At 38.9% G+C, this 60,948-nt stretch overlaps 1 protein-coding gene across 2 annotated transcripts; it reads left to right on the forward strand.

Moving 5' to 3' along the window:
• Nucleotides 1–4,693: 4,693 nt before the first annotated feature.
• Nucleotides 4,694–58,273, forward strand: LOC147236511 (zinc finger matrin-type protein 4). Of its 2 annotated transcripts, XM_086169934.1 has the most exons (7): nt 4,697–5,066; nt 22,972–23,088; nt 26,863–26,955; nt 34,941–35,112; nt 37,865–38,122; nt 45,342–45,438; nt 56,559–58,273. In XM_086169934.1, exons 2-7 carry the CDS (start codon nt 22,978–22,980, stop codon nt 56,578–56,580), a joined length of 753 nt encoding a protein of 250 aa, XP_086026060.1. In that variant the 5' UTR covers nt 4,697–5,066; nt 22,972–22,977; the 3' UTR covers nt 56,581–58,273. The 2 variants fall into 2 exon arrangements, with proteins under 2 accessions (XP_086026070.1, XP_086026060.1); XM_086169944.1 differs by lacking the exon at nt 22,972–23,088 and having other exon boundaries at nt 4,694–5,066.
• Nucleotides 58,274–60,948: the final 2,675 nt, after the last annotated feature.

Here is a 60,948-nt window from a genome sequence, read left to right on the forward strand (position 1 = left end):
GTTTTTTTTCTCATTGTGGCCTTCTCTAACTCATGTAAAAAAAAGGAGAAGAAGAATGCCTCACAGTATCCATGTCTTTGGCCAACACTTCTTTTATGCAGACCTTGTGAGAAGTACAGACTGAGCTTATACAGTTGCTTTTTGGAACGCCTCTCTCCCTGAGCACTTCTCAGTGCCTTCCCTGTGGCGCTGTCATGCCTTTCTCTAATAGTGGATTAGTTAGGGAATGTAAATGCTAAAAAGCTCTGCGAACAAACATTGATCTTGCAATTTAATGAGAAACTGCATCAGACTGAACTAAGCTTCGTCACTCCTTTCTCCTTTCTCTATGTCCGATTCTCTTTGTCTCTGTCTCTTCTTTTCACGAGATGATCTGAAGATCACAAATATGAGAATCCCGATGTCATTCAGCAACATCAGTGAATCCCACTTACTCGGGAAATTGTCCAAAAACAACACAGCATGTTATGTTAGGAGCAATGATTTCACTGGCGAGGAGAAGAAGAAACTAAGTAAGGCAATCACAGTCACACACACGCAGACACACACACACACACACACACACACACACACAAACACACAGAAAGTCACATCTTGCGCTCTTCGTCCAGACCAGTGCTGGCACTACATGTCCTCGGGCCTGCCTTGGCTGGTGGTTTCATAAATTGGCCCTCTTATCAGATCTATGTGAATTGCCCCAATGGATTGGCAGGTATTATAAATATCCACAGCACATGTGTAAGTGTGTATGTACATGTATATGGGTCTTTAGACTAAGAACTCCACATATATCTGTCTTATTGTCGTAAAGATTTATTGGGTGTTTAATCAGAAAGTGTTTGTAACTAGTAATCAAGTGACAAAATCTTTAACTTCTTGTGTCAAGATCAGTGTCAATGTTATCAGTCGATTAACCTGTGGCCAAAGCAGAGCCATTTCTGGATCCTTTGGAATAACATCAAAATCTATGCTTCCCAGGGCAAGTCATACTTTATTTAACCAGTAGAGATTACTGGTCAGTGGAAAAACAGATCAAAAACTGTTGAACTCTAAAATGATGAAAAATAAACATCAACATTCATTCATTAGTTATACTACTTATCCTGCACTCAGGGTCACGAGGAGGCTTTAGCCTATTCCCGCTGAGAGTTCACCCTGGACCGGTCGCCACATGGCCACATTTGGAAACATACTTCTCCCATTCAGACGCCTGGGGAATTTAAGGTGTCCAATTCACCTATTGGATGTTTTTGGACTCTGAGAGAAACCCACATAGACACGGGGAGGACAAGGAGACTACACCTACAAGGCCCCCTGTTGGAAACGTAATACAGGGACCTTCATGCTGTGAGGCTGAACCACTAACTTTTATGCAACTGTACTCCCATGTCAACATTAATTTTATAATTATGTAAAAAAAACTGGCAACATTTTTGGGAGCTTTATAAATGACAATTGTGAAGAACTGCATCTTTTCTTTCTTTTTTAGGATTTATGCAGCTGTTTTTCTAACAGGCTCCAGGGACTCCTTTATGGTCTGCTATTTGGTAATATGCCAAACTAGAAAAAAAAAAAGGTCAGGCTAGTTTTTTCAGCAAATGGCATTTATAAAGCTGCATTACTGTCACCCGGCTGTTCTAATTTACTTTTATCCCTATTATAAGAATTTTCCATAAAAAAATACTGACTTCAGGAGGCTCAAGTGAATGACATCACATCCAAATTGGGTAAAGGTGTTAAACTGCTCTCTGACATTTCTGTTCACCTCCCTCTCATAAACAAAACCCCAGTCTTAGAACATAACTGGTGCAGAGCCCATTTAGAAGAGGCTGATTGTGTAACATTATATTTCTGAGTCTATAAAAACTGCTACCATGTGCCGTGTGTTGCATGCTGCTCCTTACTTTGGGATTTTAGAACACTGTGGAATGTGTTTCAAACCACAATCAACACAATTTTTTCTTTTCTTACTTAAGAATCATGATATCTGTCCTCACCACTGAGTTACCCTCTGGGTGCCTTGGTTACAAAGATGTGTGGGCGCTTCTCATATCATACCTTGCTGCAGAAGATGTCTGCATTTATGGCATGGGAGTGAGAGGAGATCAGCAATGATAATTTTCAACATTTTCGGGGCAATTGGATGTCAGCTCTTGTCAGTGTTAAACAGGTTTACTAGTTTTACTTGCTTGTTTTTCATCAACCCTAGCTGATACAGTAGTCATCACAATATTGGGCATGCCAGAGACACATGTTTTGGGAGGTACTGAAAGGGAATGTGGAAACAGCCCTTCACAATCCCCTCCAGTATTGGTAGTTTGAGAAAAGCCCTGCTTTTCTGCCCCCACTGGCACAGTGTTTCAAGTTCCTAGATTGTGTGTGCGTGCATATGTGAGTGTGTGTGTGTGTGTGTGTGTGTGTGTGTGTGTGTGGGTACACTCTCTAAGCAGTGAAGTGTCACAGAGTGCTGCTGTCACAGCCTCTGAAAGAGTGTAATAAAGTCCATTCTTCCCAAATGAATACACATCCACAGATTTGCTAGAAAATTGTGCTCTTTAGATGGCCTCTGGATAATTGAACCAAAATATGTAGAAAAAGTGATACTGCAGAGCTTGAATGCGGTGCTTATGATTACTTTGGAAACTATTCATGGTACACGGTGAACTCACAGCATCATGGATGGATCATGGGTTGTTGGCTATGCAACGAAATTTTGATCTTCTTGAAGTTAGATGTTTGAATCATGGCTGCATGATGCTGCATGATGCTCCCTTGGATCAACAAGGATTCCAAAGGAAACCTATTTTTAAATAATTTCAAAATTGGGAAAAAAGCCCTCTTAAAATTTTAGATATTCTCTCTCATTTAAATGACTGAAATAATGACTTGTGCCCTTGGTTGATTTGTTTGCGCCTTTCCAAAAATTTTACACTGATCATTCACCACCTTCCTACTTGACAACTTGATTTCAGGTCCTATGAAAAACAATGTGTGTATCCTCAGACTTTGAGGGAAAGTGAAGCACCAGGAAAAGAATATCACTATAAAAATGGCCACTGAAAACAATTTTTGGTAATCCTTTACAGATTTTGCTCCCAGTATTTCATTGACCAATGCAGAATGCTAAAAGCATGATTAACCCAACGCCCAGAACAAATACTGAAACAATACCAAAAGAAAGATCCACCAAGAAAGACCCTCAGTGAGGTAAACACTGGAACTCATATATCCTAAATGTTTACATGGCTACATATCGATCAGTCCATCTTTGAGCTTATGATGGCGGATTACAGACTGATTTTCCATTTTTTTTTGACAATCCATCCATCCATCCATCCATTATCTACCGCTTATCATGCAGTGAAGGTCGCAGAGAATGCTGGGGCCTATCCATTGGGTGAGAGGCGGGGTACACCCTTGACCGGTCGCCAGTCAATCACAGGGCCACATATAGAGACAAACAACCATTCACTCTCTCAATTTGAGAAACCAGAAAACCTAGAGGAAACCCACACAGACACAGGGGGGGACATGCAAATACCAGGCAGAAAGGCCCCCTGTGGGAATCAAACCAGAGTTCTTAGTGCTGTGAGGCGGAAGCACTAACCTCTTTTTGGGCTATCTTATTTCAATATTTTACCAAAGATTTGAAGAGTTATTTGTGAAATCCTATTGGGAATTCCAACCAATTACTGTCAGAGAAGCCAGTGACGTCTGAAAATGCAGGCCCACTTTTCATAAGTAAATGCCCACTTGAATATTTCAACATATGCTGGAATACTGGTACAGCAGTATTTGCCATGAAGAGGTACTGCTACTTTGGCATTAGAGGTGTTATACACAGAAAATCAGTTCCTCTTCAATCACAAGAGCTGTGATTGAAGAGTGTGTATTCTGGTGTGTATTAATGGAATTAATACAGCTATATTTGACACTGGAAAATAACATCATAAATTGACACTGCTTATTGCGTCTCATTATCCGGGTCATATCATATACCACCGCGGCGTTCATAAAAGATCAGTCTTTTTTTTTTGTCCCTTTCCCCACATCAGGTTATCTGACTATAGGTATAGCAATCCATGAGGTTTCATCTCAACTACTTTAGTGTACAACAGTAATGTAGCGGTTTAGTCAGGGAAACAACCAAGGGGACAGTAAAACGTCTGCTCAATTCCAGGTAAAAAAAAAAAAAAAAACAGAATTCGTTGCACCCCAGAACACACCCACAAAATTCCCAGCAAACCAAAAATCACACAGAAAACAAACATCAACATAAACCCCAACTTTCATGACTCGCTACAATTCTCTCTTTATACAGAAAACAGAAAATACTTCTGCATAGCAATATTGATCAGAGCACATGGTTAGATGTTCTCCCTGTCTCTGTTCCTTTTATTTAAGGTAATATTTTTGTGACCGCATGGGAACTGATCCACCAATCTTCTCACTCACTCACTCACTCACTCACTCACTCACTCACTCTGGTCATTTTATTACAAATTTAACTTTTGTGGGTGCTGACAGTGTGGGAACCTTCCCAACTCACCAGTGTTCACAGTCACTCACTGTCTTTTAGGCTCAGACACACACTCACAAATCAAACCCGCTCATGCACACACAACGCATGTGAGCATAGGGAGCGTTTCCTGTCATTCATTCATTCATTCGGGTTAAAAATCAATCTTCCACGTTGAGGGTGTCTTATTTTGTTGATTTTACCCTGCGCGGTTCACGCCGCATCAAAGTCGCGCTGGAGGAGAAGATCAACAGAGCTCCGGATCTCCACTCACTCAAAAGCGGGAGGGAAGGTGGGGGGAGAGAAAGAGAGAGAGAGCGAGAGAAGGACGCGGACATCACGACAGAGCAACAAGGAGTAGTTTTCTTCGGAAGGGAAGTGGATTAATTGTCAACCCCCCCCCTAACACACTCTTGTAAATAAAGGACATTGTCTGACTCCGGCTAAGTTCTGTGGGATTTTACGGTTCCGGTGCGCGGAGGGACTGGACGACCGGTCGACGGATGGTTGTCGGTGCCGTGGAGGGGAGAATCTGCCTCACTGCCAGGTGAGTGATGGACGGGAGATCGACACCGAGGTGGTTCTTCAGATAGAAACCCTCCCGCTCTGACCTTGTGTTTTCCTGGATCGGTCTTTTGTCTCAAACCAAAGGGGGAGGCGCGAAGTTCCCAAAGCTTAATTCGAGGTTTCTGTGGAGTTCTTGCGGGGATCGTGGGTGTCAAGTTTTAACCCCCCCCCCCCCCGCGCCTCTTATAGTTTAAGCCACAAGTGTGGATCTAGACTTGGGATGTCTGTGGAGGTTTTCATTCATCCAGGTCATGGTGAATTCTTCTAGACTCGGGATGCCCATCGTCTGCTTCTGCATTAGAAGTTTCTCAGTAATCCTTTGGTGATCAGGTCTTATGACTCTCAACATTTTAGCAATGACAATTTGATATTGTGCAATCTTACTTCTGCAACCTTGTTATATTTGTTATATTTGTTTCTGATTTGCCCCTTTTTCTAAGCTGATTCATTTGACAGATGTCACACTCCAAAGGGAAGACTCCGTAAAATCAGCATGAGTTAGAGATATCTCTAAAAAAAAAAAAAAAAAAAGAGGAAAAAAGACAAAGCATCTCTACTGACAGTGGGAGGCATTATCTTAAAAATTAGCAAGAAATAACATAAAAAGCAACAATTGGTGGATTTATATGCTTCCTGATCACATTTTGAGAATACATTCATTCTGTGTATTTACTGTATGCTGAAACGTGATTTTTGATAATTAGATGGATATCATGTGACAAGCAAAGGGCAACTGAATATCGTGAGATCAATTTCATTTTATTACGTTCATTTCTTGCCCTTCACCAGATAAGACTTAAAATGTAAATGTTTATTTACAATTTGTACTGGTTACTCCAATAAGCGTTTAATGCTGCAATGCAATTTACACAAAAATTATTACATTTTTTGTTACATACGGAATTATTTTCTGCTCATGTAAAATGACTCTGACTCACCTCTCTCTCACACACTGATAATTAATAATTCTGATCAAGATAAATGTATTTAAATGTGTTCGTCTCACACAAAGAACTTCAGGATCTGGACTCCCAAGACCAAAATCCAAAGATCCATTGTTGTAAAAGTGAGAAAAGTATCAGTGAGTGATGCTGAAAATATTTTCTTTTTTCAATGGACGTTTATTTTTTTTTTCAAAAGGGCTACTTTTCAGGTAAATAAATAGTTTTAAAAACAATCAGAAATCAGTATCTTTCCTATTAGAAATAGATGCAGCCATTTTAATAACATAGTAAATCAAAGTTCTTTTCAACCTTCATTCGTGGCTTCCCACGAAACAGGAATATCAAATAATTAAATTATTGGTTAGTACTGGTAGTCATTGCATCTGGTTTCACTGATACCAGTTTATCTCAAAGAATTGTCTAACTGTGTGAATGTGTCCACTTTACCTCAGACACACAGGGGATCTGTGGCAGCATGATACCAGTTTATGGCCTTTTCACAGCGCTCATCTGCGTGTCATCAAAGCACAGACACACACACACACACACATACACACACACACACACACACACACACACACACACACACACACACAAAATATCACTTGTAATGTACATTTTAAAGAAATGCCAAAAGTCTAACCAATCCATTTATTTGTAACTTGTTCTCAAATGATTCCATCATTTTAATTTTAATTTAAACAACACTCGCTACACGCTTCACCTCGACTTTGTGCTGACACTGTGACACTGCAACCCTGTCAGGGGGCGGCGTTGTGCAGGTGCAGGAGGTAGAGCACTCGTTTTTGGAACTGAACCTTTCTGGTTCAATTCCCAGCTCCTCCTAGTGTGTTGAAGTGTTGTTGAGCAAGACACTGAACCCATAACTGCCCCCCTGGTGCTGATGAACAGCAGCCTATTGCTCATGGTTATCCATGATGGGTTGCAGAGAATAAATTTCCCCATGGGGAATGATAAAGGATAAATTATTATTTAGCGTACATATGGTGACATATGCTGTTTATTTGGTGATAGATCACAAGTCCTCTATTCAGCTCTTGTTGTGAAGGATTTGGCTATGTTTTGCTTTAAACCATAATTTAGGTGACTGCTGCAAAGTATCTCAGTGAATAGGATGGAATAGACAATGTAACCTACACAACACACTTTCACTGGTTTTCAGTTTTTTTTTTGGTTAACTGGTCAAGCAAATATTAGACCAATGCTTTTGGCTCTGAATCATTTGAAATAACTGACAAAGGCCGTAAGCCAAGTTACTTTCAGATAACCTGAAGTAACAAACTTTTTCACTTTCAATTATTTTTGTTTCCAGTGTTCAGAAAACCTGAATTTGTGTTTTCATATCCACAAAAATGGGAGACAATCATTGTTTATCACTGTAAGGGAAATCGAGGAATATAATAAGTATATAAAAATGTGTTTTTTCCATGTATTTGTTTTTGCATGAGATAGTAATGTTGAAAATCAACAGCTTTTCCACATTTTATTCCATCTTCACTAAATATCAGTGGTCTGAACAAATACTGGGGGCTGGAGTAAATAACACTTTATGTTAGTGAGCAAGAATTTGATTACCCAACCAGCAAATTTAGCTTGTCTGCCGGATTAACAAGGAAGCCACGTTGTTTGTTAAACATACTTTCTTATACAAATTAAGTGACATGAACACAAAGAAATGAACAAACTCATAGACTACCTTAGAGTAGCAAAGGAGTGTTATGGTATGAAATACTTGATGCTGCTATGTCATTTCATCTTTCAACAACAACCATGCAAGTATAAGTCATCACCCTCGATCAACTCTACTTGCTGATGTGACACTGAGTGTAGGTGTGTCTATCTTTCCTTCACAACTGCTCCATAGCAACAGGCAGCTTATCTTCTTCAAATATCTTTTTCTCAGCCATGACCTTTCTGCGGACTGACTGCCTGCAAGCCTTGTGACAGTGCATCTGTGTGTGCAAGGAGGCCATTTGACCTTTCTTATGTACATTCATTAATAGCTGCATAATCGGTAATCTAGAGCCGCCTGCCTTGACTGCCCACATGATCAAGATATTGAATCCATCTGTCTTGTAGCAGCATCTCTGCCAAGTCAAGTGGAGCTTTTTGCGCTTTTCTTTTTAACCCTTCCAAGCAAAATAGGTATTATCAATATTGTGTCGTTGCAACAGTGACTTTGTAGGCTTTGATTAAGTGACAGTTGGGAATTTTATCTCAATTTATACATAGGGTAGAACAAGTATTTGATACACTGCTGATTTTTCAGCTTTTCCCATTTGCAAAGCATGTAGAGGTCTGAAATATTTATCATAGTTACTCTTCAATTGTGATTGATGGAATTTAAAACAAAAATCCAGAAAGACACATTGTATGACTAAGTAATTAATTTGCTTTATATTGCATGACATAAGTATTTGATAATTCAGAAAAACTTAATATTTGGTACAGAAACCTCTGTTTGCAATTACAGAGATCAGACGTTTCCTGTAGTTCTTGACCAGATTTGCACACACTGCAGCAGGGACTTTGCCCCACTCCTCCATACAGATTTTCTCCAGATCCTTCAGGTTTCAGGTCAGTTGCTGGGCGGCAATATGGACTTTAAGCTCCCTCCAAAGATTTTCTATTGGGTTCAGGTCTAGAGACTGGCAAGGCCACTCCAGGACCTTGAGATGCTTCTTACAGAGCCACTCCTTAGTTACCCTGGCTGTGTGTTTCGGGTCATTTTCGTGCTGGAAGAGCCAGCCACGACCCATCTTCAAGGCTCTTACTGAGGGAAGGGGGTTGTTGGCCAAGTTCTTGTGATACATGGCCCCATCCATCCTCCTCTTAATACGGCACAGTCGTCCTGTCCCCTTTGCAGAAAAGCATCCCCACGGAATGATGTTTCCACCTCCATGCTTCACGGTTGCGATGGTGTTCTTGGGGTTGTACTCATCCTTCTTCCACCAAACATGACAAGCAGAGTTTAGACCAAAAAGCTCTATGTTCATCTCATCAGACCACATGACCTTCTTCTATTCCTCCTATGGATCATCTAAATGGTCATCTGCAAACTTCAGACGTGCCTGGACATGTGCTGGCCAGAGCAGGGGACCTTACGTGCACTGCAGGATTTTAATCCATGACGGCGTACTGTGTTACTAATGGTTTTCTTTGAGACTGTGGTCACAGCTCTCTTCAGACCATTGTAGTTCTGAACAGATCCCTCACCATCCTCATGATCATTGATGCCCCGCGAGGTGAGATCTTGCATGGAACCCCAGACCGAGGGAGATCTTCTCAAACTTCTTTCATTTTCTAATAATTGTGCCAACAGTTGTTGCCTTCTCACCAAGCTGCTTGCCTGTTGTCCTGTAGCCCATCCCAGCCCTGTGCAGGTCTACAATTTTATCCCTGATGTCCTTACACAATTCTCTGGTCTTGGCCATTGTGAAGAGGTGAGAGTTTGTTTGATAGAGTGTGTGGACGGGTGTCTTTTATACAGGTAATGAGTGGAGAACAGAAGGGCTTCTTAAAGAAGAACTAATAGGTCTGTGAGAGCTGCAATTCTTACTGGTTGGTAGGTGATCGAATACTTACGTCATGCAATAAAATACAAATTAATTACTTAAAAATCATAAAATGTGTTTTTTCTGAATTTTTATTTTAGATTTATTCACTTACAGTAGAAGAGTACCTATGATGAAAATCACAGACCTCTACATGCTTTGCAAGTGGGAAAAGCTGGAAAAATCAGCAGTGTATCAAATACTTGATCTACCCACTGTATACCTCTCCTCACATGTTTAAAAGAGATGCATCTTTAAATACATCTTGACACGGTTGTCATGTTATGTTAATATCAATGTTAGACTAATAACTGGTTACATATTTCATATCCGGACAGAGCAGACAGAGCTCTTTAGAAATCAATTTTCTTTTGCTCCATCACCATGCATGGAAACTGGCCTCTTGCCAGATAGGGATGCAATGAGGGAAGGTTGGGGGGATATTTGGGGTACTATGAGTGCATTAGTGAATGAAGTGAGCCAATAGTGTGTGCATTGGATGTAGAATTAGCCCCTTTTCATTTTTGCATCTTTTGACACTAACACAACATAAGAACATTCTTACACATGCTCATTAGTCTGAGGACTCACAGGTCGTTGTACTGGAGGCGACAGCACATGAAGTGCTGCTAATTTCATACAACAATGTGACTCAAGCAATTTTAGGTGACTGTACTGACTAACTGTCATTCATTTATTTACTTATATTTCATTTTTTTTGTGACACCCTCAGTAAATTCATTTTTGGAAAACCTGAACATGATGGATGAAATTATTTTAGGAAAGCTTAATAATTTTCAGCAGAATATTAATCAATATGACTAGCATCTTGAAGTAAATACTTCGGCTACCATAATCTATATGATGCCTCAGCTGTAGCACATTTTCACAACCCCACTGCATCCCAGAATGTGATTATTTTTCAAAAACAATCCGCCAGCTCCAGGACAACATAACCTTGAAAATTAAATCTCTTTATTTTCAACAGTTGTGTTACAAAAGATGTCAAGAACAAAAGGAAAATTTAAAAGTAAAATTGCAGGAGCATCAGATTAGTTAGTGGAGCGAATGGGACTCACTTATCCTGATGTGGAGCAATTATGTATAGCCTTTTATTTTTAGGTCCATAGAGTGGGTGTTGCAAGGTCGTAGCCTATCTAGTCTTGGTAGTGTACATGACACACGATGTAGATTTAGCTCCTATATATGGCATACTTCCCTCTGTACATATATGTGTGATTGAAATGTATACACAGTTGGCACAGTATGCCATATATGGAACAATGCAAACTATACTTTCATTTCTTAAGGAAGAACTAGCAAACAAAGATTTTGCATTTTCAACCCCCCTCAGACAGTCCATTATTCTGTTTAGAGTAGAATATTCATATCCTGGTCTGTGAATAAATTTTGCACAGGATTCTGAGTACATGTTTGAAACAAGCAGCAGTTTGTAGAAGTAAAGGCTTGTCAGCGTGTCATATTTCATTTCAGTTTCTTCCTAAGGTTTTGTTCCCAGACAATGTTTTGTTCTTGTTTGATCTTAATTAATTCATCCAAAAATAGTTCAAAGTCTCAGTTGCCACTCTTTATGGACTTTTTTTTCTGTGGACCTCAGTTGTTTGGCAGGTGACTGCCATGAAAGGGCATCGATTGCTTCCTTTTTGCTTTAGCCTGCGATTCATGGTGTAATTGTTCCATTGTGTAACAAACTGTACCAAGCTACCTCATTTTAATGTAGACGTTTGAATTGCATAAAAAAAACATCAGAAAAATAAGCATCCTAGAAAGCTGGGTAACATCTAACCACAACACCTAGAGCTATGCTGGCTTTAGTTTATTTGGTAACTAGAATACAGGCTATAAGATTCCCTCTGCCATGCCATGTGTTCTTCTGCTTGCCTTGACTATCTGTAAAGGCGGTTGCATCCAGAGAATGATTTGGGATTTGGTTTCTGTTCATTAACCCAAGAAAGCTGAAATGGACTATGGCAAATTAAAATTGGCTTGGGAATCTCAAGACTGCTTAAGCCATTTGAAAAGGAAACACCCTTGGTTATAGCAAATTCAAAGATTATTAAAACTTTAAAAAATTGTATACGTTCACAGTGAGGTTGCGAATATTTACTCATAGTGATTATACAGGATGTGATTGATACTGTTTGTCATCGGCGTTCTGGGGAAATATCAATGAAAGGGCTAAGGTGTCGAGTACTGAGTCCTATAGGCACAGAAAGGAATAAGCAAGATGCATTTACCAGTTTAAAAGTAGGCGAGATAGAGAGAGTGGGCGGGTGTTTTTGAGATGGGCAGTGGAGCAAAAAAATAGAGAATTTTAATTGAGCAGCAGGGTATAGTTTAATGTGTTCACTTAAGACTATCTGACAGGTTAGTTTTTATTGTGCATTAAGTGATGTTTCAGGTGCTGTGTAATTTGATCCTCTGATATCATGAAGCATTAATTTCAAAACCGTTTGTGCATTTTATGTATGCGAGAAAGGCCACAGTGCTACGAGCGTTTGCGAACATGATTCAATGTGGTCCGGACTTCTATGACATACATACATAAAAACTAGCTGCATTTCGAAAATGTCAAATCATAGAAATTCAGGGGGAGTTCTAACAGCTTAAACTTAAATGTAGCAATGTAAAGAGAACTCAAGCGTAACTAAGGCTTTGTCAAAACTGCATGAACATGCGACTTCCTTTATTACTTTGTATGTATGGGACACTTTAAAATACCATACTACTCCATTCCTCTACTATTCAGACACAGAGTGAGCGTTGACTGCCAAATAACTGTGTGTGTCCAAGGATTTCTACACACTGGTGTTTTTTTTTTTTTTTAATAAACTTTACATTCTTCCAATGTGAAGTTATTTAGCAGTTTCGTGTGCATCAAAGAGTGGAAATTACTCTGTCTGGCTGCCTTCCATCTTGAGATCTTGAAACCCCTCTCCTGAAATAACAGTTGTGGGTCAAATTTCCTTATGTATAAATATCACTATCTTATCAGTGATGAAGTTTTTATGAGCTTCAGAGGTTCCCATAGAGTGTGCCGCATTACTTACTGTCAAATAAGGCTCTTCACTTGGTACTGCTCAGCTTGTCAGCAGGTTCTTGTCTCCACTGTCTCTGTGTTGTGGTAAACTACACAGTTTGGTCCATGTTTGTGTGGTTTGTTGTCACTTAAAACTAAGTTTCCCCTTTTTGGGTTTTTGTAAATCGAACCCAGAGTAGGTTCTTGTTGTCTGACTATTGTATTTGCTATTGCCCTAACATAACATTCTTCCTTTTTAACTTTTCCTTTCGGGGGTCGCAACAGCGAATCAACTTCCTCCATCTAAACCTATTCTGTGCGCCCTCTTCTCTCACACTGGCTAACTTCATGTCCTCTTTCATTACATCCATAAATCTTCCCCTTGGTCTCGTCTACATCTCCTGTCTACATTAATTTGGCTATTTCCCTTTTATGAGATCAAGCTGATGGGGAAATAATAGAACACCCCTTTGTTTGAGAACAAAAGTATGTAACCAAATCAAACAAATTAAATTAATGCTTAAACCTTGAACAAAAAACACATGCCTGGGGTTCAAGCTAGCAGGATATTGTTTAAAGGCTGAAAATTAAAGTTTTTCAGTAAATTGCAAAATCAAAGTTACTTGAATAGCAGTAATCGGATAAGCTTGGCATTGCTTGCCTTTTTAAGTCAGTGAGCTGGCAAAAGATTAATGCAAATATACTTGAAGGCTATAAATGTTGAGAAAAATTAATACATTCCAAAATCTTACATGTCACAACATTTGTAACATTGGTATTAAAGATGTCAGTATTAACAGCTGCCGAAATAGACAGTAAAAAAAAAAACCTTTAGTGGCCACTCAAATATGAATGACATTCAGACCCGGCTCAGATTGCTTGTATTTGTCCAGGATACTTATGCTTATTTGCTGGTTGGTGAGTTTATTATTAATTTCAAATGTCAGATGTTACATACGACATACAGAAAAAACAGTATAATACAACCCAGATAATTATTTCTCCAAATGCTCCCTAATTACATACAGTTCACAAAATGGCGTGAAACAAAACAATCTCTAACATGCTAAATTGCTACAGTTTAAATCTTCTTCTCCTTTCAGCTTTTCCCTTCAGCGGTTGCCACAGCGAATCAACCTTCTCCATCTGACCCTATTCTCCGTATCCTACTCTCTCACACCAACTACCTTCATATCCTCTCTCAGTACGTCCATAAATCTTCTCTTTGGTCTTCCTTGAGACCTCCTGCCTGGCAGCTTCCAGCATCCATCTACCAATATATTCAGTAACCGAACCATCTCATTCTGCAATGCGTTCCTCACTTCACTTTTACTAATTTCTGCTACTTTGTGGTCCCCAATAGTCACCTATTCTACCCTTCCCTCACTGTCATTTTCCTCATTCATCAGCTTTTCGAAGTACTCCTTCCATCTTCCCATCACTCTTCTAGCATTTGTAAATACATTTCCCTCGCAATCCTTAATCCCCAAGACCTGCTGTACATTCTTTCCATCTCTATCTCTGTTTTGCCAACGTATATAGATCATTCTCTCCCTCCTTACTGTCCAACCAAGCACAAAAGTCATCATAAGCCGTTTGTTTTGCCTTTGCTACCTCTATCTTTACCTTACCTTGTATCTCCTTGTATTCCTGTCTGTCCTATTCAGTCCCCTCAGTGTCCTACTTCTTCTTCGCCAACTGCTTTCTCTGTATATACTCCTGCACTTTCTCATTCCACCACCAAGTCTCCTTATCTACTTTCCTTCCAGATGATACACCAAGTACTCTCCTACCTGTCTCCCTGATAACATCAGCTGTTGTTGTCCAGTCATATGGAAGCTCTCCCTGACCACCCAGAGCCTTCCTCACTCCTCCCCGAAAACCATACAACACTCCTGTCTCTTCAGTTTCCACCACTTTGCTATCTGCGCTGCCTCTGTCCTCTTGACCTTCCTTGTCACCAGAGTCATCCTACAAACCACCAATTTGTGCTGTCTGGCTACACTCACCTACAACTACTTTGCGGTCACTGATCTCTTTCAGGTTACCTTGTCTATACAAGATGTAGTCCACCTGCTTGCTCCTATCTCTGCTCTTATAAGTTACCCTATGTTCCTGTCTTTTCTGGAAAAAAAGTGTTCTCTACAGCCATTTCCATCCTTTTTACAAAGCCCGCCACCATCTGTCCCTCTGCGATCCTATCCGATATACCAAATCTCCCCATCACTCCTTCATCCCCTCTATTGCCTGCACCAACATGTCCATTGAAGTTTGCACCAATTACCACTCTCTCCTCTCTGAGGATATTCTGTATCACTTCATCTAACTCATTCCAGAACTTCTTCTCCTCTAATTCACATTCCACCTGTGGGGCATAACCACTAACAACATTGAGCATCACACCTTCAATTTCCAGTTTCAGACTCATCTGAACTCAAGTCTGTCTGACATTCTTTTCACCTCCAGAACATTCCTAACAAACCCCTCCTTAAAGATAACTCCTACTCCATTTCCTCTTCCTGTCAGTCTTATGATTCTACAAATTAAAGCCTGCTCCTAAGCTTCTAGCCTTACTACCTTTCTATCTGGTCTCCTGGACACACACCATATCCACCTTCTTTCGCTGCATCATTTCGACCATATCCCTACTTTTTCCTGTCATAGTCCCAATATTCAAAGTCTCCAATCTATCCCAGACTCTTGCCTTTCCTCTTCTCTCTTTCCTCCCAAAGACGCCTTCCTCCTTTCCTTTGTCGATTTCAATTAATTGCTACAATATAAATAAAAGCAAGAATGTGATTTATAGGAATAGGAGTATGAAACCTGCTCAAGCCCATCAAAAGACTCTCCCTGTCCCTTTACAATGCCTGCATAAAAATTCCATTAAGCACCTGCCATTTTGCCCAACACTGTGTAGTCAAACCAGAAAACTCCACACTCAGACACACACAAACAAACCTCTACACAAGACACATTAACAAGACTGTCGAGCCCCTGGCCTACTTTGAGGACCCCTGCAAGTGTACTGGCTCACATTTATCCAAATAAACATACACACAGGCTGACACTCTTGAGTAATCACAAAAATGGGACACATAAAATTGTAAGCCTATGATTGACAATTTATCTTCCAAGGGCATTCGTCTACAAGCCCAAGACCAAAGAGCTGTCTTTAATTGTCAATCAATGCACTAACACTATTTTAACAGATGAACCATCACACTTAAATAAGTGGATTCTAAAGTGCTCAAGATGAATTACTGAAATAAAACCCTTGAACCCTTTTGTGTCACCTGACACAACTCTTAATTAGTTTGAACCGCTGTTTCAACCACAGTGTTTCAGCCACATCGAATCGAAAATGGAGACAAAGAGAAAAAGAGGAGTCATTACAAGTCATTGCTTAGTCTATTTGACTGTTCTTCTGGAATGAAATGACTGATTTTAAAATTAGGTTATTGTTAATTTATTTCATTTATACATGTTTATTTATGTTTATTTTGGCAGGTTTGTTTGTTTTTGCCCCCCCCCCCGTTTTAATTTAAGGAACAGAGTATGATAAGGTGAACTGGACCCTAAGGAAGTTCCTTTATCCCCTCAGATAAACTACATTTAAGAAAAGATCAGTTCTCATTGTATCCTTCTTAAAAATGCCAATATACACGGTTTCCTTTTTGTTATACTAATATTGCAAAAGGCAGAGATACAGACTGAAAGTGAAGGAAAATGTCTAAATGCCTGGAGTGTTGATTTTTTAACTATAACTATAACTATAACTATAACTGCACTCTGTGTTGTGACTGTGACAGTGCAACTTTTTGAAAGTGGAAAAACAACTGGCAAAAGTGTTCTGCAGTATAAACAGTAAAATTAGTTGTTCATGGAACATATAGACCCCAACAGTTTAATTGCCATCGTAATTGCTATATCGTAACCCATATGTTATAGTAACATAACAGCAGCCATTCAAATTTCAGGCTGCCTTTTGTCTCCCCCCATTAACTAAAAGTCCAAGAGTCTGTTACCGAATACACACAGCCATTTCTAACCACACAGTGAGAGGGAGATATGCTCAGTTAAACTGGGATAACCTCACATTTCCAGGGGTAATAGTCATCATTCACACTCTTATGAATCCATATTGTGGCCCTAAAGTGGTAGATCTGCTATTAATACCATTAACAACTAATGGGCCAGATAGGGACATTTTGCTCTCGTGGAAAAAAATGATCTTAAAAAATCTCAGCAGTTAAAATGCTAAAGGAGTTGAACAGAGATGAATAATAGATCATTTGGTCTGCTGTACAAGCAGCTCAGCCTTGACAGAGCACTAGAGGCGGTGATACCCTGTTAACCCCCATGTACCTCCAAAAAAGGCCAAATGATCTTCCTTGTGACCTTTTAGAGCCAGTCGCAACCCTAATAGTTATTCCCTGAAATCACTGTTCTTTGTAAAGTTGATCCCCATCAAGGTGTATTATGAGTGCAATATCCTATGTAAAAAAACTTGAAGTGATTGGGTGCAACTAGTTTTGTTTTTCTTTGTAAATATTAATGTACTCTATTAAGAATAGTAAAGATTTCCGAACATATGACCAGTTGAGGAACTTACAATCGCCAGGCAAAATTTCCAAAACCACTCTGGTAGTATTAAAAGTTCCACATGTGTCTCACAGTGTAATTTGATCCAGAACTGAAAGATTGACACCACCAGTCGTTGCTATTAAAATGCAGAAACACAGCTTAATATTTCATGTATATTTCAAAAAATGTGCTTAACCTTGAAAACATAATCAAGGATGTCAAACAGACTTTTTCTGCACAAAACCTATACTTTACACCTGTCACTTTCAGAAGGCAGAGTTTTTCAGGACCACATCCACAAGTACTCTTAAGAATAGCTTGAGCATATGAGGAGTCAGTAGTTCAGTACTTCTATGTCTTGTCAGTGACTGCCAAAGGTTTTGACATGAGTTACATGAAGTAGAGGGAGGAATGATGAACTCATTGTACAAAAAAATATCTCAAATGTCATGAATAATATGAAAAAATATGCCTCACAGGAGAGAATGTTTCTCTTACAGCCTGCATTACAATTACAGCTTATCTGTCCATCGGTCTGAAAAGTAGATAATTTAATAAGACCAGATAGCGTATGCTATCTCTCTAATAATTGCTGACCTTGCAGCCATTTTTCCATTGTTGTAAGATAGCAGTTGGAAAAGAGTTTAAAAGCTAGACAGGAAAAGACAATGGCGAAATGTCCATCAAAATCAGAATCAGAATCAGAAAGAACTTTATGTGTCCCCGAGGGGCAATTTGGGGGCACATGGGGCAGCCGCATCAAATTGTGAACTTCAAAGAAGAAAAAAAAAAAAAAGTAAAATAAAATAATAAATTAAAATATATAAATACAAATATAATATAATATAATATTTATTTACAAATAAATTACCATACAGACTTGTGCAAATTATAAGTAAGCTTGCTCTGAATTTATATAATAAATATATCATGAGAGGCATTACACTTGGTGGGGGGAGGGGATGGTAAGGCATAGAGAGGTTTGCAGGGTTGCTGAGATTTGAGGAGTTGGATGCCTCTCGGGACAAAGGTTGCATTTCCCCTCTGGGTTTGAAGGCGGGGCAGCGGGATCTGCAATCTGTGGGGAGCCACTTGAAGGCCGGGTGTAAGATGTGGGACTGGTATTGGAGGAGCCTCCATTGTCCATTGCATGTAATCATGTTTTTCATTCATAAGTTATCACAAGCACCGACAGAGTAAGACAGGATCTGGAGGTCAACAACCAGAAAAGAACGGAAGATATCATGAAATCTCACTCAGATTCAAATTGTTGAACAAGTTACTTCAAGAAGAGTGCTTTTTTTCTGAGGCTGATTGGCTATTGCTTTTTGTAAGAGTTGAAAGGACAGTTATTTTCATTAAATGCTTGAATGCCTGTAAAAATGTTGGCTTTCACATAGCATGTTCAAGATAATTCATTATTATCATCATTATCACTACTTCATTACAACTGTTGATTATTATTACTTAATAAATGTCTTGAACTGATTGAAACAAAGAGATGAAAAAATGGTCACAAATTTAAGAATTTGATTCAGTTTGTTGGACAATTTCTTCTGCTGAACCCACCAAGGAAACTCTTGCATTGATAATTTTTGAACGGTTATCTATATTGCCTGGGAGTCTTTTTTCACCCTGAATGGATGAATCTTTTTATGTTCAAGCCATTGCAAGTTATGGCATTCAATCAATGTTTTCTATATTAATCAATCAATAGAGGTCATTCTACTCTTTTGGACATTGAAATGAATACTCAAGTGTTAATAAGAGCTTTCAAATCGCTGATCAAGGGTGACTTCATTTTGATTTTGTCAGCTTTTAAGGTTTTAGTACAACTGCTTGCACTTGTGTTTGCTCCTTTGCTAGATTGAAGTTATTATATATATGTGGTTTGCTGCGTTCAGCTGAAGTAGTATAAAAGGAGCTCCTGAGGTGAAAATAGAATGAGTGTGGCCTACGATTCTGACTCCTTTGAAGATTTTATTCCCTCAGTGCCTTTTATTCCCATCGTAAAACAGGGAGGGATATTCTAATTGCAATAAGCGGGGGTGACAAATGTTCAGAATAATCACATGACTGAAAGTGGCACAGAAAAAAGAAATGCCAAAGATCATTTAGTTTCAAATACGTGTGGCTCCATATTTGTAGTCCGCCAATTATTTCTCTCATGATAGTCCCTCAAGGGACTCATCAGGGAGGTCACGGCTCACAGGCTTATGTTAGTATGTCGTGGTCTAAACAGATAATTTCAAAGCAGGACTTAATTTCACATGAGGGAGTGTTGACGGGACAGAGCAGGGGGTAGAAAAGCAGCTGCAGCCCACACCTGCTATCTCAATCATTCATACTCTGGTTTCATATGGTTCGTGGCACCAGTTTACACTTTTTTACCGCATTTCCATTGATTATAGAATTTTGTTTACAGAAAATAATTTCTTGCATACTGACAAAGGTTGCCAGCACCCTAAATACTTAATTACACAGCAAAAGTGATGTTGCTGACTTTTTCTGCTCTCTTTGCTGTATCCCATAACCCAAATTGTCAGCTAGGTTTTACAGAAATATGTATGTTGTGTATCAAATTGAACACAATCACAGCAGGGGTTTTTACTTATGCTGCTCCGGCAGACTCCTCACTGCTTGCACAGTCACTACTCCCGCTTTGATTCTCTTCAGCTCGATATTGCATCACTGCTTGACTTGCATGTACGTATGCTTCTGAAGAGAGACCGACATAAAAAATTCTGGCATTTTCACAATTATTATTGTTCGTTTAACTTTGGTTAAGTTTTGGTTATTTCTAACAACCAGGTTTACCAAGAAGGTCTTAAAATAAGTTAAATGTTGCATTATAAAGCTAAATCCTAATTTTAAAAGATGTATTTATACATACATATAGAGATATCAAAGTATGATACACTTTCTAACTTAATATGATTAAAGATAAATTGTTGAAATTATTGTAAAATTACACCTTCACCTCATCACATATTTTATATATACAATACATATGTATTGTTGATATCACTGTTATGTCTAAGTATACTTTTTTTACAGAAATAAAAGATAAAAATAATTGGAATACTGACTCCTAAAGTTTGCCTTTAGACCATAGCTATCACATTGCAAAGTAATATCAGAAACCAATTACTGTTTAATAACTAGATACAGCATTTCAAAAGTATTAAGCGTACCTCCCATTCAGTGCCAGAAGTTTAATGACTTGTAAGCCACTGGCTGCAATGGGGGGAGGGGAGCAGAGTTCACATGACTGTTAAAAAGTGGATATGGTCTTAAAAGACAATCTTTTGATGCCTTTGGCTTCAATACTCTTGCCAAAAATAGTTGTTGTTTTTTCAGTCCAGTGTCTTAAATGACTCCAGTTGTTTTTTTTAACGCTGCAATGTTATAGGATTGTAATGTTCATCTCCTCGTGGTTAAAATGTGATATTTCTTGTCCTGTCTTGCAGGATATGGAATTACTTTTCCATATCTATTGATTTACATACACCACAACTGTATAGCAAGTTTAAATTAGCTAATGTGCTTTTTGTCACAGTTACAACAATTCTAATTAAATTAGACATGATTTAATTAAACTTTTCTCAGCCATTTGACTTTGAGCACAATGCAAATAAAAAGATTACATAAATGCCAGTTGAGGAGTAACAGAAAAAGTTTTCTTAATTTGGTAAAATATTTTGGTTTCACTGCATATCATTATTCTGTGCTTCTATTAATTAGATACAAATTAGATGTAAATTACATGGAAACTCAAGCATGTTAAACTTTTATATTTTTGATTATCTGTTGAGCTGTCTGCTAGCACTCAGTATTGAGATGCCAATTTTTATTTTAGGAAATTGCAAAATAATTAATTATGGAATGTTAAAACATGACACAGTAGCTTGATAATATGATGGGGGTCTGTTTTACATTTACATAACAATTTAAACACAAATTATAAATGTCTCTCTGCCCATCCCTTTTCCCCCTTACCCCCCCTTTTTTTTTATAAATCCCACTATCTGTCTTCCCATCTTTCTGTTTTGTTACGCCTGCCATTTTATTACTGTCACCAGCAGATTGCCTCTATTAATTAGTCTACACCTCCCATCTTGCATGTAATAATCAGAGGCAATCGAGATATTAGGAAGATAAAAATATTTCCACGGTCACACTCACTTTTAATTAGCTGGCAGATTATAATAGAATATGGACTTTTTTCCCCTTTCTTGCATACTTTGCATGAAGAGCTCAGTGTTTAACTTTGCAAAATGCAGTGAAGTAATCTTGCAACCACATCTTTAAACAGAACAGGTTTCATCATCATCACCTAAAAAATGTTATTTCAAAGGATGTGAAAATGCTTTCATTTGATCTTAATCCAATGTGGCAACATTTTAAACATCGGCAGGGCATCTTGCAAGGTCTGAAATATCATAAAAGACGTGTCTGTAAAACATGTTAATTGTTAGTTGGCGATGTTAGCTAATCAGCCACTCAAACCAAACCTGGGTAATTACTAATCTATTATGGTGTGTCAGTGTGTGCATGGGTCAAATAAGACATTGGTTGGAGGTTAATTATACACTACTTTCCTGTAATTTTTCTCAGCTAATCAAATCACTGACACTAATTTCTGGTCCTGCCACAGTGGTATAAAGGTATTAATCCTTTGGTTACTTGCGCTGACCTTAACATGATCTGTGTATCTTAGGCCATGAAACATTTTGCCCCTGCAAACACTGTCCTATATCTTCACATGGGCAAAGATCTCATCCTGTGTAATGGTTGCTGTTCCTGAACCATTCCCTAAAGGCCCGTTACTCAACCTAACCCTGTCAGAGCACTGCTTATAGGACTCACATAATGAAGAGAATAGGAAATTGAACACAGAACCCCAGAGCACACCATTAAACCATTTTCTGTTATAGTATGATGTATGAAAGAAAAAAGAAAACACTACTGCCAGGTTGTTAAGAATCCTCAGCTGCTACTCTCAGTGGGATGCTCAGGTCGCTACTGTTTTACTGGTTGGGCTATCCCAACACCAACAAGGTATTAAGACAGCTTTTCTCATCTGGAATTCCTGCTCTTGACCTTTAACCAGTGTACTGTACTTCAGAAACTGCCATCCCCAATGAGATTCCTCTTGGATGTTCTATTAACTCCACACTATTAATATTTTCATACCTCGGGGAATTTAGGTGGAAGCTTAGACCGATATGACTCAGGAAGCTATTTTGTTCTCATGCAAAATTGAAGGTTCAAATTTAAAATGACAGATCAAAGTTGACAAAAGTCATGGCTGCTTGGTCTACACTGTTGAGGGTATAATTTGTCAATAGATTTCATCTTAATTTGCCATCAAGTTTTAACATCGTAAATACTCATGCTATAGAACGCTATTGAAAAGTACCAAATAGTTTCAGTATGGAAAATAAATCACAAACTCAAGCCTGAGCCTTAGGCAATTGTTTCAAATAGTTGAGCCAAAATCCTCCATGAAGGATGTTCTGACAGAGGATCGACATATTTTGGCCTGAACTCTCATGATAGATCAGTGATTCTGATAAAAAAAATAATCCTTAATACATAAGAGATGGCTGCTCATGGACTGTTTACACACGTGACGCTTCATTGACATGTTATTCAACCAAAATTGAATCACGTTCATATTTGGTGATTTGTTTGTTTGTGTTTGTGTGTTTGTGGGTGTGCATGCGCACACTGGTGTAGTCTCAGATGAAGATGAAGTCTGCGGGCATCGTGGATGGAGGCTTGTTCACAGAGAGCTATTGTAACATCTGCAATGCCCAGCTCATCTCTGAGTCCCAGCGTACCGCACACTATGAGGTGAGTCAGTTTCCTCTTAGTTTGGAGATTCTTTTCTTTGCTTCCTCTTTTTGGCAGGACTGAAGATACACAAGCTGAGCATACAAACAAACAGTGGAGTAGTACACACAAAATTTGTTGCTACGATAATGGCTTTGACAGGCAGATTCCTGCACTATACACATCAGGCTTATTTGTACCAACAAAAAGTGCTCATCCATTATACATAGACTTAATGCAGCATGGTAATTCTAGTGAGCCACACACACACTGACACACATGCAATTTGTTTTAATGTATTCTACCTCTCAGCAGACCAGAGAGTAATGTAATGAATAGCCATTAAATAATCAGTCCTGTGTATTATTTAACAATTATATATATATATATTTGTGTGTGCGTGTGTGTGTGTGTATTTGCGTGGAAACACACACGGCGCACACTAACATACGAAAACACAAATGACATGAGGGTCATTCTTGATTACAAGACATAATGGGGATTAACTACCAAGCTAATCGGGGCAAGGCTGTTATCTAGAGAGTTAAGCAAGGGCAAAGACAATGCATATGTGTACTTACATGTGTACTAACCACATTTCCACAACTAAAATCAGCCATAATAACAAACCAAATTACTGTCTCTTTACTTGCGGCTTGGTGAGAACCCCAGGAGATCCAAGAGAAAAGGCTATAATTTCACATTTTTTTTAAAGTATACTTAATGAAAGTGGTGGCACAGAGGTGGAAGATGGAAGTACAGAGCACATGCGTTGCTGGGTAAAACAGCAAAAAGAAGACTCTTTAATATATTTTCTGAAGTGTTTGAGAGGTTGCAATGAAAAGGGTTACATGTACCATTTCTAAATTATATTAGATAATGAAATAGGGAGGATTTTACTGAATAGTACTACAATGTCATACTGAAACAGATATTTGACCTTATGAGTGTCATAGTTTGACCAATTATCCTATAACAAATTTCATTTCATTTATTTCTTGGCTAACATTTTCATGCAGCAAAATGTCATTTGATGTGATTAAATTTGCTAGGTTAAGAAATATAGAGTGGAAATGAGTACAGGGTGATAGAATGCATATTAGGTACAGAGCAATGCACTATTAAACATATGGTACCATATAATACACTGAGGCACGCTACAAAACACACTGTTTGATTCAGTAGGGTATACTTCCATCTCCAAAAGTAAATTAATCTTAGACCCGCATCCTGGATGCATAGCTACCTCCTTAGAGGTGGTAATAATAAACAAAGACCTAGTCCACCATTGACCCTGACCTTGAGATTGGTTATTTCATCTCTGAGTTCAGCTGATCTTAATGCCAGAAATTCTCCCCAGGCCTTTTTGAGATGTTGAATGGTTGCAGTATTGACCTATGAACCTTGACCTCTAAATTTTAAAATGTCTGTGCCACAAGATAATTTCAAGACTCCGAATCAAACAGTATTTATGATTTCACTCACAACTCCAATATCAATTGGAGGGAGAATCAAATTATCTTCTTTATTTTGTGTAAAAGAAAAAAAAACTTTTTGTGAACGTCTAAAATTTTAATCAGTGTTTTCTTAAAAATGTATCTAAATTTTATTAATTGAAAGACCACACTAACACAGATGCCTGTAAACGTAATAAGACATATGGCTCTGATACTCATGTCTGCGCTGCTGCTGCTGTTTTTGTCGTGAGCTCCTGTGTTCCTGTGGATCAAGCTATTACTCACTTCCAACGAGTTATCTGCCATCAAGTTGGGCCAAGCAGTAATGATTCTGTGCTCACGCAATATGACTCAAAAGGCCAAATGTTCTGTCAAATGTTGGCATGAGACAGCAAAAGACAGAAATCTGGCATTCAAGGACACTGTGGCGGACATCTCTTTTTTTCGTGTTCTCCTCCATCCCATCTTCTCCAGCTTGTTTTGATGCAAATAAAAGAAAGCAAAAAAAAAAAAAACCAAGACGGACAAGTATATTCCATTAATGTTGGGTGAACACCCAGGGTCAGTGCAGGGTAACCATGGTGACACTAGGTTTCACTTTTAGTCAGTATCCCAGAGCCATCAACTACATGACCACAAATACACCTACTATATAAGCACAAGCGTACACTCAGACACATGTGCACATGCACACACTCACACAACCTCTGACAAAATGCATTAAAGTAGTCTGACAAGTAACGAAGTATGAGAGGTGGTGAGGAGGGGTCTTAATAGTCCCTGGGGCAGAGGATCCAATCTAAGCACTGGAGCAGCAAGAACAGTGGCATGTCAGAGTCTCCAGGACCATATCTTTTTGTGCTGCCCTGTCATGATATATATTTAGTACGTTTTTGTTGGCACAACCTAATTCCAAAAATCATAGGATTTAAACAGCTGAATACTTTTAAGAGACATCCAGACCTCACTGTAGCCATTATACATTGAGTATAACTCCTCCCAATTGAATGTCATCCACACTCTTACTATAATATTCATTTGACAACAGATGTAAAAAGAAATATGTGTTACGGTGTCAACACTTGCAACACTGGAAATGTACACCAGCGATGGACTTTAAGAGAATAGATATTAAGTAACATAGAAGGAAAGGTCAAGCCATGCCAAAAAATGACATTGTATATTGGACAGAAATGGCTTTTTGAACATGTCCATGTGTAAAAATCTGCAGTCTGGAGTCTGCCAAGTGATTTTGGCAAACATATAGGTAGATGGAAGTCCCTGCTGGGCATTTCTGACTGTCGCACCTCCTCCAGTCCAGCCCACGGGTCAGCCACAGTGACACCACTGCAGGATCATCAGCCAGATCCACCATTCATCAACGTTTTGCCCCTTTATGCCTGGAACATCTCCTGGTGGCGGGGCTGCTGCTGATTGGTGTTACCCCCTGCGGCTGTTGTTGGGGTTAGCTGTTCTTTCCCCAGCACCTGACCCTCTTCCTCAGACGGAGCCAAAAGCTACCTTTCTCTGCCCCTTTGCCAAGTTATTTTCATTGATCTGCATTTAAGTGTTATCAGCTTCCAGGACAAGTCTATGTTATTTTAGATAATGATATTTCTTAAGGATACGCTTTAGTGTTAAACATCTTCACAGATGAAAATAAAATACAAGGTGCGGCAATTGATTTCATACAAGAGGCGAAACATTCCCAGGAAAAGAACAAAATCAAAAGCACAATAATGTTAGATCATTTGATCAAGAGTTTTTGCACATATGTTATGCCTATTCTAAAAATTACTTTCATTTCAGTTTCCCTCTTCACCTCATTATAAAGTCTCACCCTATTGCTCTGGGCTTATTTAGAATCCCTTATCTCCACCTATAACTGCCGCTACATATGGCCTTTCATAATTTGCTTTTTCATATAAATTCTTGCAAACTTTCTCATGCTCATCTCTGCTCTCCAGATCATCTCCATAAAATGATGAAAGCTCAACCTTGACACCAAACTTCATAGGTTTGCATTCCACAGATATCTGCAATTTATAGCTGTCTGATTGGAATATGTATAATGAGATTTATTAAGAATTCCCTCATACACTTGATCACTATTAAATACAGGCTTTGTGCAGATTCTCCCAACATCCCAACCTGACAGCAGCGGAGTCACAGAGCTGTTGAATTTAATGCTTGCATCATGAACCAACATGGACATAAACATTCTGAGGAAGTTGCCAAGAAGGAGAATAGTCCCTGGCTTTTGTTTTCTACTCATTTTACCTGCTATGAGAAAATGCAATTAACATGTGAACCCTTGCTCTCTTTGTGTCTCTCCTAGAGTAAGAAACATGCCAATAAGGTCCGTCTCTTTTATATGCTACACCCTGAAGATGGAGGACCTCCCTCCAAGAGACTGAGACCAGACAACCCAGTATGCTTTTACTCTGTGTTGTGTGTGTGTGTATGTCTTTTGCCCAAGTTGGCATGTCAATAGGACTGTCATTACCCAAAATACCTTTTTATTGCCTGGTTTGGCTACAGCTGCGAAGCACTCACAGGAATGTGTTTGACATGCCTCATGTATTTGTGTTTATTTTGTGCAAAAAAAATCTTCCAATAGAGAGGTTGGCATAGTCGTGTGTCCCTGCTTGTGTTCAGTGGAAGCTGATAGTGCCAGCTAGCTCTGCAGGCCATGTCTGGGTTTGGGAATGCATCACTGATGTTTGTGTAATGAATGTGGGCCATGGTGTCTGTCTTTGGGTATTTTCTGTACAACACAGAAATAGGGAAAGTATGGAGTGTGCCGATAAAACAAGTAAAAGAAATGGAAGTAATGTGAATATAACGGATGTTTTTAATGAAAAGAATTTATTATAAATCATTGTGTGCCCTAATTATCTGGTCCCACATGCTGAGATAAACAGAATATGTACAGTACACTTTGAAGAAAAAAAAAAGTGATGCACAAAAGATTCCAGCTGAAATGAAATGAAATGAAATGGAAGAGGCGCAGCACTTTTCCAAACCTGCGAAATCCATTGATTCAAAAATAAGTCATTGTGTATGGCTCACCAACACAAAAGTCTTGTATGGACACCCTTGGTAGGTGAAAAAATACATATACGTTTCCCCAATTCTAACAAAATACATACGAATAATGTCCTTGGATAATGGTTTCATATCTGAGAAGTAATTGTCATTGCAAGTGGTAAGGTACAAAACACACTTTCCAATACAGATATTCATGTCATAAACGAGATTCACAACAATAGACTTATACAATGGAGTACATAGATGTGATTGAAATATAATCTACCTACATCTTAAATATGCAGCAATGATATATCTATATGTTCCTTCCAAACCATTGATGCCAGCTGTATTAGTCCCTTTTTTTTTTTTTTTTTTTTTTTTTGCTTGATTTTTGGGTTTCCCCTATAAACCACTGTTTCTCACAGTTTGTAGTGTCAGGGGCAGTATTTTGGATAATAAGAAAAACAAAACCTAATGTCAGACTAAGTTCATGTCCTTCATCCACATTTTAAGTAGCTGTAGACAGCCAGTACAGATTGCTATTTCAGTCAGGCTACAGAAATTTGGCCACAGTGTTACACTGATCAATCTGAACATGTTAATGCACAGTTTATCACGGCAATAAGAAAAACACACAGCTGATAATCTGCTTAATTGTCAAGATACAGTTAAATAATGGTGCTGGAAAGTGCTTTTGGGGCAAGCTTTCGTACTTATTTCGATAAATCTCATGTGTACCGATCTTCTAAATATCTTGTTGAGTTGAAAAATCTGTTTCTTCAAAATGCTGGTGGTGACTGGAAACATTTTTGAAAAATACCAGTGGGAAAATAGTTAGCCTACTTTTTCTGCAACGTTCTGCCAACTCTGAGACTCCAGTTCAATCAATGATCTGGCAACATAACTTGTTTATATTTCTTCATTAGTGAGGAAGTAGTTTATTGGTATATTCAGGTAAAGTACTTCCCTCTTTGTCATGGGTATACCTTTACAATGAGAATTTGCCTACCTGCTTGAAACAGTGTGTCTCTAAATTTATTTGTTCAGTTCAGTCCATAATAGTGGCCCGGATGTGTTGATATATTGTCATGGATTTTTACAGCACTTGTATGTCAAGAAAATGTTGGGGCTCCCTATCAAATGGAGTTTAATTCCTCTCCAAAGCAGCTTGGGGTTTTGAATAAGTAGTGTTGTCACACTAAATGAAAGATATTCTCTATTGTATTAACACAAAAAGACAACCAGATTTGCAACATGAACCAGTATCTCTTTCTGGTGTGACATTCATGAAAAGCATTGAAGTAAAGGATAGCTCTGGTTCTAGAAAAGGTTTGAGGAGATACTCCTGTGGACAGAAACTACCCAGTATATTTCGTGAAATACCTGCTCATTTCTAGTCTAACCCAAGTCCTTCCCAAAATGACTCAAACAAATCTGCTTACCTCCCACCTCTTACTGAAGAAGTAGATGAATCTCTCCAGACCCCTGTAGGAGTTGACTCAATGTCATTGGTCGGGTAAGTTGGGGAAACTCTGATTCCTTTTTCCTGTGACAAACCACAAAGGAGTTAATTAACCCCACTTCCTCTTCTCAATGGTTAATGTAAACCAATAAAAGTAGACCCTATTGGGTGAGTGAAGGCTCCAAAAACAAGCACAGATATGAGGTTTTGTCTTTACTGGAACCAAATGAATAAGTAGCAGACCCGTCATAAAAACATTGCTCGATGTAAAATATCTAAAAATGGGGACTGGAGTAAGGAAAAGTAAGAATCAGAAATTCTAATGCTGAAGATAGAACTAAGATTATAACTAAACTAAATTAACTAGACAAAATAGGAGACAGGTGAGCAGGGGCAGCACAGCTGGCTGGAGAAACAGGAGAAACAGGCGGGGGAGAGGAGACTGGTTTTGAAACAGGTGAAGCATATTATTGGAGGGGAAGAGAATCACAGAGAAACAAAATAAAAGCAGAAAGACCAAAGCAAAACATACTGATTCTACTACTAACTAAATTCAGAAAAACAATACAAAATCCTGTAGCAAAATTTTGTAAAATAAAAAAATTGAAACATGTATTTTGTAAAAAGTAGTCCATCAAACAAAGTAGAACACAGCAAAGACAAGATCCTCTTTATGCCTCCTTTCTAGATGAGACATCACTCAGTATGTCTTACCTAATGCAAGACTTTCTGAACTCTGGCTCGTAGAGTGAACCTCTCACATTTCCTTTCCAGGTCTATTATCACATGCATGACTTATATTGCTATCTTCTTAACACTGTTTGAGTTGGCATCATGAGAAATAAGAATATTTAAAATAATCATTATAATCTGCAAATTCCACTCTACAAAATGTTATGGTTCCTATATGACAATGCATCAATTTAACCAATGTCATAACAGAATTTAAACATTGAAATGGAAAGGAACGGAGGTGTGATCTACAGATCCATTCATTGCCCAAAGAGACATGTTTCTTAAAATAAACTGTACAATGTAAAATGGCAATGCATGTGCATCATACTCATGAAATTTGCATGTGAGGAGCACATGATTTGACACACATCCACACAATGTGGGATAATACACACCTGCGTCTCCATCTGCCTCCCTAAGTGAGTAAAACATGACTCAGCCCCTCCTGGCTTTCACCTCATATGGGACACAAAAGACACACACGCACACAGACTCACACAGACTCACACAGACTCACACAGACTAACTTCATAAACCACAATGCAACACACTATGACCATTAGCACCAGCATTTTCTTCATTAACTTCCACACGGAAATGTTCTATTCATTATTTTGCAATAAGAATTGCTATATTTTCAAGCAATACAATTCTTTACTGTTCAATTTGAGCTAAACTTTTCCCCTTCAATTCTTTTACACCGAGGGGAAGTACACTCACCTTTTCCCTTCACTTGATCTGGGTCTTTTTTTTTGTTGTTGTTCCTGTACAGGCTGACAGGATGCTATCCAAAGGGACCAGTAAATTTTTTTTATTTTATTTTATTCTTTTTAAGTAAGCATCAAGTTGAACCGCAGTTTGTAAAACGCCATACTTTGAGCCTTCCGTTGCTCTTTGTGTTTGCACGCAGGTTGAAAGCGATCTTCAATGCAGTGAAAATAGGTCACAAAGGTGCGTGTAAATGAAAGAAGGGGCGGCGTGGCGTTCCCCTGCTAGTCTTCCGCCTGCACAAAGGGCAGGAGCTAATATATGCATTCTGTCCTTCCATTGTAATCCTCTCTAATGCTATATTTGCCTTATTGTTCTTTTGGATTTACACTTTCAGTGCTTCCTAGAACGGCAATGAGAATGTTGGTCTCCCCGTACTGCTTAGTGTATATTTAGCAATGTTTCCCACGGCGCCTTGGCGAAGAGAAAGTGGGAGCAGAGAGAAAGCACAACAGAGGCAAAAGAAGATAAACATGGCTAATTAGTACTCTATTGTTAGCATGAGCAGGATGAAGCCACCCAAACACAGAGTACCAAGAGATACAGATATCGCTGTCCGGCAGTATATAAACTTGCATACATAAAGTAGGGGCTTGCAGAAGCAGAATACAAACAATTAGGTTGCATGCTCAACAGTCTTAGCAGATGTGTGAGGTTGAAATTGAAGTGAGTGCTGGGAAGAATCTAGAGATGTACAATGAAGAAACAGAAACATTGATGACTTCCCCTCAGAGATAGATGATGAAGGGAAACCGGGTGCGGTGTTTATTGTTGAAAGTAGTTCAGTAGAGTTGCAGCTGTAATGAGCTGTGTCAGTCACCCACACAGACTCGAGATTGTTTCCAACTTTCCCAGTACTGTCACAAAATCCCCAGCGGAAGGCTGAGCATCAAGATCTGCATTGCATTCGTCTTTCAAGTAGATCAGTCTTTGCTTTTCAGTCCTGTCACTGCCGGCTGCTCTTTTTGCTTTTCAGTATGTTTTGACAGGTGCGACCACTGCAGATACAGTATATATTTCTTTCACATTTCTCCTCAGACTCCCTGTGCCTGATTTTCCTCATACGGTTACGAGACTCGGTAGAACGAGCAACAGCATAGCCCATGGGAGTGAGCAAGTAGACAAAGTGGATGAAAGTGAAGAGTAGCGAAAGAACAACAAGATGATTAGTGAGGGAGATGAGAGCAGCGGCAGTAAGTACACATTAGAGAGGAGGTGGACCAGTTAGAGGAGAGCTGGTAATGAAGAAGCAGGGGAAATGTGGGCAAAAGGCAAAGATAGGTGGAATGATAAGATACCGAATAGAAAAAAAAAGAACATTTCCTAAGAGATGAGAGGAGCGAGAAAAAGAGATGGGAGACTCATTCTCTTGGGCAATGAGGCTCCCAGGATAAATTCATGAATAAATATGGAACTGGGCAGATAGAGATTACAGACATATTGAAAAAGAAATAAATATGCATACACTTCATTATCTCATCCTTTGGCCGTGGAAAAGTATAAAATTAAATTGTAGCGAGAGAAAGGGGAGCAGTTTGTGTCTGCTGGAAGTGCGGGCCAGTTCAGAGCCTTTAACAGGATCACAGGAGGGGCAGACATGGGTTGCACTGGAGGGGAGGCTAGAGAGGAAGAGGGGGTTGCAGGGGCCTGCCAATATAGATAAATATTTCATCTTACAACACAAGGAGTCACTGAGAGTGGTGCCCAATGGGGGGTGGGGTGGTGATGGAGGGGAAGGGGGGGGGGCACAGAGAGCCAGGAAAAAAAAAGACAAAGGCTGAGAATGAAGGAACGATAAAGCTAGAAAAAAAATAAAAAGCAGGGAAGTGTTGAAAGAGGGAAAAAGGGAAAGATGGAACAGCTGAAAGACAAAGCCAAGCCTGGAAGGTAAAGGTGTCCTTAAAGCTCACATCCACTATCCGTGATGCTAACCGTAGCTGACACAAGGCACACAGACACACACATTCATGCACGAGCATCCACTGAGATATGGTGTTGCCGACACTTTTCTATTACTGTCATTGCTCGCTGTGACTGAGATTTTTTCTCTTCAAACTAGACTTGAGACCTGAAGCAAAAAAAAAAAGACAATAGAGAAATGGTGATATGAGTAGTGTTTTCAGTAAAAAAATTAAATACTAATAATAATGGTACCAGACTTGCTGTCATCTAAAATAATAAACAGTAAAGAGAGACAAAATAAACTCCAGAATCTTTGTCCAGTTCTGAGTCAGTAACATGCAAAAGACCAACTGTTCTGTTACATTATCATTTGGAGCTATTTCACACATGACACATAATTATATGACAATATCAGTTTAAAACAAAGTTATGTGGTGGTGACAAACAATGTGTGAAAAATTAGTCAATCTGTGATCATTTTTTTGGCTCTTTGTTTTGTTTTTGTTTTTAGAGACACTGATATCCTTGTATAGCAATGCTTGTGATAGGTAGCGTTTACTTTTAGTCAAACATGAGAAAGTTCACTTGAGGAAAGGATGGCTAGAAACCACAAAGCCTTTCCAAATCTGTTCAAATTCTGATTAGGTCCTGCTCACAACGCTGCTTGTTATAACTTAACCTAAAGCTCTATTGTTCTTTTGTTTTGTTGTTTTTTTCTTAATTAATGGTTTCTTTTTTTTTAATTTGATCCAAATTTCTTTCCATTTAAACTGGGCCTTGAGCCATTTTCATTTTGAAAAAGCTTTTTGTCAGTGAATGACAATTTTAGCATGAAGAAAAGAAAACTTGTGTGCCTGCACTGAACACATCCTGATTGATTTTCTATCGACATTGTGCCTGTGGTGCTGACATGTAATTGAAACACATTTCATGCCACCAACACGGAAAGCTGCAATAGGAGGTCATGGTCATTTTGTGTGTTAAGATAAATTGGCCTGCGTGCATGACAACACGAAGCGTGTGGTCACATTATAGGGATCAAATGTTAACTTTTTGAGAACCCATACTCTTGCTTATAAGACAGTAATATTTCATTGAGTTTCACAATAGTTATAGACCAAACTCTTGTGATATTCTGTCTAGCATGGAGAAGGTAATGACACCTTCTTTAGATCACCTGCTTTTTTAATTTCTGCTTTCAGATGGATTCATCCCCATCGGAAAGATACGGCCAAATCCTAAAAACAAGAAAACCACCCCATACCAAAAAATACTTGAATTGTTTCAATACACTCAAGATTTTCCACTAGTATTGCTAATAATGAGGAGGAGGATGGGAGGTGAAGCACATAATAAAACTAATTTATGGTTTACGATTCAGTGGGCCATCTAGTTTCAGATCAGCCTGAAAAGGCGCAGGTCACTCTGAAGTGCATTGACCTCAACTGACTGCTCGAATCAAATCCAAGTCAATAATTCTTCTTGGCCACTGCGCTCCTCTAATAAACATTGTTTTGCAATGCTGTCACTACAAGGCAATCTCATATTAGACAGTTCTCATTGTGTGGTTCCTAAATGGTGAAAGCAGTCACCAAATTCTCTTCAAGCAGGATCCTCTCCCTTTTCTGTCTTTAAGAAGCTCCAAGAACACTTCCTCACCTCAATCCTTGAAAAGCCCTGACTGACATTTAGTGCACTTCCTTCCTCGATCTCCAGGGGCACGCTAAACCTTGCGTGTTTCCTCACTTCTAAGTCAAATTAGGATAAAAGCATCCTCTACCAAAAATAAAAAGTATCCGAGCTGTAAGATCATAACTGAGGTTGAACGGTCAATATGAAAAAATCCCTCAGAATTTAAAACAGTATCTGCATAGCACGTGTTAAATGCCAACGTTATATGAAAATTTGCTGGTAATATTTTTATATCCTTCATCAATTATAGCATAGCTTTCTATTCTAATTTCATATATTATTCTTAGATGTTTCAATACTTGACTGTGCGGAAAAGAGCAGATAGAGCAACTTGAGAGAAATTATTCTGGGCTTCTCTGTGAAAGTGTGCACTTTTGTGTTCTAATATGCACTTGTATCAATCAGACAGCTCGTCTTTTTGTTTGAGTTCTCTTGTCCTCCTAGTGAGCATCTCTCCCTTCTCATTAACAATGAACCAGCTGCAGCAAAGGGTTCAAGACGCAGTGTCAGCCAAGTGGATGGATGATTATTTGAACGGCTTTCACCTGTTTTTAATGTGTCTGTGTGTGTACACGCATGCTCTCACTCATGTGTTCAAGCATGTTTGCATTTGTGTGTGCATGTCATTGCATGCATACATTTGTCGGTGTGTGCAAATTTTCCCACTTCTCACCGCCCCTATCTTACTCCCTCTGGTTCTTCCCTTTACCATCTCATGGTGTCTTTTCATTTCAATCTTTTAATTTAAATGTTGTCTTTTCACCTCTTTATTTATTTATCTCCACTCCTCTCTTTTATGATCTCCACATCTACCTCTCCTTTAGGACTGTGCAGAAACAGAAGTGGACCGGAACAAGTGCTGTACCTTGTGTAACATGTTCTTCACCTCAGCCATTGTTGCCCAATCCCACTACCAGGGAAAAACACATGCCAAGAGAGTCCGCCTTGTGCTGGGGGAGCCACCAAACACGACCATTACCAGTCCTACAAACCCAGGTATCTTACACTTTCTACCTGCCATGTGATATAAGATGCAATCCAACATATACCAAATATTTTGCCTATTAACTTCATGCTTGAATGGCACTGATGTGAAACTGATGACAGCAGGTATATACAGTAACAGCTAAATAAGTAAAGGGAGTGAGCAAATGCCTCTTCAGTCTCAGGATTCAAAGAAAAACAGAATTTCTCATTCTCTTTTTAGTCGTTATGTAGCAATGGCTTCAGATCTGTCTGCAATCAAATGAAACAGCTTTCATGATAGCTATTTCGTCATTGTGACAATTGAAGATCATCAAACAACACACTGTACATGTGTGCACTGTACAAGCCATGACCTACATATCATTGTGTGACATGTATCATATCACCTAAGAGATTTTGTTCAAAATATATAATTTATATATATTTTCTTATCTAGAGGATTTAGAACGTCTTAGTTCCACTTTCGTCAAAATGTGGTGTCAAAAACACTGTCTGGGGGTGCTCACATGCCCAACTAAAATTTCTGAGGTGAAGCATGCATACAGATATTAATTTATTGATGATTGATAAGGTACAAAAACCATCAGTATGTTATGCTGATGTTTTTTTTGCAAATTGATTTTTATTTGTATTTACGATTGTGTAACATTCTGACTCTCAAGAGTCAGTGCCAATTTATCATCTCCAGGGGAGCTTTTGATAATCTGATTCAAATTGCATTCAAAAATAAAAAAAATCACAACATTATAAATATGCAATTGCTAGAAAATATGTCATAATCTCAGCCCCTCAGTGAATTTTTCAAAACTTTGGCCTACTTCTGAGAAGTGTCACTTCTGTATAGCCACTGTCATGGAGTTCCCACGATTTTGTGACAGTGGGACCTGAAGGAAAAGAAACAAGAGCAGGAAGAGACAAAGAGTGACCTGAGAGAGAAGAAGATTTCACGAGAGATTAAAGTCAAAAGTAGCCTTCATGAGCACTCTACCATGGATGCACAGCCAACTTGACAGGCTTGTGCACACACGAGTGCCACTGGAACGCACGCTTACACGTACAATCATTAGTTGTTTTCGTAAGCACGAAGTCGGACACATGCATGTCCATTTGCAAACGTGTAAACAAAACATACACAAAAGTCACATTATGGAGAACAGAAGGAGCTTGTATTTTGGAGAAACATCTAGGAAATGTGGAACAGACCTGTACCTGTGAGCCCTCTCCTTTGTCACACAGCACATCCCGACTCTATCTAACCCCCCATACACACATACACAGTCACAATCACTGTCACACACTCTCTGCGCCCTACGCTTAATTCTGCTCCAGTGTGCATAGATCAGTCACAGGAAAAGAAAGGGTGGGAAACAAGAGCGAGAGCGGAAAATATATCTAAGTATCTGTCCCTGTTGTTATTCAGCCTCTGCAGTACCACTGAGCTTTAGAGGCCCATGGGCTTTCCTTAAACATGCATCAATAAAGGCTAGAAAGCTTTAAGGAGGGTACTTTCTGAAATTAACACCAGAGAAGTGAATTGACAGTAAAAAGTTGCAGGATTTAGTTTAAAATGGAATAGGAGTATAGCAATTGCATACAGGAGCTGAGTGATTGTGAGTAGACGTTGTTGGTCAAATAAGCAGGGATACTGATATACAGTAAGATACGGCTCTGATTGGTTATTCCTCAACCTATCATCGTTATTTAAGTGGAGGTATGTCTCATGTGTGTGAAGAAGGAATATCTTGGAGACAGAAAAAAATCTCCGGATGCATGGTTTTCTTCTTCTTCTACATCAATGTCACATAACTCCCATGTCCCTGACACATTGTAGATGGTGAATTGGTGCATTTGGCTATGCCATCTGCCACTATAAGCTTTCTCACACAATTTGGCTGTGGACCTAATACCCCACTCGGTGTTCAAGTAAACAGTCAGAGCAAAAGAGGATATCTTCAGTATATATATATACTGCATGCTGTGCACAAACATATCTATTTTGATTCACTCAATGATACACATGCATTTACTGAAGTGTGTGTCACATATACAGCACAATACCCAAACTCCCCCACATACGCACAGACACACAGGCAGCCAAATGCATGTACTCAGCCAGCGCTGTGTGCATCTTTTGGATATGTTGGGAGTCTGTTGGTATTAATGGCCAATCACCATGGCAACCAGTGACATGTCAGAAGTAGCAGGTCACCTGGAAATGTGTCCTTTTCTTATGGTCCCTATCGGGCAAATAGTAGAGGAGGAGGGGAGAAGAGAAGAGAAGAGAAGAGAAGAGAAGAGAAGAGAAGAGAAGAGAAGAGAAGAGAAGAGAAGATTTGGGTAAAAAGGAGAGCAGGGAGGTTCTGAAGTGCATTTGGTGAGTCGAAAGCTAGTTTCTAGCACTTGAGGGTCGGTCTCCAGAGTGCTAATGGCCTCCTCTCAACCCTCATCTATCTTCCACAGATGCGGCCTTCGGCAATCAATTGCTCTTTGCTCTCAGTCTGAACTTGGAGCTTTCAAATGTACATTTGTGTCTCCATGTGTAAGCATGTCTTTGAAATGTATGCGTGTGTGTATGTGTACACATGCGTGCACACTTATTTTTGTGAAAAGGTATGTGTTCAATTAAAAAAAAAAAAACTATCATGTTAATTCTTTTTAATATGCTCAGTCAACCTCGTCCTATTATGCATTTTTCTTTTTTTCTGTTTCTCTCCACACATGCACCTTTTCTTGTTTGGCTATCTCCTACACAACACAACAGAATCCTCCCCATCCACCCCGCTGTCAACAGATCCTACGCTGTGCCCTCCTCCACTGCCTGCTCTGCCCTGGCCTGTGGCAGTGGTGGGGGGAAACGGGGGAAAAGAAGCTGGGAAATACTGCTGCCTGTGTGGAGCGTGGTTCAACAATCCACTCATGGCCCAGCAACACTACGAGGGCAAAAAACACCGCAGGAACGCAGCCAGAGCACGTCTTGTGGAGCAACTAGCAGGAAGTCTGGATGCCACAGAGAGCACAGGTCAGCTTCTCAGCCCCACACCTCACACATGTGACCTTGGGAACATGATATGGGTGTGATCACATTCAAAATCTGTGGAAGTGGGTGTGAATTTCCAGGATATTTATTTTCCTTCAATCAATATGTGCATTTGAGAGAAACAAAGCCATGTCACAAAACTGTGCTCACCATTCTCACATTTATCATGCACCTGGACAGTTATATTATTACTATTTGACCTACAATCTCTTTGACCAATATGCCAATGTATTAGGTCATTTTTGGTCAGATAGCAGATGTTATTTCTTGTATTAAAAGGCTTTCGGTGAGATTTTGAGACAGAGCCTGCCTTGCAATGTCTTGGGGTCAACAGGTCTCAGTCTTTGCTGTATTCATTTCAGCTGTACCCTTCTGGGAATATCACACAAGTTTCCTAGAGTGCAGATTTCAAGTCTCAAGTATTATCCTGTTCCTATAAGGTAATGAAATGAAGGCATTAGCTCATCCACCATACAAAGCAAATATTTACCTCTCGAATTAACTCTGTGTCTTAGTTCAGGCCAAAGTTCTGACACATCATACTCACAGTCTGCCAACCATTAAGTGTCAGTTGTCTGAGGACAGAGTATTTAATATGTTAAACCACTTGAGTCGGGGATCTGTGTGGGCATACTGCCAAGAAAATACATACTACTGAAAGTTCAGGGAACATTTGAACACAGCAGTTGAATGCATTGGATGCACAATTTACACAGTAGATGCAACAAAGAATGAAGCATTGATCTGCAATTCTTCTTTTTATATTTTTATTTCTTTTTAATTAGTAAAATCAAGATACAGTTGTACATTAAAATCATGGATATAATTGTAATTTTTTTTTCAATTTTTTCCACACAAACACTACCACAAGTAAACATTTGAGCGTACTTACTCACATGCTCCCCTTACACATTTCAAACTGAGAAATATTCTATGAAACCATTAATGGAAAATCGTGCAGGAGTAATTTTTTTTTTTCCTGGTAATGGGTGGTATAATCATTTCTAGGTAGACATGAGTGGCATGAGAGCCACGCAACACCTCAAATGCATAGACAGGTTTGGTACAAACAGTGCCTCACAGACACGCACACAAATCCTGTGCGCGTTAAAGCTGTGATGTTTTCTCTGTGCTCCAGGTGTCATGACACAAACACTCATCTCAAGAAGCCAATCATATTAAAAGCGTGAGTCATGTTGCCACCTACTCTGGTTCAAAGGCTTTAAGTGGTGTCATGTTGGATATTGTCTACCATCCACATACTGTGACCTAGATCCCACAGCCACCGATGATTGCAGATACAAGAAATCTGAAAATCACAAAGCACTGCTATGTAGTTTACAATTCACTCGCTGATAGTATTTTACAAAATCTATTAGTTGACTTATTTTCAAATAACAAAGTACCCTTAGATTTCATTGATTTCTTCCAAATCCTTTACATTGAAGCAGTTTGATAGAAAGTGAAGCATCTCTATTGTCAGTTTCTGTTTGAGCCACAGTGAGACATTTCCATTGGTGCCGCATTCTCACATGCGATTGGCTTTTTTACCACTTTGGGTGTGAATTCGCAGGTGCACAGGGGTGTTATCTCAGAGCAAGTCCTCGAGCATGAAGCAGCAGCTGAGCTAAGACTTTATGTGACTGTGTATCTGTGTGTGTGGGTGGGGTGCACAGATTATTTTCTTTTCTTTTCTTTTCTTTTCTTTGCTCTTTCCATCTCCCGCCACCTTTCTTTTCCTCTTCTTGCTTCCTAATATCAATTTGACTTTTGATGTGATTTCTAGTTCCCATTGTTTGAACGTAATCAGGTTTCATTTAGTTGTCATACTACACAGGAAATATGTTCTAACAAATGTTCATGTAGATTCTTCTAATATGTTCTTATATATTTTTTGAGGTATAGTAAGTGATGGTGAAAGTTCTCAGAAATTTCAGTTCAGAGCTTGTTTCAAAGATCACAATTCAATACTGAATTGATGGTTGCTGTCCTTTTCTAAAATAAAAAATCTGCTAAATTGTCATAAAATATCAAAAACTTTCATATCAGTATACAGCTGTATCTATATCTTACCTAGTAGACATTGAGCAGCTGGCATTGCAATGGCATGACCATATTTGCATATGTCTGTCTGTGTGTGTGTGTGTGTGTGTGTGTGTGTGTGTGTGTGTGTGTGTGTGTGTGTGTGTGTGAGAAGGGGGGGCACTATGGGTGTGTTTATGAGAGAGAGAGAAACCACTAAGGACTCTGCTCTCATCATGTCTCATCTGTCATCCTCATTAGCTCCCCACAAGGCCCATTTCTAAAGTAGTGTGATAGTGTTTTGAGACACTGACCTTTACATATTTACATTCTGTGTATTTATTATTTATTTTTTTTCTTATTCTCCTCACCATTTTCTCTTTCATCCTTTCACAATTGAAAAATATCACACATATCTACATGACATTTAGGACCCCAATTCTTACTTTTTAGATTTTCCTCATGTAATAGCATGGAAAGTATGCAGGGGGAAATATCATTATTTCTCACACCATGTTGCCACAAAATGAATCCACAGAGAGAGAGTAGGAAGGTGGGAGGAGATGTAGGGGGGAGGATACTGACAAGGGTTGGGTCCTGGCTGACTCTGTTATGTCTTAACATAAATCACTAAAGGGGCAGAAACCCCTCCAGACAGAGCCGGCACATTGTCTCTTTCCTCTTGAGACATAATGTTGAATTAGAGGCGGTGAGATAAGCGTCTGGGTCTAGAGCGTGTATGTCTTCACATGTGAGGACCCGGGAGAGGGTGAAGTACTAAAGCAGAAAAAACTGTGTGGAATTGATGAGTGTGCCTTAGTTAGGAGATAGGCCAGTCCCACTGTCCCCTGAGATCTGCATGATATGTTGCACCGGTAAAATCATACAATAAAAACATGAGTGATTTCATGTTAAGATGGCTCAATATGGGTCGCGAACCAAATAAAGTTTTCATAAAGTATCAAATTCTGTCAAGTGCTACTATTTGATTTGCAATTCATTACCTCAAATGCATACGGGTATTTTTTAAAGCTTGCTAAACAACCCAAAATTTGTTCAGAATCTACAAAATAATCAGATTTTAAAAAATGACATCTAAAATATATATTACTGTATGAGTTGCTGTTTCATTCTTCTGCATTGGTTTTGCATCATCTTCATTAAATTGTCTTAAATTATCTATACTTTTGTTTGCTGACCCCCCACCCCCTTTTGCATCTCAGCTGTGAAAAAGCCTTGTGTGCTCATTCATCTTTCAATTTCAATATATGTATTTTTTTCCTTCTTTTCTTTTTCTAACAATAGTGCTTGATTTTTTTATTTTAATGCTATGTTGTGAATGATTTGAACTCTTCTTTGGCACATAGATGCTGAAATTATAAATGAATATGGCACTGCACTGCACTGCGTTCTTTGATGCTCTATCTGGTTTTCTGCGCTGTATTCGAGACTCTGGCTGAAATCTTGCCTCCTATATGGCTTTGGATCTCAGCCATCAGCCTGGACATGACACATTTATTTTCCTTGGATTAGAATCCAAATAGCTGGACCAGTGAGTGCTCCCTAAAACCTACAAAAAAATAGCAAGAAATTGCTCAAAAGGTTCCATAATATTTACAACGTGTACTTTACATAATCTAACCAGAAACCTTTATATTCATTTCACATGAGGATGACAGTGCTCCCTCCTTTGAAGTTGTTCTAGTCAATGGAATAGCAGCAGTGGAAAAATATTCCTTTGTATTTGTCTAAATATTACCAATTCTCTATCATCTATTTTTTACTTGATCAGTCAGTCTCTAGGTAAAGGGTTGTTTTTCGGATTTGAAGGCAGCCATCAAAGACCTTTAATGGTCAAAACAGAAATGTTTCACAGTGATCCCGTCCAGTAATCATACAACCAAGCTCAATTCTTATAAGATTACTTTTGTATCAAGCCTGGCAGATAAAACTCAGAATAAAGACAGTCTGTAGCTTATCAGTGATTTTAGTGTGGCACTGAAATGTTTTCCCAGACCCACGTAAGGGTGCTATATTAATCCATCAGCATGCTGTCACTATGAAGTGACTATTTTATTAACGGGTCAAATAGAGAGAATGCGAGACATGTAAAGAAAGAGAATTTTCAAGATAATAATCCAGGACAAATTGTTTGTCTAAAAGCTGATGGCCTTTTAAGTACTGTCACCTTTACTGAAAAGCAAGGCAATCTAAAAGTCCTTCAACATATATAATATTTAAATTCTTTTTTCTTATGTCTTATTTTCATCTCCCTTGGGCATTACCACATTACTTTTGTGATATACTCCTAGAAGATGTTCTATCAAGTCTTTGCGGCAGACTATTGGTAGATTACGTCTCTTAGGCTTCTGTTTTGATCAATTTCCTTCAAGTTTTCCAAATTCCTTGGTCTACCATGGCACAAAACTTGGGGGAATTGTAGACTATTCCTTCATAATATATAGAATATATCATAAAGTTGATGGTTTACTGTGGAATATCCAGTTGCAGTAGTATAAACAAACAAATAAAAAGAACCGGTGAAGTTCAATATGTATTTGTGAGTTTCCCCACTGACATATCTTATTTCGATTTACTGAGTTGGTGGCCATTCAGTTTATTAAAAGCGTATTTCCTCCCTCTGTTTCTTAGCACTGGCCTACTATTTACTCACAAATGCTAATGATTCATTAGAAAGTTTGACTGCCTCTGCTCTTAAATTCCTAAATGTCTGCAAACAGCTGAAAAATTCTTCAAAGAGAGTCTGGTGGAGTGTCAGATAGGCTATAAACATGATTTGCTTAATGGAATATAATATTGCTGTACTCAAGAACACTGAATTAGGCTTATTTTCTTGTCAGGACAACCTGTTCAACAATCATGTACAGCTACATTTGGTGTTGTTAAAGCTGTAACAATATTCAAACATGTATAACAGGGAAATGAGAATAATGACTTCCTGAATTTTCATCATAAAATGAAATTCTCCAGCCACCATTCTCACATCACAATCAATGCCAGAAGGCTCTGTACATCAACTACAGCCATGGACAGTTCCACACCCACTGTCTTAACCCAACTCACCCCCTCAGCTCTCCCTCCCTGTCATATTTTGTGTAATTAACAAGGCTTATAACACCCTCACAAATATTGCTCATGCTCACAAATACCCACATTCACAAATCTCCCTGCACGCAGTCGGTGCCATCAGGCACATACTTTACTTGCATGTCATTAAGATGGATTAAGGCACAGTGTGGTCTCGTACGAGAACACACACATACCAAAAAAGTATGTGTTTGTGTTTGTGTCTGTATGTGTATGTGTATGTGTGTTTTCTTGTGAGCATGTCACTGTTCAAACGACTGGTATATCCACATATTCTGGCAAAAGTACAAACTGCAGCATATTGTAACTCCATGCCACTCTGCCAAGCAGTAGGGAGCAGACATCAATCAGACTAAAAGCAGGGATTCTTCTTTTGTGTGTATGTGTGTGTGTGTGTGTGTGTGTGTGTGTGTGTGTGTGTGTGTGTGTGTGTGTGGTGTGTGTGTGTGTGTGTGTGTGTGTGCGTGTGCGTGTGCGTGTGCGCGCATGCACACATACACACACTAGCATAAAACACACTAAATCATGAGCATGTGTATAAAAGAAAATTCTTCTCTGTGTAATCTTTATGCCAATATAGAATGAGTGAAGGAGAGACAAAATGAGATAGACTTACTGTTCTTTCTCTTCTACAATTAATAGCCTGTTCATTTAGAGAGAAATGATTTAATGACATTTGGCAGAAGAGGATGTGCTATCTTTCCCTCTTTCACACACAATAGACATAGTTATAAGCTCAAAATGAATGCAAAGTTAAATCCACTTGAGAATAGGAAGCATTTACTGCAGACAACTAATTCATCCATTATTTCTGTGTAAATAACTGTCCTTTATCACCCTTGATTCGGCCAAAGTGACCCCAGGACAACTGGAGCAAATATGCTAAATTATGCAGACCTCTCACCACTCTTCTTTATATTACAACTTCATTTCCCAACGTTATTCAACCAATTAAGCTTGCAGAAGGTCAAAAGGTGATTGACTACACAAACAAACCCCAAATCTTAAGGACAGTAATGAAAGCAGTGAAAAGGACATGACAGGTACAGCTACTTTCAGTACTGACAGAGAGTAAATATGAAACACAGATTTTGACTTTGTCTCAAGGTTGGTCAAAATAAAACATAGATCGTAGAAACATAGATCAGATATACAGATCATATAATTTATGGAAAAAAATCTACATAAGCATCACAACCTTGGAAAATGGCCTCTCCAACTCAAACTTGTTTTATTGTTTTTTCCTTTTTGGATTTTATATTTCCAATAGTTATTGTTGATAGGTAAGCTGTTATAATATTTAAAGTCTTAATCTGATTTCTGGAAATCTTGCAACACACCATTACGAGGCCCTAAATATCAAGGCAATAATTTCAACATAATTGCTACTGTGACATTGTTTCCATTTTTGCTGCAATACAGAAGCATGAAATTTATGCAATTTAGTAGCAATACTGCTACTTAACTGCTTCCTCCTTTTAGTCTTGGCATTTTAGTGTGCATCTTCTTCCTTTTTTTTCCCACTGAAAATTACATCTTTTCCTTTTGTGTGCCTTACCCCCCACCCGAACTCTCTACCCCCCGTCTCTCACTCTGTTAGCATCTCCAACCACATCTATCTATTTTTGGGTGTGCATCCTGACCACCTGCAAACCCTCTAATTAGTTCACATCTGCGTGAGCTCCATCAGCTCAACCGCACATTCACCTGCAAAATACTGTCATGAACACATGAACAGACATACACTGTGTTTAACACAAATACACCAATCTGTACTATTTTTTTCTATACACACACACAGCAGGAGAAGAGCAATGGTCTAAAGATCACATAATAATAATTCTTAGTATGATTAGGGCAATCAAAGCTATCTACAAATATCTAATTTGGAAAATTACTCTCCTGTGCATCGAGAAAAATAGGTTGTTTGATGCTGTCAATGTTTGTCCTGTTATTGGCCTTTTGCTGTCGCTGACAAAGATAATGATAATTATGCCTGCAAGGATCTTTATGGTACAAACTACTCCAAAAGTAGCCTGAAAATAACTTCTACTGCTATGTTTGTCTCCAGGGCTGCGCAGCAGTTACTCCTGCAGTGTCTGCAATGTTGTCCTGAACTCCATCGAGCAGTACCACGCACACCTCCAGGGCTCCAAACACCAGAACAAGTGAGAAGAACAGCTCATCACTGTCATCACACCATTCCTCCTGCTTTTGGGAAAATATAGAGGAGAAAAAACAAAAGGTTCTATGGTTCTCCCTGCGTCATAAAGGAAAAGTGTTTTAGAGATAGTCTGTTACCTTACAAATTTACAAGATAATATGAATTTAAAATCAGTAAGGTAAGAACTAGGTAATCAGCATAAAGACAGAGGAGTCACTATAATACAGTATGCTATTTTTTAGAAATGGACTTGAACTTTGTGTTTTTGTTTAAAACTGCAAGCTGAGCTTAATTGGGAAAATGAACTACAGTGCATTCAAGTCACCACAAAAGAGGCAAACATGCTGAAATGGTAAAGTGTTGTGCAATCGACTATGTGAATAGATCAGGTTAAATTTAAACACATACTGCTGATAGCTGGATAAATAATGCATGGTAGGCAGGATTTTTAATTCAAATGATCAAGGTGAATCCAATCCTGGGAATTTCATAAATATTAAGGGTTGTTTTGTTTTTTGAAGAAGAAGAAGCACTTTATACTTGCCTACCTGAAATGACATTGAAATACAGATTGCAATGGAAAAAAAGCTGGTTGGTTTTCTATCCCAAAGATGCGAGCCAGAACCCACTGATTTGTGAAGTCTAAAAATGTTCGTATTGCCTGTGGCTGTGAAGTGTTCACTGCCGGTGAATTTTTATGGAACTACAATTAATCTTTTATTTTTGCGTGGAGAGTGGGCACTATTCCACATTAGTCAGTAAAGCACTATTAAGTGGTATCTTGTTTATATTTAGGGACTCCAAACATCTTATCGAACTCCAAATGGGACTGTGATAGGACACAGTTACATTTCATGCATTTTCCATGAGATGCAGGAGCATGATGACAGCTTCTGTGTGTGTGCACTTGGACATGCATGTGTGTGTGTGTGTGTGTGTGTGTGTGTGTCTGTGTGTGTGTGTGTGTGTGTCAGTGAAAGTTTGAAAATTATCAACGGTTTAAATTTTCAGAAAAAAAGAGGGCTTGAAAGATACTCTGAGTTTTTGCTATTTTTTGTATTTTTTTTCCTTTTTTTCTTTTTATTCAAAGTTGAAGTGCTTCAGTTCAAGTGTATGTATTTATCTGCCCTATAGCCTAAGTTTCTCTGGGCTGCCTGCACCAATTTTTGAAATTACTTCACTCCCGGGCAGAGAGTGGAGGGTGAAGGTAGAAAATCAACTGTGACCATAATTAAGCAAAACCTACCCTGGCTTTACCCCTCCTCCATTAATTTCAGATTCCCATTGGGTGTTTCGTTGGCTCCATTGGAAACATTCCAGAAGACACAATTTTGTTTTCCTAGCCTAAATCCAATAAGGGGATGTGTGGCTTAGTGCTCAGACTAAGTTTTACGGATTGACTCCCTGCTACTTAACACACGCAGTCAGAAGTCTTCTTCTTCCCCTTTCGGCTTTTCCCATCAGGGTTCACCGTAGCGAATCAACCTTCTCCACCTAACCCTATTCTCTGTATCCTCCTCTCTCACACCAACTACCTTCACATCCTCTCTCACTACGTCCATAAATCTTCTCCTTGGTCTTCCTCATGACCTCCTGCCTGGCAGCTCCAATTCCAGCATCAGTCTACCAACATATTCACTCTCCCTCCTCTGGACATGACCAAACCATCTCAGTCTGGCTTCTCTGACCTTCTCTGCAAAACATCTAAAAGCACAGCAATCATATTCTTCTTTTCATTCCATTCTTTTTTGCCGCAGTTATTTTGTATCTCCCCTCAATGAATGCACATAAAGCCATCAGCAATTTCCAGTCCTTGTTAGCAACTGGCCGGTCAGCATATATCTAACTGGCCCCACTATAAAAATTGAAAACTGGTAAAATTCATCCATCCATCCATCTTCTGGTGCTTATGCTGCACTCAGGGTCGCAGGGGATGCTAGAGCCTATCCCAGCTGTCATCAGGCAAGAGGCGGGGTACACCCTGGGCCGGTCAGCAGTCAATTGCTGGGCTGCATATATAGACAAACAATCATTCACTCACTCACTCGGAGCAATTTTCCCAATTTTTTCTAATCAACCTGCAAGTTTTTGGACTGCGGGAGGAAACTAGAGAACCCGGAGGAAACAGACACAGGGAGAACATGCAAACACCACACAGAAGGGTCCCCTTGTCAGAATCAAATCAGGGTCCTTTGTGCCGTAAGGCCGAAGTGCTACCCACTGCGCAATGGTAAAATTTGTGTGTCAGATTTTGCATGAATTAAAGATTGTACAGTGCAAACTTTTGCCTGAAGGTGCACGTGCATGCAGACACCACTAAACAATGTCGCCCCAAATTTTACGTTCTGCATTTTTCACAAACTAAAAGATTCATATTAATAAAGTATGTCAGCAATTGTATTGAATCGTCAGCAGTTGCATAACAGCGATGAGCCAACTACTTTGTAGACCCCTCCGTTTCCAAGACCATTGAGGGTTAATGCCTCTGGCCAATGAGAAGGTGGTTTAATGTCGCAATGCTGTTTTCTCCATGTCAAAACTCAGAGTTAAGCATATTGTTCTCTTTGATTTTTTAAAAACAAGCGGTGTCTTTGCATTTGGAACTTAAAAGAGACAGCCTTTGGAGACATGCTAGGATATAGTAGCTTGTGTATAGCAACATGTTCATCAACAGAAGGGGAGAATGCCAGAAAGATTTTCCACATTTGATAATCAGACACAGCCTTAACACACAGATATAATTCTAACCATGTGAGAGCAGGTGGGAATTAATTTTACATCCTTTGGATGACAGACAAGGGTTGCGTTGCTTATGTTTGACTGCTATGGATTGCAAAGTTTATCATGTAGATTCTGTATAAATTGGGCTAGATCAGCACATGCAAGGTCTCATTAGGAATTCTATAATGATGGCACTCATGCAAAGCCATTTTACTAAGGACTCTGACTTCATTATGGATAACTAGTTGTGAGTCCACTCACATCAAAGTGGAGACATCGGCACCAGATAAGAAGTGAACATATAGAAAATATAGAGATGAAAACCTCAGTCAAAAATCAAACAAGGAAATATAAAAGAAAAAAAAGTCAAAGAAAATCTGTTAAAAACAGTTAGTAGATCTACTCATTAATAATGGATTATAAGGCTCAAAAACATCATGTCCTAATCATTACTGCACAGACAGATGAGATATATATATATAATCATTATATATTTATCTGTGATCCATGGTAACCACAGTGGTACATAACTTTCGCCCATGTCAATTTCACTGTCGTTATGCGGACAAGGTCTGACACACTGACAGTTGTTTTTAAGAGAAAGTAAGAATAAGCAAGACAGATTGAAACAAGAGTATGTGCCACCAACATGATTAAATGGACAGGCAGACAGATGCACTGCCAAAGGAAGGCAATGAGTAAGACAGAGACAAATGGAAGAAAAGGACAGAGATTGGTAAAGACTAAAAAGGAAGAGTGACAGATGAAATGGAAAAGCGCAGAAATAAACAATAAAAAAAGGAAACATGTGATAGAGAGAAAGGTGCAAAGAGCATGAGGAATTTAAATGGCGTGCCATTGGGAAGAAATCTCCATAAATTGAGCTGAAAGGTTGAGCTGAAGAGAAGTTGGTAAAAAATGTAAAAAAAAAACCAATGGCAGTGCTTTACTAGCTGGGATGGATGGGGATGGATGGGGATAGATTTGGACAATTGTGACACACAGATCCTTAGATAATTACCAGGGAGATTTACAGGAGTGGCAGTGGTTGGTGAAGAGAAGGAGAAAGCATCTCCTGCACCTTTATCAGGCTGCAGAAAGTGGTCTTCAGTGGAGGACATTTGAAGCAAAAATGGATGATGGAGCCAAGGTTAAGAGATTTCATGGGGGCCAGTGTTAGTGCACCTTAAAGTTGATGCACTCAAGTCTGCATGCATTCCCGCCTGTTATGCCATGATATGAAGAGCAGTTTGGTTCATTGAGAGCATGTGAGATGAAGTGATTTTGAAAAAAGTCCTTGTGATGAAATTCTAGTTTCCAATCATCTGAGGCAATCTCTTGTTTCTGATGAGTTCATTTGTATAAAACTTCTTTATGGGCAGATTTTATTGGTAATGCAAATTTTGAAGGTGGTACTTCAGTTTTACAAGATATTTATAACCATAAATCTGGATCCAAAAACATCCTGATTGTCATGCATTCCCATAGAAGGCGGAACATTTACAGATTCATAACCATGTATAAGTTAGCCTTGGTCCACCTTGCCTTTAATAATCCTTTACTCCCTCATGGGGAAATTTGTTCTCTGCAATTAACCCATCATGGATGAACCATGAGCAGTAGGATACCATCGATCAGCACCAGGGGAGCAGATAGGGGTCCAGTGTTTTGCTCAACAACACTTCGACACACGAGCCGGGAATCGAACCAGTCCTCTGTGGAGAGGGGTCACTGAATGAAATTAAGAAAGTTCTGCAGACATGATAAGATTCATCAGCAAGTACCTTAACTTGTTTGACTTGTATGGGGCAGACTGCTGCAGGAGGTAGAGTAACCGTCTTTGGAACCAAACAGTCCTGATTCCATTCCTGGTTTCTCCTAGTGTGTTGAAGTGCTGTTAAGCAAGACACTGAACCCCGAACTGTCACCCCGGCACTGATGGACAGCAGCTCATGGTTCATCCATTTTCTCACGATTAATAAAGGATAGATTATTATATGCCTATATTTTCATTTTTCAATTCATAGGTGAATTATTTATTATTATTATTGGCATTAAGTGTGAAAGTATATCTGGGACCTGTGAAATCATATTGAATTTAATGCTTTTGTTAGTTTGAGTTGTTCGCTTTTAGCATTGTCGTAACATTACAAGTGAAATTCCAACTGTGTTAAAAAAAAATGCCATCCTTTATTCACAATTCTGCACATCTGTGGATGCTGGGTACTTCCTCCATGAAGTATTTGAAGGACTGCAGACATATAGTGTGCACAAAGTGTGGAAATAGTCTATGAGCGAGCCCCTAAAAGCACAATGAGTTTTGCAGCTCAGCAGCCTCAAGTCTTCACAGACATACTACAAACACACGGTGAAGTCTGCAAGATTGAATGCTGGTTCTCAAAATAAGACTTTCCAGTTCTTTCTCACTGCATCAGTTCTTTGGGAGAAAGAACAAGACAGGGGGCTCCACCAAGTCAACCTCACATCTTCAGCCTTCACCAAGTCATTCGGGTACAACCGAAGACAGTTCAACATATTTGCTTGAAATCACTCATACAAATATGTACACTCACATTACCCAATCCCCAAATCGCTGTGCAGTGATATGATAGCAAGAGAACCCCATGTCGGGCTGCATTGTGCTGCAAATTGTGCAAACCGTCACTTTTCTGCTGACCTGTGAGTGTAGAAATCCTAATGCACACACAAGAAAACCTTGGAGGCTTGACGAGTTTAGAAAAAGAGGGCAAAAGAATTCATGGGCCGTGTGTGTGTGTGTGTGTGTGTGTTCATTAGTGTCAGCTTGTATTTAATGCACTTGACATGAATAAAAGTAAAGTTTTTCCCTTTAAGAAAGAGCTGTCTGATAATGAATGGCCACACATTAGATTTGGGTTTTGCTATTTTTCCAGCTAGAGTGGTGTTCAAAAAGGACGCATCCATGAAAGTGTGTAAAATTTGCTTGTGTTCCCAGCTGACAGCGGGGGGGATGTTATTGGGGGTATGTCATCATAAGACAACAACACATTTCTCTCTTCTACAAAAAGCTGGATAAGGCAATGCCAACTACCCTTATCAGCAACACACAACTGCTTTGTACATTGTCAGCTGCAGAATCCCAAACTGATCAGCACCAATCCGCCTACTGATATGGGAAATATAAATGCCTAAATTACAACAGCAACAATAAATTACGCATCATTTTGAGGTTTACAGAAATTTGCCATAAGAGGAGTTCTCCAAGCTCAAATGAAGACCTGACAAATAAAGATAATTCTTGCAAAATACAGCCACTCTTGACCGAGGACACATGCTATTATTTGGGTGTTTCATCCATTTTGTAAGAGATGGCCGTGATTCAAAAAATACATTATTTCAATCTTCAAATATGGCACTGCAAAGATGCATACTCATTACAAGCTTTTGATTTTGAACAATTATCATTTTGATAGAGGGGAACAACAATGCAGTCCTGATGAGGGCAAAGATGGGAAAAAAATATGTATTTAAAGTATATCTAAGTCATATAGTCTAACAGATGTGGGTAATAATTTACACCGAGGGGAAAAGTGGAGTTCTTCACACCTCAGTGTTGATTAAGTAATAGGACATTGTTGACACTAACTGCAATTTTATTCACTCCTGGGTATACAGCATTACAAATAATTGGTTAAGGCCTGTTCCAGATAGACTGAGTTTCCTGTTGAGAGACATGTCCTTGTGATAAAAAAAAACAACTCGGGAAAAAGGCTGTGCAGTATTTTCAGCTCAGTATAATACAACATTATTTTACACAATGCTTTGATATTCACAGATTCTATTAATACCCTTTTGTGCCTCCCAAGACTTTTGCAGAAGATAAAGTTGTCATGCAGACATGACAGACAGCAACCAAGCAGAGCCGTGAGGTGTTATATCTGATGTTCATTTCTTGCAGTTTTGTTAACAATGATTTTGTTTGTGTGTGTGTGTGAGTATGTATGGGTGTCTGTCTGTCTGTCTGTCTGTGTTTCTTGTTTGTTTTTGTAAAATGCTGGCAAAATCCATTCTTGCATCCATTCTTTGGCTTACTTTTGAAATACACAGAGAAAGACACAGTGCTTTCAGCTGAATATAGTGCATCTAATTTCATTGTAGTTGTGGTACTTAATATAAATAAAATTGGCATTCATAGCAACACTCAAAAGTTGCAATTCATTAAAAAAAATAATGTAAAGAGAGAATCTGTGTAATCTGTGTGTGCTTTTAGTTTCCTGACAAAATACCAGATATAATGATGATTAGCAGATATATTTTTTTTTTTCTCACAAAACCAATTTTCAATTTACATTGTGAAGGACAATAAATGTCCCTAATAGTATAAACACTTACAGAATGCACGTTAGTAGATCTTATATTTTAGCTGTGAAAAGAGGCTGGATATCTCACTGTCAAACAAATGTTAGTCACGCCACTGCCAACCTCAATGCCAATTTGGAAATATCCACAATAAGACCGTCTATATAAATGCAGAATTATCAGCATTTATTATCATCAACTCTGTCATCAGAAATGTTCCATTTGAATTTGTTCATGACAACAAATAATACAAAGCCAAATTAGTGCTGTATCAAGCTCATTGTCACAGTGGAGGTTTTCCTCAAAGCTTTGGTAGATTTTATGCAACAATTACCAGCAAATGTATTCAGTGTGAAAGTTTTTTTTTTTTTTCCCAAGTAGTACACATGCTTTAGAATAAAACGAAAAAGGGAGGAATACAAGGAAATGCACTAATTGGCTCTCTGGGGGCCACAAGAGAAAATATAGCAACCAGTAAAGCACATCTAACTTGATGGGAAATATCAGCATGTTTATATTGCTGACTGGTGACACTGCCTGCATTTAACTAGTCGCCTGAAAATAAATGAGTCATTAATTCTTTCATGAGCATGCGGCATGGTAGGTTGCACAGCCTTTGCTCTCCGGATGTGTTTTCATAATATGATTCTGACCTCTGGCCTGTCTTTATGCGCCTAGTCTATGCTTGCGTATGACTGTGACTGGCTGATGTTGATAGTAACGCAGGCCTCAGGGGTATAAGCATGAGGTTGGGGACAATCCATTTAGCCTACTCACCCTGGTAATTATTCAGCATCAGTATCACAGAGGACACATACGCACGAACTGCAAAACTTACTAAAGCACATTTAAGAGGAAGAGACAACAGGAGGAGCAAAGCACTTGAGATGTTACAGAGCTAACAGTAAAATAACTCAGTGCAAACGGATGCACTGTCGACCTGCTAAAAGGGCAGGCTAGCTGCACGTACTCTATATGTACAAGACAGAGGCGAGACAAGCGATGCTATATGGCCTAGAAACAGTAACAATGACGAAATGACAGGAGGCAGAGCTAGAGGTCGCTGAAATGAAGATGCTAAGGTTCTCTTTGGGAGTGACCAGGATGGAGAGGATCAGGAATTAGTCGATCATAGGAACAGCACCCGTTAGATGTTTTGCAGAGAAGGTCAGAGAAGCCAGACTGAGATGGTTCAATCATGTACAGAGGAGGGATAGTGAATATATTGGTAGGTGGATGCTGGAATTGGAGCTGCCAGGCAGGAGGTCTCAAGGAAGACCAAAGAGAAGATTTATGGACATAGTGAGAGAGGATATGAAGATAGTTGGTGTGAGAGAGGAGGATACAGAGAATAAAGATTCGATGGAGAAGGTTGATTCACTGTGGCGACCCCTGAAGGGAAAAGCCAAAAGGAGAAGAAGCTGCATGTACTCTGTGTGTGTGTGTGTGTGTGTGTGTGTGTGTGTGTGTGTGTGTGTGTGTGTGTGTGTGTCCTTGAGTAAGAATATGCACATCTTCTTCCAGCTTAAGACAAAGTGAAAGGTTAATTCAGGACAGTCACTGGTTAACTTTAAGATGCGTTAACACATTAACATGTCTCCACAAGCATAGTTGAACACACACACAGTCCCAGGCACATGGGTCACTCTCTCATCATCTCACCACAAAAGGCATTTGCCTTTGGGTTCCGTCACACCTTCTGGTGAACAGTCTTTCAAATGCTCACTTTTTTTACTGATATACACATGCATTTTCTCAAGTATTCTGTCTGTTATTTTAATAAGAGGCAGGGGGAGAAGTACTGTATATCACAATAGTAGAATGACTCACAGTACTGCCGCCACAGAAATTGTCAAACTGTCTATCTGGCACACACCCTGGGTGAAAAGGTAACTTTTACATCCTCGGAATGGTCTCCCTCAGATTCTTACAATTTTGTAATTTCTCTCATGCACTCTCATCACTATATATGCCACATACCACATGTGAAGCACCAACAGAGATTATTGGATTAGTCTATTAACAATTCACTCTGTTGATTCTATAGTGACCATGACCTTTTTTAATTCAATACCCATACCTTTTCTACTGCCTTGCACTTAACTTTGGGTATGTAAACTCTTTTGCACTCATCTTTTCTCCCTACGTGCATCATCTCTATACCAAGATCTATATTAAATTTACGAATATTGCGTATACAATGGATGTTGCGCATGACAAAGTGTGTACATGGTATCAAAAAAAAAAATCAGCAACATTTCTGCAACACAATTGTTTTATTATCTATAACATGGACCTGATATGACCAAAATATGTTCTTGCCCCTTTTGAAAAAAGTATCTCCTGGTTTGGAAAAATGAATTGTATCCCGTAACAACAGGTTGAGCTGCCTAAAATCCTAATTATAAAATATAAATGAAAAAATTTGAGTAAAGCTGTGGATAAAAAGTGATTGGATATAATAAGCGATCATTCACCATATCATTGATAAAGAGGTCAAGAGAACTCGTCCAATCAGAGAGGATCCAGTGGCCTAGTTATGCTGCGGTACATTTTTCTGGCATGGTCTGGGTCCTCCTTTTTCCTGTCATGAAATGTTGCTGTCCTCTTGGTAGTAATATTATAATTTGAAGAGAATGTGCCTTTGAGGATTCATAGATGACTTTTGCAGCCACTAGAAATCAACTTGGTCTCAGAACATTAGACTATGAAAGATCTTGTCACCTGTGGATTATCTAAAGACATTTAGACCTAACACTGATTGTGCAATGTACAGTTTTATAAATTCTGTATTAGCTGCCACCCATTTCAAATAATAGAGGATGAGAATGTATATCCAGCGAAGCTAAATATCTCAAACAACAACTTTAACACCTCTAGGCTGCATTCTTCACTGTCATCAAAAAACCTTTGACCTCTCCTCCTGGTCCAGCACAGAACCTCATATCAGTTTTTTTTTTAATATTTCATTTCTTTCTACACTCCCACCTTTCCCCGCCCAGAGAACAATACAGGACCCCAGAATTATTTGGCCTCCCACATCTCTGAGAAACCAACAACCTTAGATGAATCCTGACAGAGCAGACAGGGTCTAGAGGCCACTAGTCCAACATCCATTACCAGGATAGGTGCTGACAGCTGTGGTCCCTGTGTATCACTTCTTCTTTATCTCTTTTTCTGTGTCTGTACTGGAAGTGCATGCATTCTCTAATTCTCCACAAATCTTCACTCCATTTTATGTTCTGAAATGAAAACAGCTGCATTCCGTGTTCGGTTTAGGGACCTATGTTATTTCAGACATAAAAAAACACACATAGAGATTCACCGTTTCTCCCCAAAAAAAGAGGAAAAAAAAAAAAAAAAAAAAATCAAATATTACCACACACTTTCACTGATATTAGCAACAGGAATACTTGAGATTTTGCTTACTTAATTGTTCTCCTCTTATGGATCAAAATTAATTTTATTAGAAATGCTTATTTAAGTTGGTTTTGATTAGCATGATCTTTAGTCAAATTTGTCTCTTTGTTATAATTAAGTATAGCGTGTTTGCCTCTGGAGTTGCTTTGTTTCATGTTGATAAAGCTGCAGCCATGGTGACTGTCATAATGAAAACAATCAGTAGCTCAAGATAAAGGCCAAATCCACAGTAATTATTACACCTTCAACATGAAAGCTCATGGTTTTATCTCCATTTTATTTTAATTTGGAGAGCAGCCAAATAGACGGCATTCTAGATGGCTGTAATTAAAAGAATATTATGAAACAGACTGTTACTTAAAGCATCACATTGAAGTATTCAATTCTACTCATTGCTAAGATTGGACAATTTCTGCACTGCATTCATTACCACTGAGGAGTGTTTATTTGATATCACATGCTATGTTAAGAATGCCATTATACATCTGTTTACCTGTAAATGAGATTACACACTGAGGCCTGAGCATGCTCTAAATAGGATACCTCCCCTTGCAGGCTTCATGTTGCCTGTGGCAAAAGAGCCCTGTCTTGTCAGATGTACCTGTGTCAGAGACTTACAAATTCTTTCCTGTGTTTCACTTTCAGCCTGAAGCAACACCAGCAGTAAAGCCACTGAGACAGGCCACCCGAGAAAGAGAGGAAGCTTGATGGAATAACTTTTCAAATCCTGATGTATGTCAGAAGCTAAAGACTTTGAGCAAGAAGTAAAGAAGTCACTCCAGCGTGAGGCAGATTGTGTGTGTGTGTGTGTGTGTGTGTGTGTGTGTGTGTGTGTGTGTGTGTGTGTGTGTGTGTGTGTGTATGTGGTGCGTGTCTGTCTGTCTGTCTGTCTGTCTGTGTCTGTCTGTGTCTGTCTGTATCTGATTTTGGGTGTTAAGGGCATATGTGTGCACATCTGCAGAATGCATGTATAGGTCATTGTCAGGGTGTTTATTTCTATCTTTGATCTAAAATATATCTTTGAGATTTATTTTTCACCTAAGTGTTTGACACGAGATCTCAACACCAATAAGCTGTCAAAAGAAAGACGGCTGCATGTTGCCATAAAACTAAAATTAAACTGATGTCAGTGCATTGCCCAGAGTGTTAACAAATATAATAATGATAGTCATAGAACAGCAGTTGTAATAACCATGTTACAAGCCACACCCAAGTGTTCTGACAGTGATCCAAGTCTAAAAACAACACTGTTTTTACATGCAATGAGGCTAATTGTGGCACGTGCAGGGTTTACTTTCAGATCACTTGAGACCTACTCAGGCCCATGCTTTCAAATCCAAGGACATGAAAACTCCCAATGACCTCAGACTGCATGAATTTTCATGACTTCTTTTTCATTTTAAACATTTGTTGCCTATAAATGTTGTGGGTTGTTGTCATGTTATTTAAATGATGATGTGTCATTTTTGGAAACCAGTTTTCTTATATTCCATACAAACCAAACCCTGGATATGTGGCATGGATACAGTACAAATAGAGAAGAGCAGCACAAGGACATTTAAACGCCTGCTATTGTGTGAGGTTCTGTGCAACTATTCTAATCATTTGCTGTTAGAAACATTCCTACAGAACCAAGTACTGATGTCAGATGCACAAGATTTCTCTGCTCTAGTGGGAAGAACACAAAGATTTTTTTTATTTTTATGTCACTATGGGCAGAGGAAAAACTTGCAAACCATGTAGCAGTCAGTGTACAATTCAACTGGGATGTTATTCAATGCATGCAAAGTGTAAAACAGTGCATTCACTGGCCTTTTTTTAAACCTATTGCTTGCGTGTTTTGGCAATAGCGCTGCTTTCTAGTGATTGCTTCATAATGCATTGCTGAATATGCTCTGCACCTAGACAAAGTCGCATTTTAACAACTGCCTTTGTATCACCACTTCATATACCGAGTTAAAAATATCAAAAGCTGTCCCAACTTACTGTTACTCCTCTCATCGAAATGACACTTAAATAATTCTACAAAAAAAAAACATTTGTAGCACCTTAAGATAAAACAAAGATGTTTTCTTCTGTTAGTTATTACTTGATGAAGTTTGTTGTGTTTTTTTCTGTTCATACTATTTTTTTCCTTTACTTTATGTGTTTTAATGGTGAAGAGAGTGAACCCAGACGTATGGAAGAGTTAATGGGTTTTATGCAATCACAATGTAATATTAGCAACCATGCAATGCCATGTTGAAGTTAAGTAGTTCAACAAAGCAAAAAAAAAAAATGTTTTGTGAGTCACAGGGCAATAAGAGATGTTACAATGAATATTATAGGGAATTGCAAATATAGTAACAAAGAAATTAAAATTAAGTGTCTGTGTGTGTGATTTAATGGATATCCATCCCAGAAATAGTTTACCATTGTTCCTTCATCTCAGCGGATAATTTTATGCCATATCCATAGAACCCGGTGAGGAGAAAATTAGTGACCATTTTACCAAAACCATTTAGATAACGGCTGTTTTTATGGGGATCACAATATCGCGTGTGAGAAGACGGTTTGTTCACCATTATGTCTGTTTCGTGACTTTATGGCCAGTGAATTTATGAAATATCCAGGGCTTTAATGCAAGACTTTAAACGTGAATTTTAAGCACCCACATCTTTGATGGTGATAAAGCGCATCATGAAAGTTTCGATGACGTTTTATGCTGAACCCTTTCCCCTTCACCACTATTGAGTTCACAGTAACAAGTGTCGGTGTGTGTCTTTGTTAGAGTGCGCAGAGAATGACTGTGCCATTAGTCACATATTTTAGCAGATGCTTCAAATGACAGAGATGTATTTGTGGTTGGAATTATGTGAAATGTCTCATGCAGGAGGGTGTCTGTTTATGCAGAGCGGTCTGTTGCACTGGCAGTGGAGGATTTGCTGTGAGCACACATGATGATAAAAACACTTAAAATGAAAACGGCATCTGTTTTCTCTGGCAAATTCAGTTGTTTTTTTCTACTTCTACTTTGACTGGCAGTACACACAAATAAGTCTTATTTTAACTTTAGTCTATAGATTAGTTTATCAGATAGAAATCTCACTGAAGCCATAATCCTAAAAATGATGATCCAATTCAGTCGGCGTCATGTGCAGAAGTCAGTCAGAATTAAAAGATTAGCTGCTCAGCAAGGCTGGGTGAACTTTGCAATCTCCAGAATAAATGTGTAACCATAAACCATGCATATAAGACAAGTATCTACCAACTATCAACACTGTTTCACATTAACATATGTGACAAGAGCAATGATACTTATCATATCTCCATACATTCCAGTGTGTGTTTTTGTGTTAAAATCTGGAGGTAGCTGTTGTTTTAACTGTCACTTTAACAATTGCAACACAAAACATGGTGCTTTCCTCATAATAAGGATGAATTCTTCCGCCTTGACATAATCGAAATCTCTTCCCAAACACGGATTGCTGTGTCGTGCTGTCAGTGATGACGTTTATTTAGAAATGGTGGGTATGGACATTAACTTTCTGATTCAAAAACATGAGATAATGTGAATCGTTCAATTCAGGAGGCGTACGATACCACATACGATATAATTGTTTTATGACAATGTTTTTCTGCTCACTTCTCACTTCAATACTGTAGTATTTAGATATATAGGAATTTTTTTCCCCATTACAGCACAGTGGGGCAGTGGCAAGCGCTTCAGCCTCACAGCGCAAGGGACCCTGGTTCGATTCCGACAAGGGGGAGCATGTTTGTGTGCATGTTTGCACGTTCTGCAAACACGCACACTTGTCTGCATGGGTACCCTTCCAGGTTAATTTGAAAAAATTGGGAAAATTACCCGGAATGAGTGATTGAATCCTGTCTGTCTTTGTATGTAGCCCTGTGATTGACTGGCAACCAGTCCAGGGTGTACCCTGCCTCTGTCTGATAACAGCTGGGCTAGGCTCCAGCATCCCCCGCAACCCTGAGTAAAGGATAAGTTGTAGAAGATGGATGGATGGGTGAAGATTTTTGCCAACCCTCACCACTTACACTTTGTGGATTAGTAGTTTATATATCATATGCGCAAGCTTTTTTCTTGTCAAAGCTGTGGGGTTTACTTGCACAGGCATAACACATTTTTTCCACCAAGGTCCAAACTCATCATTAATTCATGTGGACAAGAAATGTCATGAAGGTGTGATCTGAAATGTGTTCTGTGAACCACTTAGATGACCCAATGTGAATTGGAAAAAAAGCTAAAAATACTCAGAATATGTGGAAACTAGATTGGGTTTGTTCTCATGCAGCACAATGGCGTGGGGAAGGGTGGAAATATGAGGTCGACCAAAAGAAGTATCATAAGAGCACATTTTTCCTAAAAAAATTGGTAAAATAAACAGGCATAATAAAGCTCTAGTGCTATATATTTGCACAGTTAGACCGAAATAGACTTAAAAAAAAAGTTTTTATCCTTGCTGTCGTAAAGTAAATTCTTTCAGTGGAAATCCAACTCTTTATTTACAATAGAGCGTATAAAACGGCGCTGAATGTAAGGATCAAAAAGGAAGAAAGAAGAAGGAGAAAAGGGAAATCACTGTAAACTTGAAATGCTGTGCACTCTAAATGGCCCAATAAAGGCAACAGGAGATTAACTAAATAAAAGATTAAAGCTGGTATTTTGTCATTTCCCCAGCACCATCCATCTACTCCGTACCATAAGTAAAGGGGTGTGAGAATTCTAGGCCATCACTCCACTTAGCCTGTTATCTTTGCTCATACATATTCAACGACCCTATCACTGTAACCCTCCATGCCGCTGGATGTGTTTCTGCAAAGGTAATCTTTCTGTTGTGGGTGCAGGAATGAGTTCAAAGCCCAGCTTCTTGAACTTCATTTAAGTATTTATGTCTTCCAGCCTCAGAGTAGCTTTGACTGTGCAGAATGTCACCAATGAGGTCAGATTTCATTTTAACCCTTTAAGTCTAAATTGTATGTCACATTTGAAGTATCTGTTAAGGGAAAAGGTAATCTAAAGGGAACTGCT

This window comes from Fistularia commersonii, chromosome 2 (assembly GCF_037954325.1).
Source record: "Fistularia commersonii isolate RoL2024-O1a breed Wild chromosome 2, RoL_Fcom_v1.0, whole genome shotgun sequence".
Classification (NCBI taxonomy): domain Eukaryota; kingdom Metazoa; phylum Chordata; class Actinopteri; order Syngnathiformes; family Fistulariidae; genus Fistularia; species Fistularia commersonii.

Bases quoted from the DNA above. Each gene is read 5' to 3' on its own strand.
- LOC147236511 (XM_086169934.1), top strand. From the start codon at position 22,978: ATGAAGATGAAGTCTGCGGGCATCGTGGATGGAGGCTTGTTCACAGAG. The intron at 35,113-37,864 runs GTATCTTACACT...ACAACACAACAG, and splicing joins TACCAGTCCTACAAACCCAG to AATCCTCCCCATCCACCCCG. The intron at 38,123-45,341 runs GTCAGCTTCTCA...GTTTGTCTCCAG, and splicing joins GGATGCCACAGAGAGCACAG to GGCTGCGCAGCAGTTACTCC.